Raw genomic sequence first — 72089 nt, forward strand, 5'->3', positions numbered from 1 at the left:
TTAAGAACTGTCTCTCTGTCAATTGCAGAGAAGCTTTCGAAAACTCCCTTGAGCAATCGCCGGAGTGATTCAGGTTCTCGGCTGGCAATAAAGAAATGCCAAGCTCGCAGAAACCTCCCTACAAGCTCGCGATCTCACTAAGTGCTCATCACCTAAAGAACAGGGGAAGTGGAATGAATCGCGATCACCAATCGATTGATCGGATCGATTACGAAGTCGCGAATGAATCGGGAAATGGATTGGAAGCAAGAACTCCAGAAAAACTCCTCCGAAACTCCTGTCGCCTGATAGAACCCCTCAAGTCGGGAAAACTCTCCCGATCTGAGTTTGTCTGTGGATTGTGGATTGCGAATTGCAAGGATTGCGGCAGAGAAACCTCCCTCTGTCGCAATCTGAAACTCGGGCAATGGTCGCCGGAAACTCGGAATGCCGCCGGTGATGACAGATCTTGAATGAAGGTCTGGTTGTGGAAGGTGCTTACGTTCCGCTCACTGGAGATGGCGAAGATGGCACGGTGAACTGTAGCACAAGCCACTGTTCACTGTGCCGAGATTGGGAATTTGAACTCCACTTGAACCGGTTCAAAACTTGGTTTACTCGGGTTCAACAACTCTTGGGTTAGTAGCACTCACTTGATCCACCAAGTTCAACAGTGCATCAGCGAAGGTCAAGTCTAGATCCAAACTAGCCAACTTGAGTGCCCCCCAATATGACCAATGCGTCCAACATCTTCATCCACGTCAAAAAAATAAAATATATTAAGCACAATCCATGAATTTAAAGTAATTACGAATTGGATTAGCTCAAGATACATCTTGATTAGCAAAATCTAGCTTCCAAATCAATTGCTCAAACAAAAATGAGTCCCAAAGCCAAACAATTCAAATCAAAATAAAGAACCAATTTACATACCATCATATAACATACATGCCCATGTTTTTATTAAAGTGGTGTGTGTAGATATATATACACACACGTCGAGATTTAATAGTCTCCGCATATTGTTTTACTTCCATCGACGGCAATCACTTGACCGGTGATGAAAGAGGAAGAAGGAAGGCAAAGAAAAGCAATTGAAGCTGCCACTTCCTCAGGCTCTCCCACACGCCCAAGCGGAGAACGATGACACCACTTTGCTACCAGTTCTTCGTTCTCCATGAACTATTAAACATAAAACTTTTATGCAATTTAAATTTTTATGATATTTAAATGAAAAGGAACAATTAAGTACAATTAGATAAGTGATTGCATACCCACTCAGCCATCGGCGTATTGATGACACCGGGAGCAACACAATTGATACGAATATTGTCCTTAGCCCATTCGCAAGCGAGGCATCTAGTGAGTTGGTTCATGGCTCCTAAAGACAAACCAATTTTCATGTTGCATTTAGATATTAACATGGTTTTTTTTTTATATATTTTTGGAGAATAATTAGGATACCCTTAGATGCTCCATAGACGGACATAAAAGAGGTTCCTTCGAGACTAGCAATTGAAGAAATGAAGATGATATTGCCCCGTCCAGATGCCTTGAGAAGAGGATGAGCGAGTTGACTCAAATGGAAACCAGCTTCCAAGTTAGCGTTCATTGTGTGCTTGTAGTCCTCTTGAGTCACCTCTAAAACTGGTTTAATGTAACCAAACGCTACATTATTAACCTACACAAACAGTCAATCGAATTCAGTTAACAATTAGAGAAATAAAAAATATTTAACTATTTTATCAAAGCTACTACAAGAACAAATGTCGAATCATCACCAGGATATTGAGTTTGCCGTGGAAGATGGCGCTCACTTCCTCTATCAGCTTCTCCCTCTCCTCCGAGGAGGAGACGTCACAGACCGAACCAGTCACCTGAAGCTTCAGGTCTCTCCATTTCTGCAAACTCTGTTTCAGCTCTGCTTCATTCCTGGCGCACGTATGAACTTCTGCTCCAAATCTTGCTAGTTCTTCCACAATAGCACACCTGTAATAACAACAACAATAGCAACAACAACAACAAAATAATAATAATAATAATAATAAAAATAAAAAGCCTATAAAAAGATGATAACAGACAAATATCTACCCTATCCCTTTGGATCCGCCAGTGACCAAGGCTGTTGCTCCTCGAAGAGACCATCTGTTTCCCAACTCCATCGATTGCTGCTATCTGATCAATTCTCAGAGAAAAGTGACTATATATAGACTCTGTTATTGCTTTTATATATATATATATATATATATATATATATATATATATATATATATATATATATAAAAGAAATATATAGATAAAAGAGAAGTGCACAAATAAAAAATAATATTTTTCCTATGACCACACACACAAATAAACTAAAGAGTTTACTTTGCTGTCGTTGTGTCTTTCATTGGAGGGATGGATGGGTGAGTTGGGTTGCTTGAATTGGATTGGATAGAGAAAATTCATTAAAAAAATTCTTTTTTTTCCTCGGCTATAATTATCTTTTTTATGTGATAAAAAGTGAACACGTTCGTCCATAGCACTCCCGTCAATTCATCTCAGGGCCAACACAGAAAAGTTAAATCACGAATGACTACTAACTTTTATAATAGTGACTAACACATAAGAGAAGTATTTATCTTTGTTTTGTCGAAATTTGAATCCCAGATTTCATTATGACAATATTTTATGTATTAATCATTAGATTCATCCGAAAGGATTATAATTATCTTTTCTTGAAGTACCACGTAAGTGATGATTGATGAGGGTTTTTTATTTTTGGAAACAATAAAGACGCCTTAAATTTTTTTTTAAGGAAGAATTAAAATCAAATGGGTATCTGTCTCATGAATTTTTCCCAATTGGATAGAGAAAATTCATTAAAAAAAATCTTTTTTGATTTTTGTTTTTGCTTCGGCCATAATTGTTCTTTCTTTACCACGTAGGTGATGATTGATGACGCATTGTTTTTTTGGGAAACAATGAAGGACACCTTAAATTTTACCAATCATGGATATTTTTTTTTCCCAAAAAGAATCAAAATCAAATGGTGTCTACCTCATTAATGTTTTTCCAAATTGGATAGAGAAATTTCATTAATTTTTTTTTTTGCTTCGGCCATAATTGTCTTTTTTTTTTTTTTTTTTTTTGAAGGACCACGTAGGTGGTGATTGATGACGTGTTTTTTTTTTTTTGTAAACAATAAAAAGACGCCTTAAATTTTACCAATCATGGGTACTTTTTCACAAAACGAATTAAAATTAAATGGGTAAGTGAAGCAAACTATTATTCGGTCAGAGGCTTGCTAAATATATCAATAAGTAGAATCAACATAAATAAGTTTAATTTCTCTTCTTGTCATATAATCTTTGATAAAGTGATATCTGTCCCTGAGGTTATGGTACAATGATAAAACATTTATTAGGTCTTTTCAGATGAGTCTAGTGGCTAGCACATGAGGTGTTACCATAATAAAGTCTGGGGTTCAAATCTCGGTAAAGTCGAGATAAATACCTCCCTTATGTGTTAGTCACTATTCCAAAGGCTAGTAGTCGCCCGTGATTTACCTCCTCCGTGTTGGCCTTGGGACGGATTGGCGGAGGCGCTGAGGATGAGCGTATTCACTTTTTACCACAACGATAAGATATTTAGATTATCACTCAGACGTCTACGGTTTGAGCCCCACCTATGATGAATTTGTAAGAATTTTCTCTCCAAATGAGACATGCAACTAAAAGATGTTGGATCCGATTTACCCTGGTGGCCGGTGGAAAACTTCCATGGGACCGGGCCGGTCACCTCAGGCTCGACGTTACTTAACTTGGTTAATCATTTTTTTTCTAATAAAGTGATGTCAGACCGATCACCTCTAGAGATAGTCAATGAGATTAATTGAGATTAACATTTTTTTTCTTCTAATAAAGTGATGCATGTCCCCGGGCTATGGTGCCGTGGTAGGATATCCAGGTTGTCACCCAGGCACCCGTGGTTCGAACCATAACTACGGCATATTTATATAAATTTTTCCTCCAAATGGAGGGCGTAATTAAAGGATGTTGGGCTTCTGGGCTGGTCGCCGCGTGCGCTTCCCGATTTACCCTGGTGGCCAGTGGGAAACTTCTGTAGGACTGAACCAGTCATCCCAGGGATAGTCAATGAGGCTAACTGGAATTATCATTTTTTTTCTAATAAAGTGATGTCATCCTCGGGGCCATGGTGCCATGGTAGGATATCCAGGTTATCACCCAAGCACCCGCGGTTCGAACCCCAATTATGACGTATCTGTAGGAATTTTTCCTCCAAATGGGGGGGGGGAGGCGTAACTAAAGGATGCTGGGCTTCTAGACTGACCACCGCGTGTACTTCCCGATTTACCCTGGTAGCCGGTAGGAAACTTCCGTGGGGTCAGGCCGGTTACCATAGAGATAGTCAATGCGGCTAATTAGGATTATCATTTTTTTCTAATAAAGTGATGCCCGCGGTTTGAATCCCAGTTACGGCGTATTTGCAAAAAATTTTCCTCCAAATGAGGAGCGTAACCAAAAGATGCTGAGCTTCTGGGCTGGCTGTCGCGTGCGCTTCTCGATTTACCCTAGTGACCGGTGGAAAATTTTCATGGGATCGGGCCGGTCACCCCCAGAGATAGTCAGTGAGACTAACTGGGATTATCATTTTTTTTCCAATAAAGTGATGTCGGTCCCCGAGGCCATGGTGTCGCGGTAGGACTTTTAGGTTGTCACCCAGGCACCCGCGGTTCGTACCCCAGCTACAACGTATTTTCAGGAATTTTTTCTCCAAATGGGGGACGTAATCAAAGGATGCTGGGCTTCTGGGTTGGCCGCCACGTGCGCTTCCCTATTTACCCTGGTGACCGGTGGAAAACTTCCGTGGGACCGGTCCAGTCACCCCGAGGGATAGTCAATGAGGCTAACTGGGATTACCATGTTTTTCTAATAAAGTGATGTTGTCCCTGGGGCTATGGTTCCGCGGTAGGATATCCAAGTTGTTACTCAAGCACCCGCGGTTCGATCATCAGTTATGGTGTATTTGAAAGAATTTTTCCTCTAAATGGGGGGTGCAATCAAAATACTGGGCTTCTAGGCTAGCCGCCGCATGCGCTTTCCGATTTACCCTAGTGACCGGTGGAAAATTTTCATGGGATCGGGCCGGTCACCCCCAGAGATAGTCAGTGAGACTAACTGGGATTATCATTTTTTTCCCAATAAAGTGATGTCGGTCCCCGAGGCCATGGTGTCGCGGTAGGACTTTTAGGTTGTCACCCAGGCACCCGCGGTTCGAACCCAGCTACAACGTATTTGCAGGAATTTTTTCTCCAAATGGGGGACGTAATCAAAGGATGCTGGGCTTCTGGGTTGGCCGCCACGTGCGCTTCCCTATTTACCCTAGTGACCGGTGGAAAACTTCCGTGGGACCGGTCCAGTCACCCCGAGAGATAGTCAATGAGGCTAACTGGGATTACCATGTTTTTCTAATAAAGTGATGTTGTCCCTGGGGCTATGGTTCCGCGGTAGGATATCCAAGTTGTTACTCAAGCACCCACGGTTCGATCATCAGTTATGGTGTATTTGAAAGAATTTTTCCTCTAAATGGGGGGTGCAATCAAAATACTGGGCTTCTAGGCTAGCCGCCGCATGCGCTTTCCGATTTACCCTAGTGACCGGTGGAAAATTTTCATGGGATCGGGCCGGTCACCCCCAGAGATAGTCAGTGAGACTAACTGGGATTATCATTTTTTTCCCAATAAAGTGATGTCGGTCCCCGAGGCCATGGTGTCGCGGTAGGACTTTTAGGTTGTCACCCAGGTACCCGTGGTTCGTACCCCAGCTACAACGTATGTTCAGGAATTTTTTCTCCAAATGGGGGGCGTAATCAAAGGATGCTGGGCTTCTGGGTTGGCCGCCACGTGCGCTTCCCTATTTACCCTGGTGACCGGTGGAAAACTTCCGTGGGACCGGTCCAGTCACCCCGAGGGATAGTCAATGAGGCTAACTGGGATTACCATGTTTTTCTAATAAAGTGATGTTGTCCCTGGGGCTATGGTTCCGCGGTAGGATATCCAAGTTGTCACTCAAGCACCCGCGGTTCGATCCTCAGTTATGGTGTATTTGAAAGAATTTTTCCTCTAAATGGGGGGTGCAATCAAAATACTGGGCTTCTAGGCTAGCCGCCGTATGCGCTTTCCGATTTACCCTGGTTGCCGGTGGGAAACTTTCATGAGGTCGAGTCGGTCACCCCCAGAGATAGTCAATAAGGCTAACTGGAATTATATTATTTTTTTCTAATAAAATGGTGTTTTACTTTAATGTGCTTTGTCCTAGAGTATTGCATCAAATATTTGGTCAAATTTATAGTGTTCACATTATCACACAAAATCTTGACTTTTGAGTAGTAAACTGCATAATTTTCTAGGGTATGCATCATCCAAAATAATTGAGTCACACAACCACCCATAGCTACATACTCAGCCTCGATTGGTCCCCTCGGGATGGTCTAGTGGCTAGCACATGAGAGCCCTTGAAATGTATCGGAGGCAGCTTGAAAGCCATGTGGACCTTGATATGCTGGGAGAGGTTGAATACTCTATTGCTGTGTGTCCCGATATTTGAAATCTGAATGATCTCTCTAATTAGGCATATACACATTATGAACTAGGGTGGGTAGCCCTAAGGTTGCTCAGAAACATACTGATGTGTGTTCTCATACCTGAAATCTGGAAACCCATTCCAATTAGAATTGTAGGAATTCGAAAATGAATCATACTTGTCCTACTAATAAGGCTAATGGTATTGAGAATTAGGCTAATAATATGAAGGCTCATGCTAATAATACTGAGGTTCAGGCTAGTAACACTAAGGCTCGCTAGGAAAAGCATTCGCTCTCGGGTACATGATGGGGGCATTGATCAAATGAATGAGCTAGACTACCACACATTCGACAAGAGCTCATTTGTGGAATTGATTACATTTGTTGAGAATTATTCCTGATGTATTGTCTGACAAGAAGGTCTATCTCATCCAATTGATTTGTATTGCTCTGTTACCCAATACCCAAATTATAAGCTAAATTAACTCCTCTAAATTGCTGAAAATATGGATCCATGTTATCAAAATAATGTCCTAGTCTTATTTGAAACACTAAAACAAACAAAATCACCAAACATGAGAAGCTTAAAAGATAAAACACACAGATATAATTGAATTAAGCTCTAAACAATTTTTGGATTTTTGTAAAAGAATAATAAAACAATCCTATTGCACAAAGAGGGGAAATACCTCTCAACCTCTAACGTGGAAGAAGCGGAAAAGAGATTGCTCTAACGCAAAAGAAGAGGAAGAGGGAAAGAGATTGCGTGGAGCAACGAGACGAAGAAGAGGAAGAAGAAAAAGAGTTACCGTGGTTCAGTGATATGCCTACTACACAAAACGATCGAAGTTTTATTAGAATTTCTCTAGAAAAGAAAATCACATTTAATGATTCTCATGATATAATAGGTTTACAATGATCCGTATAAATAATGTCTAAACCCTAGATCCAGTAACTTCATTCCCTATATAACCAAGGGCCTACACAGCCTCCACGCGCCACAACTTCCTTCGCCGGCAGCTACCGTGCTCTGTAGCCTCTTTCGCCTACATCCACCACCCGCCGTAGCTTCCTTTGTCGGAAGCTATCGCGCTCCATAGACTCTTTTGCCGGCAATCACCACGCGCCACAACTTCTTTCGCCAGCAACCATCGCGTGCCGCAACTTCTTTTGCTGGCAGCCACCGCGCGCCGCAACCACTGCACTGCAGGCCCCCTTGTCGGCAGCCTCCACGTGCCGACAATCCATGTGTCGGCAGTTCACTCGCTCACTTTGCCTCAATTCCAATTCCGTGTCACTATTGTGTTCTGACCCTTATGCTGATCCAGTTTGTGTGTCGTATCCCGAGCTACAGTCGTAGTGCAACCCGTTGTTGTGTTTCGGCCTACGCACTTATGGTGTTTCAGCCTATGTGCCAATATTATATCTCGGTCTGCATGCCGATGTCATCTCCCGGCCTACGTGCCATCATTATCTCTCAGTCGATATGTCATTTTCCGGATCCAGGTCACGCTGGGCTTTAGGCAGGCAGATCCGGCTCCTCAACTGAGACATTCATCTACCCTTTCGGATTATGACAACTCGATCAACATTGTTATTAGCTTACCGATCCATCTGATGGCGCCCCCCGAGGCCAGGATACGTCGTTGTACTCATCCTGTATTTATTTTGTTGCTCAACTACTATTCGACTGTTTACATATTCGTGGGACCCGCCTCGAGCATCGAGGTACTTGGGACCGGGGTAACTCGGTCGCTGACTACAGGTACTGTTGACCAGAGGGCCTCTGATGACTTGGTCAACACAGAAGATAGCTCACCAACCAGGTCATGGAGATGCGGTCAATATTCTAGCCACGTCACACCGGCAGTTCTGTCTTCTCATATTCCCGACAGGATCAAATAGCATTCTAACTATCGCATAACAACTTGACTCCAATTTGCTGAACTGTAGAATACCGAAAAATGGCGAATAATAATAAGGGAATTTTTGAAAATTTTTCGGAGCTCGTATGGACGAGTTTACGGGGATAAAAACGGGGCCCGGGAAAGCCTGTTTAGGCTGTTCATTTAAGCGAGGAAAAGTTGAATTTATTTATTTACTTTCTTTTTTCTTTTGTTCTTTGTTTTCGCCGAATTCTTTCCTTTCTCTCCCGCGCGCCCAACGTCGTGCCCTAGCTGGCGCCGCACGGCAGTTTCTCTTCTTCCCAAGCATACAATAACCCTACTCGATCCTTCCTCTTCATCTTCTTCTCCCTCTGTGCTTTTGCCCGACGGCGTAGCCAAGCGCCGGCCACCAAGTCTGGTACCAGTCGCTTGTGCCCTAGCTAGCCACCGACGCCGTCGCCCTCGCCGTGGAGATCCCAATGGCGCCGCCGACACTCTCCTGTGCCTAACATCCTCTTCCCTAGCGACGACACTCGGCGCCGACGCCGATCCACCTCCGCCGGCCACCGGTCCGACCTAGCGCCGGCAGCCGAGTTTCATCTGTGCCCTAGACCGTTGGCTCTTGGTGTCTCCTCATCGCGGAATCAGGGGGTCTTTTCTTGCCGCTGCTCTCTACTGGTTCGTCACCGCAGTGGCTTTGGGAAGGAGGTTACCAATCTGGTTTAGTAAGATTGGATTGGTATTATGTTAATTTCATGTTCTGTATAGAAGTTGAGATTGATAAGTGACTGAGCAGTCTTGTCTCTTGCTCACCAGGGGTATCCGGTGTGGAAATCGCAATCTGGTAGTGGTGGATTGTTTTGGGTCTTTTCTTGATCCGAGCAGCGAGGTGAATTTCCAGCAGGTGAGGTATTAATTTTGGGGAATTAGGAATTTGATCTTGTTGTAGCATACATAGATTTGAAGCTAGAAATGAATAGTATAGAAATTTATTTAAGTTTAAGTTGTTTATGTGTAAATGGATTAGGTTGGGAATTTATCTAGTGGTATGTTTAGGGTTTTACCCTAATTTAGTGTTAGAGATTTTTATTTAGCTATTTTATTGGATATTAGCTAAATAAAAATGTATATATTGGTGATACAGGACCATGACATGAGACGAGTATCTCGACATCGTATTTGGATAAGTTTGGACTTTTCGATTTGGAGGCGGGTACTTTGACTTTTTGTCTTTTGATATGCATAGTAATGTCTTTAACAAATAGCAACGATTGTGTTTTCTTATCTGCTTCGGTTGATCACTACCTGATCTGTTACATGCTTGTTTGTTTATTTGTTATGTACATCATGTTAGTATTTACCTGATTATATATACTTATAGAGGTAGTGACACAATCATGTTATTTGTTAAGTTCAGGACCTGGGGTTTTTAATACCTTATCTGATCCGTGTGCCTTTGATTTGGTTCATTTTCCTATGTTACACATTTTATACATGTATGGATATTGCTATGCTGTTCAGTATTTTGTCATGTTTAGTATCATGCACCATTCGCATGATTGCATGCTGCGCGATAGCTTGCTCCATTATTGTTGAGCACATCGCCAGTTTCATCACTGTCGGTGCTCCGTTGGTCCACTCATGGGTAGCGTGTCGCAGCGTGATAGTACGTCAGTTTGGCTATATCCATGCTCTGTTGGTCCGCTCATGGGTAGTGTGATGCAGCGTGGTAGCATGTCAGGGATCCCTCCCCGTCATGGTGTACCGGGAGATGAGAGCATTGTGCTCCCCCATTATGATTTGGGGTAGGAGGATAGGTGTACTCCGACAGCATCTCATCCACTCGGTCACTCATCAGGGGCAGTGATGGCAGAGTGCACAGTTGTCACAGCCCTACCCACTCGGTCTCACTATTGTGTGTGAGATGACTGACTCGCGTCAGGGGTGACCATGACATTTGCATCATATGCATGATGCATTTATTGTTTGTGTTTGCTGCATTTACTTGCTGCATTTATATGGATGCATATGATTGACATGCATACAGGATTTATGTCACTCTCGGTGTGACGACCTGTTGTACTTATACCTTGGTCATGGTTAGTACAGTTTTCTCCTGCTTTATTCAGTTGCATTTATCCTTCTTGTATCAGGAAACTGTACGCATGATTAGTGCTGATTGTTATTTTCTTTATTATGCATATCAGTTGATACCCGCTGAGTGTTGGACTCACACCCTCCTCCGTTGTTATTTTCAGGTTGATGCTGTCCAGAGAGAGTTCCAGTCGCTAGTCCCCCTGCAGTCCACGAAGACGAGTGTTGCTCTTTTAGTTTTTCTTGTTTAGACTGTGTTAGACTTATTCTGCTTTTGACATCTGGACTTATATTAGTTTACTTTTGGATATTGCCTATGAGTTTTATTGGATTTGTTTTACTACACGCCTGCCTAGACGGCAGAAGAGGTAAGTTGATTTTATCGTCGGATTTGAGCTTTATGAGTGTAGTGGAGTAGGACATCAGTTTTGTGCTTTATGAGTGTAGTTGAGTAGGGTTGTTTTTGAGTCTTCTTATCATTGCTTCTTAGTTTTTCACTATTAAATTGTGTGGATGTTGGATGTGTGATTGTTGCTTATTTATTACTGTTATTGTTCCGGCCGTGTTGGTCGAGCTATATGTGGCATAGAGGGCATTGTAGAAAGTTTCAGATTGTCACCCGTACAGAGGAGGTGCTTTCAAAATTTCTTCGGACAGGGACTCCCCCGAGGCGTGACATGAACACTCAGTTCTCTGACTAATCCTATAAGCCATAGAGCTTCATTTACTGCTTTAGCTGCTGCCATGTACTTCGACTTTGTAGTAGACAATGCAATAATAGCTTAAATTATAGACTTCCAACAGATAGGTCCTCCTGCTATAGTGAACGTGTATCTTGTAGTAAACCTCATATCATCTAAATTTCTACATAGTTTGCATCCATGTACCCAGCAATTGAAGGATCTTCCGATTGTCTATTGAACATGATGTCATAATCAGTTGTATTTCTCAAGTCTCTGAAAATCTACATCACTGCATCCCAATGAGGTCAATCAGAGCATAAGATACCACCTCTTAAAAATTCACTTGTCCTTCTCAGAGATGTATATCACCTCCTAAGAAGATATAGGGTCTCCACTATTTGTTATAAGCGCATAAGATAATAATTCTTTGAATCTATATATGGTGGGTGACTTTATGACTCGTCTCATTCTTCCACCAGCTATAATATGATGTTTCTTGTGCTTTGAGCTAGAATCATCAAAGTCATGTGCCTCTAGCTCCATCTGCACAATATATTTCTCCTTGTTGCTCTGTAGTATTTCCTTTCCTTCTTCCTAAGTATGTTGTAGCATGACCTTCTAGTCAAACACCACATCTCTGCTGATCATCATTATTTTTGCCTTAAGATCCTAAAGCTTAAAGCCTTTAACATATTTCTTATACCCAAGAAAAATACACTACTTTGACTTCACATCTAGTTTTGATCTTTTCTCACTAGATATGTATATATAAGTTAAACATCCAAAAACTCAAAGATGAGAGTAATCTACTGGATTCCCTGTGTATACTTCCTTTGATACTTTGCCTTCTAGTGTTGCTCTTGGTGATCTATTAATGATATGACATGTCATGTTAACTGCTTCCACCTAGAAATTCTTTGCTAGCTCTGTATTTAACATGAGACATCTTGTCTTCTCAATGATTGTCCTATTCAACCTTTTCGCCACACCATTTTGAAGTGGTGTCCTTCAAACCGAGAAATGTCTCATAATCTCATGCTGCTCATAAAATTCCTAAAATATTGAATCCATGTACTTAGTCTCATTGTCTGACCTAAGAGAGATCTCCTTTCCGATCTGGTTCTCCACTTCAGTTTTTCACAATTTAAACTTTGTAAATATTTTTGACTTGTGATACATAAAGTATACCCAGACTATTCATAAGTAATTATCAGTAAAACTCATAAAATATAAGTGCTCTCCTAGTGATGCTACACTAGCTGGTCCCCAGAAATCCGTATGTATATAGTCCAGAATTCCTTCTGTCTTGTGTGTTGCCGTTTTGAATTGTACTTTGCTCTATTTCCCAAGAACATAGAATTTGCATAATTCAAGCTTGTACATCTTAACATTTTTAAAAAAATATTCTTGTAAAGTTCTGGCATCTCACGTTCATCCATATACCATAGTCGCATATGCCACAAGATTGTACTGTCTGATTTAAACTCTATCAAGGTGACTCCACCTACAAATCTAGTCCCTATCAACTTATAGATGTTCCTTGCTAACTTTTATCCTTTCATTATCGTCAGAGCTCCCTTACTGACTTTCATCACCCCGCTTATTGATTTGTAATTGTAACCAATATTATCTAGTGTGCCTAGTGAGATCAAATTTTTCCTTAGATATGGTATGTGTTTGACATTACATAAAATTTTGATCAAACCATCAAACATCTTGATTATAATATTCCCTATGCTGATGACTCTGCAAGATGCATCCTTTCTCATTAATATTAAACTAAAATCCACTACCCTATAGGTGTCAAATCATTCCTTTTTTGTTTAGACTCATGTGATATGAACATGCATAGTCTAAGATCCATGCATCCATCAATTGCTCCGAACTCAACATAATTGATAGGATATCTCTATCACTGCTCTCTAAATTTTCTTTTTCAACCATATTTGCAAACTTTACTGATCTACCTTTGATCTCTGTAACATATTTCTTTATCTCTAGACAATCTCTTTTCATATGATCTTTGCCTCCACACTTGTAACGTGTGATTATCTTATTTCTTCTCGAGTTAGAATGAGTCTTATTGTCGCTGCTCGATCCATACCAAGTTTTACTCCTACTGCGCTCTTGGTTGCTATTTATCACAAGTTCTTCTCCTTGAGAAACATCATCGCTTGTTTTCTTCCTTTGCTGAAAACTTAGCAATGTATCTGTGATCTCCTCCAATTTAAGAGTTTCCTTGCCTCATATTAAAGTAGTTAAATTCTCGTACGTAGGCGATGAATGTAGAGAATTCAGCAACATCAACGCCTTATCTTCATCTTCGATCTTCATATCAACCCACTTCAGATAGCTTACAATCTGGTTGAATATGTTGATGTGCTGACTTAAATTAGTTTCCTCTATCATCTTCAGCTCTAATAATTTCTACTTAAGGTATAGCTTGTTTGTCAATGACTTTGACATATATCGACTTTCCAGCTTTGGTCAAATTTCCACTGGTGACTCCTCGTCCATGACATGGTACATCACATCATTCATAAGACAAATCATGATTGTTGCCACTGCCTTCACCTAAAGTTCTTCCTAATCTGATTTCTCTATGCTTTTTTATTTTCTTTCTCCTAGCCCTTTCACCATGCCTTGTTGTACCAATAATTTCTTGACCTTTCTCTACCATAATCCGAAGTTTTCAGTTTCATCAAATTTCACCATATCAAACTTCGAAGAAGACGCACCTAACATGTTGAAGAAATCTGTCACAAACTCGCTCTGATACCAATTATTGAGCAAAGAGGGGGCAACACTTCTTAATCTTTAACGCGGAAGAAGAGGAAGAAAGAAAGTGATCGTGTAGAGTAATGAGATAAAGACACACAAGAAAGAGCAGACATGAGTAAGAAGAAGAAGAGTTATCGTGGTTAGGAAGCGTGCCTACTCCACAAAAATGACCAAAGTTTTATTAGAATTCTCTTTATACAGGAGAATCACATTTAATAATTCTCATGATACAATAGATTTACAATGATCTCTATAAATAATACCTAAATCCTAGATCCAGTAAAACCATAATAGAATTCAGTTATGAAAATTTATAACAAAATTCTATTACGAAAAAATTTAGTAGATTTTTCTTCCATGACATCCCTCGCATTGGCTATCATTCAGATATGAGCTATTCGTCAACAAATAATAAGTTATCAAATACCATACAGTCCCTGACAATGACACCAAAATTTGATACAAGCACCCCAGATGTTGTACTGCAGATGTATCAAATTACAATTAAAGTTATCGAACCCCTTTACATTAATATGGTATAGAGAAGATTCGAATTATCTCTCACAAGGAATGTAACGATAGGATGATAGCTCTTGGATTGCTTTGCCATTGCTCAAAATTTCTTATCTAAAAATGGGGGTTTGAGTTTAAGTTCTAAGACTGATATGAAATAGCAAAGCAAGTAATGAAATCTAATTCTAATTAATGAAAGACAGTGCAAGTATAGGAAACCTACTCTAACCTCAACTACGATTGCAAGGAAATTAAAAGCAATATAAACTAAGATATTCAATGAAATTAAGCATGAAACAAAACCTGGCATTAAAGAAACCTAATCTAATATAACATAATAGAATTTAAATGAAGACATAAATATAAGAGAAATATGAAACATCTAATTAACAAAGCATTGCAAGAATCTAAGCTAAGAAAAATGTAAAACTAAGATGACAAAAATGGTTGGGGTATTTCAACGAACACTTGGTGAGCATTAAGCAAATTAAGCAATGTGCGTGCAAATTTAACATGGGAGATCATCGAGTGATACAAGCATTCAACACATGATTGAAACATATCAACGCAACAAAAAACAATAATGGACAAGCAATACACAACTAAAGAAAAGGAAAAACTCAACACATCCTACAAATGAACACAAGCTTGTCGATGGAGCTTCTCTTCCTTGGTGGCAAAAGGTGATTTGCTTAACTCAGTGCCTTCGTCAGTCCTTCTTTAGGCCAACACGAAAGAGATAAATCACAAATAGGTTATCTTCCTTGATTAGAGTGGAGGTGGAGAAGCACCTCTTCTCTTCTAACCCGAAGAGAAGAGGGTTGTGGAAGTGGAAAGGGAAACCCAAAGAGGGAGATGACCGACTGGATGGATGAAGGGGGGCTGCCGTGTGAGGAAGAAAGTGGACTCTCCTCTTCTAACCTGAAGAGGAGAGGGGAGAGGGATGATACTCTAGTTCCTCCTCTGCTAACCCGAAGAGTCATAGGAACCCGGGGGCCTATCACGTGGAAGAATCAAAAAAGAAAAATGAAAAGGGGGATAGGGTGATTGCTTCGAGGGGATCGACATCCAATAATCAAATGAAATTAATTAACTAAAAGGAAAATTACTTGTCTTCCAAAATTACATAACGTCTCTTTAAATAGAAACCTAAACTATCTTTTCAAAAGAAAAGGTCTAAAAGAAAAATAAAATAAAAATACATTTTCAAGAAAAAATGTCTTATTAAAACTTATCTAGAAGAAAAATGGAAAAGTCTAAAACTTAAAGGAAATAAAGTTAAAGGATTTATTTGAATAGATCCATTAAAGGATCTTATCATTCCACCGCCCTTCAAAACAACCTTGTCCTCAAGGTTGTTTATCAATAAACTCTGAAAAATTTTCTTGAATGGTATCATATAATTTCCATGTTGCATCATCGATAGATAAATTGCCCCACTAAATTAATAGCTCAATTGTTGCTTGATTGTTCTTCTTCACGAGTCTCCTTTCTAAAGTAGCATAAGGTTGAAATTTAACTGCACCATCTGAATTCACTTCAGGAAGATATTGTTGAGGAGTAAATTTATCGTCTAGTTTCTTCTTTAAACAAGGCACGTGAAATACAGGGTGTATTTTAGAATCTTGTGGAAACTACAAGCGATAAGCAACAGGTCTTTTCACAAAAATGGAATGTTCACGTAAAAGAGTGAGTACTTTATAAAGGTGATGCAAATGATCTTCGAATGATGAACTATAAACAAGGATATCATCAAAGAAAATCAAAACAAACTTGCAGAGATGAGGCCTGAAGATATGGTTCATCAAACTTTGGAATGTAGAAAGTGCATTAGTTAAACCGAAAGGCATTACTAAAAATTCATAATAACCATCATGAGTCCGAAAGGTTATTTTTGGAATGTCCGGCTGATAGATCCTTATCTGATGAAAGCCTGAGCGAAGATCCAATTTTGAGAAGAATAAGGAACCTCCTAATTCATCAAGTAATTTATCAATGATGGGGATGGGGAACTTATCTTTTACTGTAATTTTATTGAGTGCCCGATAATTTACACACATTCACCAACTTTCGTCTTTCTTTCGCACAAGTAATACAGGAGAAGAATACGAGCTTACACTTGGGTGAACAATTCCAGCTTGAAGCATCTCTTGTACAATCTCCTCAATTACCTCATTCTGTATGTAAGGGTAGCAATAAACCGTGACATATGCTGGTGCACTCCCCGGTATTAGAGGTATATGATGATCATGTGAACGTGATGGAGGAAATCCCTTTGGCTCAGCAAATATCATAGAAAATTTTGAAACAAGCGCCTCTAATTCTGGAGGGGTATATGAGATACCTTTAGAATCCTTTTTGATGGAGAGTTGCATGAGAAAAATGGAGCAATCTTTCTTTAATAATCGCTCTGCCTGATAACTACTGATTGATGTGATAGTATCTTGTCTCTTGCCTCTAATGCAAACTTCTTTTCCTTGATCTTGGAAGCGCATTGCTAGTTGAGAGAAATTCCATATTATGTCTCCTAATGTTCTCAACCATTGTGCTCCATGTACAACATCACATCCATCCAGGGGTAGAAGAAAGAGATATGTGATTAATTCATAATTTGGTAAGAAAACTTTAATACCTTCGCATTTTCTTGGACTTGTAAGTGATCTTCCATCCGCCACCTTAACATCAAATGTAGATGATCGCTCTATTTTTTGTTTAAGCCTTCTTGCTAAGGTTGAGTCTAGAAAATTATTGGTGCTTCCTGAATCTATAAGTATCATTACTGGTTGATTTTTAATGAATCCTTTTACCTTCATTGTTTGCGGAGTTTGTAGTCCTTCTAAGGCATGTACTGATATTTCCATAGAGTTATCTTGTATTTCATTGATATTATCTTGTGTTTCACCTTCATCGAATTCATCTTCTTCCTCATAGTTCTCTATTGGTTCAATCATCAGTATCCTCTTTTGCTTGCATTGATGACCACGGTGCCACTTTTCATCGCAATGCCAGCATAATCCCTTTGCCATCCTTTCCTTGATCTCTTCTTTTGTCAATCTATGAGGTGTTGAATAATGTGATGAGTTTTCATGAATTACCTTGTTATTTCTTCTTCCTTCCTCATTGATCTTCTCTTCTTGTAGTCGTGCAAAGGATAAGGCAGCCTTCATGGTGCGAGGATGATTCATTTTTACTTCTCGTCGTATATCAAGGCGAAGTCCTTCAATAAAAGTGCCCAGTAGTTGCTTTTCTGACCAATCACGAGTTAGATTAGAGAGTCACTCAAATCGTCCTTGGTACTCTAGTACGGTTGAAGTCTGTCGAATTTTGGCCAATTCTCCATCAACATTCTCATAACCGGAGGGACCCAATCGATTGATGAGTTCTTCTTTGAATTCCTCCCATTTTGGAGGCCCATGGCATGCTTCAAGCCAGTCATACCATTGGATGACATCACCTTCGAGGTTTATAGATGCTAGTTCTACCTTTGCATTATCTGATGGACTGTGGAAGCGAAAATATTTTTCATCCCTTGAAATCCATCCAATCGGATCGTTGTTCTCCCAGCGAGGAAATTCCACCATCATACGTGGATAGTTGTGCTCTCGATCTTCATTTGAGTTTGCTCCTTGGTTATATTGTTGTTGTCGATACTGCTGATTTATTCTCCTTTTGATTAGTATGCTTGAGCTGGAATCTGCTTCTAAACGATCCTTCAATTCTTGCACTATTGTGACCAACGATGCCATAAAATTTTCGAGTTTATCCATCCTTGTCTCGTGCTTAGCTTCAAATTCCAGAGCCCATTTAGCGTCAGGATGAGATCCTTCGGTCATCATGTCAGAGTGAATTTTCTTCTCTTGAAGTCGGATTAAAACCATGCGCTTGTTGAAGTTGCTGCGAGATACTGTAGGGCGAAGATGAAGTGAACTGCTCTGATACCAAGTTGATAGGAACCCGGGGGCCTATCACGTGGAAGAATCAAAAAAGAAAAATGAAAAGGGGGATAGGGTGATTGCTTCATAGGGATCAACCTCCAATAATCAAATGAAATTGATTAACTAAAAGGGAAATTACTTGTCTTCCAAAATTACATAACGTCTCTTTAAATAAAGACCTAAATTATCTTTTCAAAAGAAAAGGTCTAAAAGAAAAATAAAATAAAAATATATTTTTAAGAGAAAATGTCTTATTAAAACTTATCTAGAAGAAAAAAGAAAAAGTCTAAAACTTAAAGGAAATAAAGTTAAAGGATTTATTTGAATAGATCCATTAAAGGATCTTATCAAAGAGGAGGTGGTCGGAGGTATGGAAAGGAGGAAGACAGAACCGACGGTTGTGAGAAAGGTGGCCGCCGACCTTGGTGGAGCTTGGGCGTATGATGGAACCTCTCCCAATCGAGAGAAGGGGAGGAGGAGAAGATGGAGTGGAGAGGGATGGATGGCCAGCTGACAACGATGAAGCATGGAACCAGTCGGCGAATGGAGGAGAGTAAGATAGTGGTGTGCGTCGGGCTTGTGCGTTGGGGAACTTTGTGCGTGGATGAAGAGGATGGGATGGGAGTTCTGGCCGGCGATGGAGATAGGGATAGTCGGAGCTCATGTTGGTGGTGAAGGTGGCATGGCGGCATCGAGATCTAGAAGAAGATGGCGCCTTTGGGGGAAGCAGAATTGTTCTCCCCTCCGGTCCTCCGGGTCAAGATGAGATAGTGTGAGGGGGTGCTGCGTAAGATTAGTAAACTGATGGGTAGAGGAGATGAACCGGTCCATCTCTTCTTCATTGAACTAAACCCATCAAATCTTAAACCAACCCTGTTCAAGTTGTGAATCTCCTTTGGATGGTGAACCGCTTCAAGTGAACCTCTCAAATCTTGGACCAACTCTCATCAACCCTAGCATCAAGTCCATTTGATGTTATTCAAGCCTTAGTCCATGGTTCATCTTCATTTTCCTACAAATTCATAAAATAATATCAAAAATTAGGGAAAACTTATAATGAGCTCAAAAATATACCATACTCATAAAATATGATATAAGCAGAATTTAAGAATACAGCAGGATAAAATTACCAAGTATAAGAGCCAAAATAATACGTCGAAATGCTCATTATCAAGAGACAATTTATCAATGATAGCAGTCACCTAGAAGATTTCACTCAGGACCATACCTTCCGAGTAGATCTTATGTAGGATCACCTAAAGCATCTAGACTTGGTTGATCATCGTCTTGGAGTTAACTATTTTGTAGTTCAAGAATCGACCCACAATGAATTTTATGGACCCCGTGATGAGCGTATTTCATATAAGATTTTTATTATAATTTGACGCACATATTGTCCCATTTTATATACATATATTTCATGTTTTCATCTCTATGTGCTTTATTTTATTACTATTAGTTCAGAGAACTATTCTTTATTTGTTTTTATTAATAGGATGTGTTTTCGAAACAAAAATGAAATATAAACCTCTTAGAATGTGGAGCTAGATTAAAGAGAATGTTCTAACCATGTCTCATGACACAAGCATGCTCCTACGGCCAAGAAAGATAAAGAATGTGGTGGGAAAAAACTCAATACAGGCTAGCCATAACTCAACATTGACCTCATCATCGAGCCAACATATGAATCGTTCGGAAGAAAAGGGGATTTAAAAGACTATCAAAATGAAACTTTAATCATGTAACATGTTCTGACCTTCGTACGAAAGAAATCGGGTGTAAAATGACACTAAAAAGCCTCCCCGCATATCCCACTATAGGGGGTCATGCTGGTGGGCATGACCAGTGTTGAATTCAACCATTTTTTATAGTCAAACATGGGTGCCCATGTTAGCGGACATGGGCCATGTTAACCTCTGGACTGCTTTGCGAACTAAAAGTAAAACGACTATAACTTTCGACTTAGTTAGATCCAAGTGTCTTGACACAGACTGAGAATTTCAAGACCTACAATTTTGATTCAGGGTTAAACCCAAGAAAACCAAATCAAAATATCAAAAAAGTCATTTTGGCGGAGCCCTGTAAATCTAGCTGATCTATCTTGCCCGACCCAAATTGTAGACCAAATTTTGAAGTACCATAGCTTTTGGCTTAGTTGGAGCTAGGGGTTAATTCACCTATCAAAATATAGATAATTTCAATCTCTACAAGTTTTCTTCAGGGTCTAATCCAAGATAATCGGGTCTAAGGGGTGAAAATTTGATTTTAGTGGAGCCATGTAAATCTACAAATCTCAACAGCTTGGGGGAGGTATTAAAGGGTCAAATAAACCCTTGCTTGACTCATCTTGAATCAGGGGACTTCATCTCCCTCCTTGGGAGAGGGTTTTTCCTTCTTGGGAAATCTCAGAGCTACCATTCGAGGAGTCATCGCTATGATCCATCCACAACCGAAGTGAGGAATTCATCCGAAGACATTGGGAATGCATTGATAAACATTCTCTTCTCTTTTCTTTCCGATTAAAGTTATAGCTTGCTATTTTCTATGTCTTGTGGTTGTATTTCTTTCTCTATGGAGTGATCTTCTAAATTATAGGATATAGGGAGTAACTATGATGTGATATTGATGAATAAACTATGTATTTGGTGATTTCTTTATTCTATAATATGTTTATGTCTTGCTCTTATTTGATTGAATGTGTGTGATGTGTGTGCAATTGGATGTGGGGGTTTGGTCACTATGAAAGGGAAATGCTTTAGATTGTATAACCATTGGTCCTCATGTGATAGAGGGTATCCTTTTAAATAGACTTTTTGGAGTCATTATCTTGAAGAAGGGTTAATTCTTTGCAAGGAATAGCTAACTATTGATTAATGGGGTTTCTCCAACTTAGTGTTAGGAAGTAAATTGAGTAATCTAGACTGTATAACTGTTGGTCCTCAAGTTACAGAGGGTAACCTTTTAAGTGGAATTTCTAGTGTTACCTCTTTACTTAATAGCATTGAAATTGGGGTAAACACTTTGATACTACTTTCATGAGATCATATCGGTAATTTAGTTGGAATCCCTACAAGTATGTAAACATAGAGGTAGAAAAGCGAACAATACTTGGAGACATCAACTAGAATTATAGTGAAATCGAAGTCCTAAAATTGTTCCCTCTAATTCCAACTTCTCCCTTTGACCACTTGCCTTCACTTGACTCCTTCTGCTCTAGGCCATCTCCCAAATTTTCTCCTCTTGCTCTCTCAACTCTCTCTCCTTCTCTTTCAATCTTTTGTTCCCGTGACCAAACACAACTCCAATCTTCTAGATAACTAGTTTTGCAAACTTAACTAGTGCTTACAATTCCTATAGATTCGATATTTATTACTTGATGATATAATTGTACACTTGCGATTACCAACATCACACCTTATTTTTCATCTTGTACTTCTTGTATAAGGACTCCCACAACTTCTCGGTCATTCTCATCATGTTGTACACAACATACAATGAGTTGGCAAGGTGGTTGAGGATATAATTTCAAGAAAAGAACTCAGAATGAGTCCATGCCTCCACTGCACTGATGGTATGAACATTAGCATTCTCAACATGCTTGGGAGGGTCCTCGGTCAAGAACCGAGACAGATTTAGTTTGGTCAAGTAGAAGAGCATCTTCTACTGCCACCTCTTGAAGTTCAACCTAGTGAACTTCTCTAGCCTTTCACCATGGTTGATTGGAACAATTCCAATTGTGGTGGAGGGAGTCTTCACGCGATGAATCTGTTGCACCTCAACACTTTCTGTGGCCTTTTCAACAAATCAAATTTTGTTTTAAGATTATTGGACAATCTTGTTGGAGATAGAGGAGTAGTCTAAATTGAAATTACGAATCAAATAAGACTTATCTATTGAGTTGACCCAACTTGATAATCTCAGGCTACCAAGTAAGGAAAGAAGAACTTCTTAGGATGGCTGAGTTGGTTGGAAAACTAGGTTACATTGTATGCCAGAGTGCAGACTCCCAAGTGCAGAGTCCAAGTGCAGACTCCCAACTTCTCGAGTGCAGACTCCCAACTTCTCGAGTGTAGACTCCCGATTATAGAGTCCTAGTTGCAGACTCTGGACTCCCAAGAGCAGACTCCAAAGTCTGAGTCCCGAGTATAGACTCTCGACTCTCGACTCTCGAGTGCAGACTCTCAACTGCAGAGTCCCAAGTTATAGACTCTCGACACCCGAATAAGACTCTCGATTAGAGAGTCCGAGTTACAGATTCTCGAGTGCACTCCCGACTGGAGAGTCTGAGTTGCAGAAAAGATGTCGAGGCTTGCTTTCAAGCAATTTTCTTAAAACAAATTTATCCTCCTCTGACTGTGCTTTGAGGTTATGATGGACGTTTGTTTCCTAGGATACAATGACAAAACTACGTACACAACCAAACACTGGTTGTTCGTAGTGAACTAAGAAAATACTCAATTGTTATCACAGGCAAACCATCGAGTGGAAATGGACGATGGAGGAAAGATTTGGAGGAATAAAGCCGGAGGAAAATCTTTGCTATTAGATCTGTGTGTCTTGCTCTTGGTCACAACCTCCTTATATAGGAGATTAGACCCTTGCTGTATTTAATGGTCGAATTAAAGTCTTTTACTACCCATTAATCTGTCTAGCTCAAACGCCTGGAGGTTACAGATTCTTCATTAATCATTGATTAATTCATTTGTTACATTTTAATTCATTTGTTACATTTGAGCAACAAGTAAAAATATTCAAGTGACAAAACATTAGTTCATTCGCTTGGCATTCAACACGTATAGGTCATGCTCACAAAACATTCAACACATGTAGGTCGTGCTAGCACACGAGTCAACTTAGTTCAGTGCAATTCGAACACTAGATTAGGTCCCTCCCTTGCACACCCACATGTGAGAGAGAGTCTCTCCCCATGTATTTTTTCAATCATTAATGCATGTGCAATAATATAAACCAATCATAGTACCTTGAAACTTCCTATGTGGGACTAAACTCATACATAAAGGAGTCTCCTTCCTCCTTTTCCATTCACATATATGCAACAGAAACTAGAGAAGTTCAATAGATTGAACTTCAAGTGGTGGCAACATAAGATACTTTTTTATTTGACCACACTTAATTTGATTTGATTTTTGACAAAAGAAACTCCTAAGCTGAGTAAGAATGACATTAATATCCAAACTATGAGTGCTATGAAAGTATGAAACCACTCAGCATCCCTATATTGAAACTACATCCTCAACTATCTTGTTGATTCATTATACATTGTGTATAACATGAAGAGAATGATGAAGGAGCTATATGAGTCTTCGCATTGAAAATAGAGGATGTAGGGACTAAGAAATTCGTTGTTGGTGGATTCTTGAATTACAAAATGATTGACTCTAGTATAATGACCAACGAAATTCAAGAGCTTGGTGATCCTACATAAAATTTGCCAAGATGACATAATGTTAAGTTAAATATTTTAGACTGTGGTGATATCATTGGAAAGTTGCTACTAACAAGAAAGACTTCAAAAATTATTTGAAATACAAGCGAAAGAATATGAATGTTGAGGAACTCACTCTTTCAAGATCATCTTGGCAAACCAAATAAACTTGAAATTTAAAATTTAATAAATTTTCATTTACTCTAGCAACCAATAATCGTAAAATAGATTTATTCTGTTGAGATGATAAATGAATATGTTGACAAGAAGGTTGCTCAACAGTTGAAAGCCTCCTTTGATCTAGCTATGACTATTCTAATCAATTATGGGGAGAAATTAGAGTATCAATTATGACTATGGCTATTCTAATCAATAGTCGCCGAATATTGTTTTAATTTACCTCCATCGACAGTAATCACTGAACTGGTGATGAAAGATGAGTATCAAGATCTATGTTTTTTCCGGTCTGATCTGATCGGAGGGTTTGCTTGAGTTGCAACTCAAGGAACTTATTGTCTGTGCAGTGATTCCATCCTAAAGTATGATACTTGAATAATAATGCATACATCTCCATGTGTTTAATAAAGCGTATCGATTCATACAAGTATAAAGATATAGCAATTGTATTACATCCATACAGACTTAATAGACATAGTCTAATGGTGCAACTTATTTTGCATGTCACTTAGTATATCAAATTAAATTGAAACTTATTAAAATTAAAAATAAGAATTGTAGTAAGGAGTCCCAAGTCGAATACTTCCAAGGGCAACTAGTAAAGACATGAATGATCTAAATGTGATATTTTTTTCTTTTGGGTTTTCTAATGGAATTGAAATTTCGGTTATTAGAAAGATGAGAATTGAGATGACAAGTTTTCTCTACCAAATGCAATGAATTGGAGTAAATTTTACCGCCGTAACTTGATCTAGTTAAACATATTATTAAATGGCATTAAAACCAACCGAAAATGTACAAGCTAACTACTAGCTGACTTCACATGAACCTCTTCCGTGTTGCCCTTGGGACGGGTTGACGGAGGCGCTGGGGGCGAGCGTATTCGCCTTTTGCCACAATGAACTCAATTTAACTGAATGGAATCAATTCAAGAAAACAGATCTTCAAAGCAAACTAATCCATTGGAAATATAAAAATCAGTGAAGCATCATTCCAAAACTGAACTAGTTATGAATTGAAATCCCACAACTCTTGACTTCTTCTTTAGTGAACACAACTAAAAACTATAAATAGAACTAGGACTATGTACTTCTGATGCTATCAATTAAAGCAGTAAGAACTTAACTAGGCATCAAAACTAGTTTAAACTACCAAAATCTAGGTACAAATACTTCTCAAATCTCAGTTCAAAATCTATCTGTAACGAAAACATGTGTCATTAGAATCAGTAATCAAGAAAGGAAATCAACAGAGCTAAATTTGCAGTTCTTCCTAAACTAAAATGCAGAATTCGAGTTTGGATTTGTGTGCGTCGAAAAGGAAAACAAATTAAAGCATAGATCTAACAATTGAATCTAAAATCTAGATCAAGAGACATCCACAAACTCAAAGCAATGCTTAAGAACGGTCTCTCTGCCAATTGCAGAGAAGTTCTCGAAAACTCCCTTGAGCAATCGCCGGAGTGATTCATGTTCTCGGCTGGCAATAAAGAAATGCTAAGCTCGTAGAAACCTCCCTACAAGCTCGCGACCTCATTAAGTGCTCATCGCCTGAAGAACAGGGGAAGTGGAATGAATCGCGATCACCAATCGATTGATCGGATCGATTACGAAGTCGCGAATGAATCGGGAAATGGATTGGAAGCAAGAACTCCAGAAAAACTCCTCCGAAACTCCTGTTGCCTGATAGAACCCCTCAAGTCGGGAAAACTCCCTCGATCTGAGTTTTCTGTGGATTGCGGATTGCAAGATCGCGACAGAGAAACCTCCCTCTATCGCGATCTGAAACTCGGACGATGGTCGCCGGAACTCGGAATGCCGCCGGTGATGACAAATCTTGAACAAAGGTTTGGTTGTGGAAGGTGCTTGCGTTCCGCTCGCTGGAGATGGCGAAGACAGCACGGTGAACAGTAGCGCAAGCCACTGTTCACTGTGTTGAGATTGGGAATTTGAACTCCACTTGAACCGGTTCAAAACTTGGCTTACTCAGGTTCAACAACTCTTGGGTTAGTAGCACTCACTTGATCCACCAAGTTCAACAGTGCATCAGCGAAGTCAAGTCTAGATCCAAACTAGCCAACTTGAGTGTCCCCCAATATGACCAATGCGTCCAACATCTTCATCCACGTCCAAAAAATAAAATATATTAAGCACAATCCATGAATTAAAAGTAATTACGAATTGGATTAGCTCAAGATGCATCTTGATTAGCAAAATCTAGCTTCCAAATCAATTACTCAAACAAAAATGAGTCCCAAAGCCAAACAATTCAAATCAAAATAAAGAACCAATTTACATACCACCATATAACATACATGCCCATGTTTTTATTAAAGTGGTGTGTGTAGATATATATACACACACGTCGAGATTTAATAGTCACCGCATATTGTTTTACCTCCATCAACAGCAATCACTTGACCGGTGATGAAAGAGGAAGAAGGAAGGCAAAGAAAAGCAACCGAAGCTGCCACTTCCTCAGGCTCTCCCACACGCCCAAGCGGAGCACGATGACACCACTTCGCTACCAGTTCTTCGTTCTCCGTGAACTATTAAACATAAAATTTTTATGCAATTTAAATTTTTATGATATTTAAATGAAAAGGAACAATTAAGTACAAAGATAAGTGATTGCATACCCACTCAGCCATCGGCGTATTGATGATACCAGGAGCAACACAATTGATACGAATATTGTCCTTAGCCCATTCGCAAGCGAGGCATCTAGTGAGTTGGTTCATGGCTCCTAAAGACAAACCAATTTTCATGTTGCATTTAGATATTAACATGGTTTTTTTTTTTATATTTTTGGAGAATAATTAGGATACCCTTAGATGCTCCATAGACGGACATAAAAGAGGTTCCTTCGAGACTAGCAATTGAAGAAATGAAGATGATATTGCCCCGTCCAGATGCCTTGAGAAGAGGATGAGCGAGTTGACTCAAATGGAAACCAGCTTCCAAGTTAGCGTTCATTGTGTGCTTGTAGTCCTCTTGAGTCACCTCTAAAACTGGTTTAATGTAACCAAACGCTACATTATTAACCTACACAAACAGTCAATCGAATTCAGTTAACAATTAGAGAATTAAAAAATATTTAACAATTTTATCAAAACAACAACAAGAACAAATGCCAATCATCACCAGGATATTGAGTTTGCCGTTGAAGATGGCGCTGACTTCCTTTATCAGCTTCTCCCTCTCTTCCGAGGACGAGACGTCACAGACCGAACCAGTCACCTGAAGCTTCAGGTCTCTCCATTTCTGCAAACTCTGTTTTAGCTCTGCTTCATTCCTGGCGCACGTATGAACTTCTGCTCCAAATCTTGCTAGTTCTTCCACAATAGCACACCTGTAATAATAACAACAATAACAACAACAACAAAATAATAATAATAATAATAATAATAATAATAATAATAATAAGCCTATAAAAAGATGATAACAGACAAATATCTACCCTATCCCTTTGGATCCGCCAGTGACCAAGGCTGTTTCTCCTCCAAGAGACCATCTGTTTCCCAACTCCATCGATTGCTGCTATCTGATCAATTCTCAGAGAAAAGTGACTATATATAGACTCTGTTATTGCTTATATATATATATATAAGAAATATATAGATAAAAGAGAAGTGCACAAATAAAAAATAATATTTTTCCTATGACCACACACACAAATAAACTAAAGAGTTTACTTTGCTGTCGTTGTGTATTTCATTGGAGGGATGGATGGGTGGGTTGGGTTGCTTGAATTGGATTGGATAGAGAAAATTTATTAAAAAAATTCTTTTTTTTCCTCGGCTATAATTATATTTTTTATGTGATAAAAAGTGAATACGTTCGTCCTTAGCGTCTTCCGTCAATTCATCTCAGGGCCAACACAGAGAAGGTAAATCACGGATGACTACTAACTTTTGTAATAGTGACTAACACATAAGGGAGATATTTATTTTTATTTTATCAAGATTTAAATTCTAAATTTTATTATGATAATATTTTATGTATTAATTATTAGATTCATCTTAAAGGATTATAATTATCTTTTCGAGAAGTACCACGCAAGTGATGATTGATGACGTTTTTTTTTTTTTTTTTTGGAAACAATAAAGACGCCTTAAATTTTTTTTTAAAAGAAGAATTAAAATCAAGTGGGTATCTGTCTCATGAATTTTTCCCAATTGGATAGAGAAAATTCATTAAAAAAAATCTTTTTTGTTTTTTGTTTTTGCTTCGGCCATAATTGTTCTTTCTTTACCACGTAGGTGATGATTGATGACGCATTGCTTTTTTGGGAAACAATGAAGGACACCTTAAATTTTACCAATCATGGATATTTTTTTTTCCCAAAAAGAATCAAAATCAAATGGTGTCTACCTCATTAATGTTTTTCCAAATTGGATAGAGAAATTTCATTAAAAAAAACTTTTTTGTTTTTGTTTTTGTTTTTTTTTTTTTGCTTCGGCCATAATTGTCTTTTTTTTTTTTTTTGAAGGACCATGTAGGTGGTGATTGATGACGTGTTTTTTTTTTTTTTTTTTGTAAACAATAAAAAGACGCCTTAAATTTTACCAATCATGGGTACTTTTTCACAAAACGAATTAAAATTAAATGGGTAAGTGAAGCAAACTATTATTCGGTCAGAGGCTTGCTAAATATATCAATAAGTAGAATCAACATAAATAAGTTTAATTTCACTTCTTGTCATATAATCTTTGATAAAGTGATATCTGTCTCCGAGATTATGGTACAATGATAAAATATTTAGATCTTTTCAGATGAGTTTAGTGGTTAGTACATGAGGTGTTATCACAATGAAGTATAGGGTTCAAATCTCGGCAAAGTCGAGATAAATATCTCCCTTATGTGTTAGTCACTATTCCAAAGGCTAGTAGCCGCCCGTGATTTACCTCCTCCGTGTTGGCCTTGGGACGGATTGGCGGGGGCGCTGGGGTGAGCGTATTCATTTTTTACCACAACGATAAGATATTTAGATTATCACTCAGACGTCTACGGTTTGAGCCCCACCTATGATGAATTTGTAAGAATTTTCCCTCCAAATGAGACATGCAACTAAAAGATGTTGGACCCGATTTACCCTGGTGGCCGGTGGAAAACTTCCATGGGACCGGACCGGTCACCTCAGGCTCGACGTTACTTAACTTGGTTAATCATTTTTTTTTCTAATAAAGTGATGTCAGACCGATCACCTCTAGAGATAGTCAATGAGACTAATTGAGATTAACATTTTTTTTCTTCTAATAAAGTGATGCATGTCCCCGGGGCTATGGTGCCGTGGTAGGATATCCAGGTTGTCACCCAGGCACCCGTGGTTCGAACCATAACTACGACATATTTATATAAATTTGTCCTTCAAATGGAGGGCGTAATCAAAGGATGTTGGGCTTCTAGGCTGGTCGCCGCGTGCGCTTCCCGATTTACCCTGGTGGTCAGTGGGAAACTTCTGTAGGACTGAACCAGTCATCCCAGGGATAGTCAATGAGGCTAACTGGAATTATCATTTTTTTTCTTATAAAGTGATGTCATCCTCGGGGCCATGGTGCCATGGTAGGATATCCAGGTTATCACCCAAGCACCCGCGGTTCGAACCCCAATTATGACGTATCTGTAGGAATTTTTCCTCCAAATGGGGGGGAGGCGTAACTAAAGGATGCTGGGCTTCTATATTGACCATCGCGTGTACTTCCCGATTTACCCTAGTGGCCGGTAGGAAACTTCCGTGGGGTCAGGCCGGTTACCCTAGAGATAGTCAATGCGGCTAATTAGGATTATCATTTTTTTCTAATAAAGTGATGCCCGCAGTTTGAATCCCAGTTACGGCGTATTTGCAAAAATTTTTCCTCCAAATGAGGGGCGTAACCAAAAGATGCTGAGCTTTTGGGCTGGCTGTCGCGTGCGCTTCTCGATTTACCCTAGTGACCGGTGGAAAATTTTCATGGGATCGGGCCGGTCACCTCCAGAGATAGTCAGTGAGACTAACTGGGATTATCATTTTTTTTTCCAATAAAGTGATGTCGGTCCCCGAGGCCATGGTGTCGCGGTAGGACTTTTAGGTTGTCACCCAGGCACCAGCGGTTCGTACCCCAGCTACAACGTATTTGCAGGAATTTTTTCTCCAAATGGGGGACGTAATCAAAGGATGCTGGGCTTCTGGGTTGGCCGCCACGTGCGCTTCCCTATTTACCCTGGTGACCGGTGGAAAACTTCCGTGGGACCGGTCCAGTCACCTCGAGGGATAGTCAATGAGGCTAACTGGGATTACCATGTTTTTCTAATAAAGTGATGTTGTCCCTGGGACTATGGTTCCACGGTAGGATATCCAAGTTGTCACTCAAGCACCCGCGGTTCGATCCTCAGTTATGGTGTATTTGAAAGAATTTTTCCTCTAAATGGGGGGTGCAATCAAAATGTTGGGCTTCTAGGCTAGCCGCCGCATGCGCTTTCCGATTTACCCTGGTTGCCGGTGGGAAACTTTCATGAGGTCGAGTCCGTCACCCCCAGAGATAGTCAATAAGGCCAACTGGAATTATATTATTTTTTTCTAATTAAATGGTGTTTTACTTTAATGTGCTTTGTCCTAGAGTATTGCATCAAATATTTGGTCAAATTTATAGTGTTCACATTATCACACAAAATCTTGACTTTTGAGTAGTAAACTGCATAATTTTTTAGGGTATGCATCATCCAAAATAATTGAGTCACACAACCACCCATAGCTACATACTCAGCCTCAATTGGTCCCCTCGGGATGGTCTAGTGGCTAGCACATGAGAGCCCTTGAAATGTATCGGAGGCAGCTTGAAAGCCATGTGGACCTTGATATGCTGGGAGAGGTTGAATACTCTATTGCTGTGTGTCCCGATATTTGAAATCTGGATGATCTCTCTAATTAGGCATATACACATTATGAACTAGGGTGGGTAGCCCTAAGGTTGCTCAGAAACATACTGATGTGTGTTCTCATACCTGAAATCTGGAAACCCATTCCAATTAGAATTGTAGGAATTCGAAAATGAATCATACTTGTCCTACTAATAAGGCTAATGGTATTGAGAATTAGGCTAATAATATGAAGGCTCATGCTAATAATACTGAGGTTCAGGCTAGTAACACTAAGGCTCGCTAGGAAAAGCATTCGCTTTCGGGTACATGATGGGGGCATTGATCAAATGAATGAGCTAGACTACCACACATTCGACAAGAGCTCATTTGTGGAATTGATTACATTTGTTGAGAATTATCCCTGATGTATTGTCTGACAAGAAGGTCTATCTCATCCAATTGATTTGTATTGCTCTGTTACCCAATACCCAAATTATAAGCTAAATTAACTCCTCTAAATTGCTGAAAATATGGATCCATGTTATCAAAATAATGTCCTAGTCTTATTTGAAACACTAAAACAAACAAAATCACCAAACATGAGAAGCTTAAAAGATAAAACACACAGATACAATTGAATTAAGCTCTAAACAATTTTTGGATTTTTGTAAAAGAATAATAAAACAATCCTATTGCACAAAGAGGGGAAATACCTCTCAACCTCTAACGTGGAAGAAGCGGAAAAGAGATTGCTCTAACGCAAAAGAAGAGGAAGAGAGAAAGAGATTGCGTGGAGCAACGAGACGAAGAAGAGGAAGAAGAAAAAGAGTTATCGTGGTTCAGTGGTATGCCTACTACACAAAACGATCGAAGTTTTATTAGAATTTCTCTAGAAAAGAAAATCACATTTAATGATTCTCATGATGTAATAGGTTTACAATGATTCTTATAAATAATGTCTAAACCCTAGATCCAGTAACTTCCTTCCCTATATAACCAAGGGCCTACACAACCTCCACGCGCCACAACTTCCTTCGCCGGCAGCTACCGCGCACTGTAGCCTCTTTCGCCTACAGCCACCACCCGCCGCAGCTTCCTTTGTCGGAAGCTATCGCGCTCCATAGACTCTTTTGCCGGCAACCACCACGCGCCACAACTTCTTTCGCTAGCAACCATCGCGTGCCGCAACTTCTTTTGCTGGCTGCCACCGTGCGCCGCAGCTTACTTCATCGACAGCCACCGCGCGCCGCAACCACTGCACTGCAGGCCCCCTTGTCGGCAGCCTCCACGTGCCGACAATCCATGTGTCGGCAGTTCACTCGCTCACTTTGCCTCAATTCCAATTCCGTGTCACTATTGTGTTCTGACCCTTATGCCGATCCAGTTTGTGTGTCGTATCCCGAGCTACAGTCGTAGTGCAACCCGTTGTTGTGTTTCGGCCTACGCACTTATGGTGTTTCAGCCTATGTGCCAATATTATATCTCGGTCTGCATGCCGATGTCATCTCCCGGCCTACGTGCCATCATTATCTCTCAGTCAATATGTCATTTTCCGGATCCAGGTCACGCTGGGCTTTAGGCAGGTAGATCCGGCTCCTCAACTGAGACATTCATCTACCCTTCCGGATTATGACAACTCGATCAACATTGTGATTAGTTCACCGATCCATCTGAGGGTGCCCCCCGGGGCCAGGATACGTCGTTGTACTCATCCTGTATTTATTTTGTTGCTCAACTACTATTCGACTGTTTACATATTCATGGGACCCGCCTCGAGCATCGAGGTACTTGGGACCGGGGCAACTCGGTCGCTGGCTACAGGTACTGTTGACCAGAGGGCCTCTGACGACTTGGTCAACACAGAAGATAGCTCACCATCCAGGTCATGGAGATGCGGTCAATATTCTAGCCACGTCACACCGGCAGTTCCGTCTTCTCATATTCCCGATAGGATCAAATAGCATTCTAACTATCGCATAACAACTTGACTCCAATTTGCTGAACTGTAGAATACCGAAAAATGGCGAATAATAATAAGGGAATTTTTGGAAATTTTTCGGAGCTCGTATGGACGAGTTTACGGGGATAAAAATGGAGCCCGGGAAAGCCTGTTTAGGCTGTTCATTTAAGCGAGGAAAAGTTGAATTTATTTATTTACTTTCTTTTTTCTTTTGTTCTTTGTTTTCGCCGAATTCTTTCCTTTCTCTCCCGCGCGCCCAACGTCGTGCCCTAGCCGGCGCCGCACGGCAGTTTCTCTTCTTCCCAAGCATACAATAACCCTACTCGATCCTTCCTCTTCATCTTCTTCTCCCTCTGTGCTTTTGCCCGACGGCGTAGCCAAGCGTCAGCCACCAAGTCTGGTACCAGTCGCTTGTGCCCTAGCTAGCCACCGACGTCGTCGCCCTCGCCGTGGAGATCCCAATGGCGCCGCCGACACTCTCCTGTGCCTAGCATCCTCTTCCCTAGCGACGACACACGGCGCCGACGCCGATCCACCTCCGACGGCCACCGGTCCGACCTAGCGCCGGCAGCCGAGTTTCATCTTTGCCCTAGACCGTTGACTCTTGGTGTCTCCTCATCGCGGCATCAGCGGGTCTTTTCTTGCCGCTGCTCTCTACTGGTTCGTCACCGCAGTGGCTTTGGGAAGGAGGTTACCAATCTGGTTTAGTAAGATTGGATTGGTATTATGTTAATTTCATGTTCTGTATAGAAGTTGAGATTGTTAAGTGACTGAGCAGTCTTGTCTCTTGCTCACCAGGGGTATCTGGTGTGGAAATCACAATCTGGTAGTGGTGGATTGTTTTGGGTCTTTTCTTGATCCGAGCAGCGAGGTGAATTTCCAGCAGGCGAGGTATTAATTTTGGGGAATTAGGAATTTGATCTTGTTGTAGCATACATAGATTTGAAGCTAGAAATGAATAGTATAGAAATTTATTTAAGTTTAAGTTGTTTATGTGTAAATGGATTAGGTTGGGAATTTATCTAGTGGTATGTTTAGGGTTTTACCCTAATTTAGTGTTAGAGATTTTTATTTAGCTATTTTATTGGATATTAGCTAAATAAAAATGTATATATTGGTGATACAGGACCATGACATGAGACGAGTATCTCGACGTCGTATTTGGATCAGTTTGGACTTTTCGATTTGGAGGCGGGTACTTTGACTTTTTGTCTTTTGATATGTATAGTAATGTCTTTAACAAATAGCAACAATTGTGTTTTCTTATCTGCTTCGGTTGATCACTACCTGATCTGTTACATGCTTGTTTGTTTATTTGTTATGCACATCATGTTAGTATTTACCTGATTATATATACTTATAGAGGTAGTGACACAATCATGTTATTTGTTAAGTTCAGGACCTGGGGTTTTTAATACCTTATCTGATCCGTGTGCCTTTGATTTGGTTCATTTTCCTATGATACACATTTTATACATGTATGAATATTGCTATGTTGTTCAGTATTTTGTCATGTTTAGTATCATGCACCATTCGCATGATTGCATGCTGCGCGATAGTTTGCTCCATTATTGTTGAGCACATCGCCAGTTTCATCACTGTCGGTGCTCCGTTGGTCCACTCATGGGTAGCGTGACGCAGCGTGATAGTACGTCAGTTTGGCTCTATCGGTGCTCCGTTGGTCCGCTCATGGGTAGTGTGACGCAACGTGGTAGCATGTCAGGGATCCCTCCCCGTCATGGTGTACCGGGAGATGAGAGCATTGCGCTCCCCCATTATGATTTGGGGTAGGAGGATAGATGTACTTCGACAGCATCCCATCCACTCGGTCACTCATCAGGGGCAGTGATGGCAGAGTGCACAGTTGTCACAGCCCTACCCACTCGGTCTCACTATTGTGTGTGAGATGGGTGACTGGCGTCAAGGGTGACCATGACATTTGCATCATATGCATGATGCATTTATTGTTTGTGTTTGCTGCATTTACTTGCTACATTTATATGGATGCATATGATTGACATGCATACAGGATTTATGACACTCTCGGTCTGACGACCTGTTGTACTTATACCTTGGTCCTGGTTAGTACAGTTTTCTCCTGCTTTATTCAGTTGCATTTATCCTTCTTGTATCAGGAAACTGTACGCATGATTAGTGCTGATTGTTATTTTCTTTGTTATGCATATCAGTTGATACCCGCTGAGTGTTGGACTCACACCCTCCTCCGTTGTTATTTTCAGGTTGATGCTGTCCAGAGAGAGTTCCAGTCGCTAGTCCCCCTGCAGTCCACGAAGACGAGTGTTGCTCTTTTAGTTTTTCTTGTTTAGACTGTGTTAGACTTATTCTGCTTTTGACATATGGACTTATATTAGTTTACTTTTGGATATTGCCTATGAGTTTTATTGGATTTGTTTTACTACACGCCTGCCTAGACGGCAGAAGAGGTAAGTTGATTTTATCGTCGGATTTGAGCTTTATGAGTGTAGTGGAGTAGGACATCAGTTTTGTGCTTTATGAGTGTAGTTGAGTAGGGTTGTTTTTGAGTCTTCTTATCATTGCTTCTTAGTTGTTCACTATTAAATTGTGTGGATGTTGGATGTGTGATTGTTGCTTATTTATTACTGTTATTGTTCCGGCCGTGTTGGTCGAGGTATATGTGGCCTAGAGGGCATTGTAGAAAGTTTCATATTGTCACCCGTACAGAGGAGGTGCTGTCAAAATTTCTTCGGACAGGGACTCCCCCGAGGCGTGACATGAACACTCAGTTCTCTGTCTAATCCTATAAGCCATAGAGCTTTATTTACTGCTTTAGCTGCTGCCATGTACTTCGACTTTGTAGTAGACAATGCAATAATAGCATAAATTATAGACTTCCAACAGATAGGTCCTCCTGCTATAGTGAACGCGTATCTTGTAGTAAACCTCATATCATCTAAATTTCTACATAGTTTGCATCAATGTACCCAGCAATTGAAGGATCTTCTGATTGTCTATTGAACATGATGTCATAATCAGTTGTATTTCTCAAGTATCTGAAAATCTACATCACTGCATCCCAATGAGGTCAATCAGAGCATAAGATACCACCTCTTAAAAATTCACTTGTCCTTCTCAGAGCTGTATATCACCTCCTAAAAAGATATAGGGTCTCCACTATTTGTGATAAGCGCATAAGATAATAATTCTTTGAATCTGTATATGGTGGGTGACTTTATGACACGTCTCATTCTTCCACCAGCTATAGTATGATGTTTCTTGTGCTTTGAGCTAGAATCATCAAAGTCATGTGTCTCTAGCTCCATCCGCACAATATATTTCTCCTTGTTGCTCTGTAGTATTTCCTTTCCTTCTTCCTAAGTATGTTGTAGCATGACCTTCTAGTCAAACACCACATCTCTGCTGATGACCATTATTTTTGCCTTAAGATCCTAAAGCTTAAAGCCTTTAACATATTTCTTATACCCAAGAAAAATACACTACTTTGACTTCACATCTAGTTTTGATCTTTTCTCACTAGATATGTATATATAAGTTAAACATCCAAAAACTCAAAGATGAGAGTAATCTACTGGATTCCCTGTGTATACTTCCTTTGATACTTTGCCTTCTAGTGTTGCTCTTGGTGATCTATTAATGATATGACATGTCATGTTAACTGCTTCCACTTAGAAATTCTTTGCTAGCTCTGTATTTAACATGAGACATCTTGTCTTCTCAATGATTGTCCTATTCAACCTTTTCGCCACACCATTTTGATGTGGTGTCCTTCAAACTGAGAAATGTCTCATAATCTCATGCTGCTCATAAAATTCCTAAAATATTGAATCCATGTACTTAGTCTCATTGTCTGACCTAAGAGAGATCTCCTTTCCGATCTGGTTCTCCACTTCAATTTTTCACAATTTAAACTTTGTAAATATTTTTGACTTGTGATACATAAAGTATACCCAAACTATTCATAAGTAATTATCAGTAAAACTCATAAAATATAAGTGCTCTCCTAGTGATGCTACACTAGCTGGTCCCCAGAAATTCGTATGTATATAGTCCAGAATTCCTTCTGTCTTGTGTATTGCCGTTTTGAATTGTACTTTGCTCTATTTCCCAAGAACATAGAATTTGCATAATTCAAGCTTGTACATCTTAACATTTTTTAAAAAATAATCTTGTAAAGTTCTGGCATCTCACGTTCATCCATATACCATAGTCGCATATGCCACAAGATTGTACTGTCTGATTTAAACTCTATCAAGGTGACTCCACCTACAAATCTAGTCCCTATCAACTTATAGATGTTCCTTGCTAACTTTTATCCTTTCATTATCGTCAGAGCTCCCTTACTGACTTTCATCACCCCGCTTATTGATTTGTAATTGTAACCAATATTATCTAGTGTGCCTAGTGAGATCAAATTTTTCCTTAGATATGGTATGTATTTGACATTACATAAAATTTTGATCAAACCATCAAACATCTTGATTCTAATATTCCCTATGCTGATGACTCTGCAAGATGCATCCTTTCTCATTAATATTAAACTAAAATCCACTACCCTATAGGTGTCAAATCATTCCTTTTTTGTTTAGACTCATGTGATATGAACATGCATAGTCTAAGATCCATGCATCCATCAATTGCTCCGAACTCAACATAATTGATAGGATATCTCTATCACTGCTCTCTAAATTTTCTTTTTCAACCATATTTGCAAACTTTACTGATCTACCTTTGATCTCTGTAACATATTTCTTTATCTCTAGACAATCTATTTTCATATAATCTTTGCCTCCACACTTGTAACGTGTGATTATCTTATTTCTTCTCGAGTTAGAATGAGTCTTATTATCGCTGCTCGATCCATACCAAGTTTTACTCCTACTGCGCTCTTGGTTGCTATTTATCACAAGTTCTTCTCCTTGAGAAACATCATCGCTTGTTTTTTTCCTTTGCTGAAAACTTAGCAATGTATCTGTGATCTCCTCCAATTTAAGAGTTTCCTTGCCTCATATTAAAGTAGTTAAATTCTCGTACGTAGGCGATGAATGTAGAGAATTCAGCAACATCAACGCCTTATCTTTGTCTTCGATCTTCATGTCAACCCACTTCAGATAGCTTACAATCTGGTTGAATATGTTGATGTGCTGACTTAAATTAGTTTCCTCTATCATCTTCAGCTCTAATAATTTCTACTTAAGGTATAGCTTGTTTGTCAATGACTTTGACATGTATCGACTTTCCAGCTTTTGTCAAATTTCCACTGGTGACTCCTCGTTCATGACATGGTACATCACATCATTCATAAGACAAATCATGATTGTTGCCACTGCCTTCACCTAAAGTTCTTCCTAATCTGATTTCTCTATGCTTTTTTATTTTCTTTCTCCTAGCCCTTTCACCATGCCTTGTTGTACCAATAATTTCTTGACCTTTCTCTACCATAATCCGAAGTTTTTAGTTTCATCAAACTTCACCATATCAAACTTCGAAGAAGACGCACCTAACATGTTGAAGAAATCTGTCACAATCTCGCTCTGATACCAATTATTGAGCAAAGAGGGGGCAACACTTCTTAATCTTTAACGCGGAAGAAGAGAAAGAAAGAAAGTGATCGTGTAGAGTAATGAGATAAAGACACACAAGAAAGAGCAGACATGAGTAAGAAGAAGAAGAGTTATCGTGGTTAGGAGGCGTGCCTACTCCACAAAAATGACCAAAGTTTTATTAGAATTCTCTTTATACAGGAGAATCACATTTAATAATTCTCATGATACCATAGATTTACAATGATCTCTATAAATAATACCTAAATCCTAGATCCAGTAAAACCATAATAGAATTCAGTTATGAAAATTTATAACAAAATTCTATTACGAAAAAATTTAGTAGATTTTTCTTCCATGACATCCCTCGCATTGGCTATCATTCAGATATGAGCTATTCGTCAACAAATAATAAGTTATCAAATACCATACAGTCCCTGACAATGACACCGAAATTTGATACAAGCACCCCAGATGTTGTACTGCAGATGTATCAAATTACAATTAAAGTTATCGAACCCCTTTACATTAATCTGGTATAGAGATGATTCGGATTATCTCTCACAAGGAATGTAATGATAGGATGATAGCTCTTGGATTGCTTTGCCATTGCTCAGAATTTCTTATCTAAAAATGGGGGTTTGAGTTTAAGTTCTAAGACTGATATAAAATAGCAAAGCAAGTAATGAAATCTAATTCTAATTAATGAAAGACAGTGCAAGTATAGGAAACCTACTCTAACCTCAACTACGATTGCAAGGAAATTAAAAGCAATATAAAGTACGATATTCAATGAAATTAAGCATGAAACAAAACCTGGCATTAAAGAAACCTAATCTAATATAACATAATAGAATTTAAATGAAGACATAAATATAAGAGAAATATGAAACATCTAATTAACAAAGCATTGCAAGAATCTAAGCTAAGAAAAATGTAAAACTAAGATGACAAAAATGGTTGGGGTATTTCAACGAACACTTGGTGAGCATTAAGCAAATTAAGTAATGTGCGTGCAAATTTAACATGGGAGATCATCGAGTGATACAAGCATTCAACACATGATTGAAACATATCAATGCAACAAAAAACAATAATGGACAAGCAATACACAACTAAAGAAAAGGAAAAACTCAACACATCCTACAAATGAACACAAGCTTGTCGATGGAGCTTCTCTTCCTTGGTGGCAAAAGGTGATTTGCTTAACTCAGTGCCTTCGTCAGTCCTTCTTTAGGCCAACACGAAAGAGATAAATCACAAATAGGTTATCTTCCTTGATTAGAGTGGAGGTGGAGAAGCACCTCTTCTCTTCTAACCCGAAGAGAAGAGGGTTGTGGAAGTGGAAAGGGAAACCCAAAGAGGGAGATGACCGACTGGATGGATGAAGGGGGGCTGCCATGTGAGGAAGAAAGTGGACTCTCCTCTTCTAACCTGAAGAGGAGAGGGGAGAGGGATGATGCTCTAGTTCCTCCTCTGCTAACCCGAAGAGTGATAGGAACCCGGGGGCCTATCACGTGGAAGAATCAAAAAAGAAAAATGAAAAGGGGGATAGGGTGATTGCTTCGAGGGGATCGACATCCAATAATCAAATGAAATTAATTAACTAAAAGGAAAATTACTTGTCTTCCAAAATTACATAACGTCTCTTTAAATAGAAACCTAAACTATCTTTTCAAAAGAAAAGGTCTAAAAGAAAAATAAAATAAAAATACATTTTCAAGAAAAAATGTCTTATTAAAACTTATCTAAAGAAAAAAGGAAAAGTCTAAAACTTAAAGGAAATAAAGTTAAAGGATTTATTTGAATAGATCCATTAAAGGATCTTATCATTCCACCGCCCTTCAAAACAACCTTGTCCTCAAGGTTGTTTATCAATAAACTCTGAAAAATTTTCTTGAATGGTATCATATAATTTCCATGTTGCATCATCGATAGATAAATTGCCCCACTAAATTAATAGCTCAATTGTTGCTTGATTGTTCTTCTTCACGAGTCTCCTTTCTAAAGTAGCATAAGGTTGAAATTTAACTTCACCATCTGAATTCACTTCAGGAAGATATTGTTGAGGAGTAAATTTATCGTCTAGTTTCTTCTTTAAACAAGACACGTGAAATACAGGGTGTATTTTAGAATCTTGTGGAAACTACAAGCGATAAGCAACAAGTCTTTTCACAAAAATAGAATGTTCACGTAAAAGAGTGAGTACTTTATAAAGGTGATGCAAATGATTTTCGAATGATGAACTATAAACAAGGATATCATCAAAGAAAATCAAAACAAACTTGCAGAGATGAGGCCTGAAGATATGGTTCATCAAACTTTGGAATGTAGAAAGTGCATTAGTTAAACCGAAAGGCATTACTAAAAATTCATAATAACCATCATGAGTCCGAAAGGTTATTTTTGGAATGTCCGGCTGATAGATCCTTATCTAATGAAAGCCTGAGTGAAGATCCAATTTTGAGAAGAATGAGGAACCTCCTAATTCATCAAGTAATTTATCAATGATGGGGATGGGGAACTTATCTTTTACTGTAATTTTATTGAGTGCCCGATAATTTACACACATTCACCAACTTCCGTCTTTCTTTCGCACAAGTAATACAGGAGAAGAATACGAGCTTACACTTGGGTGAACAATACCAGCTTGAAGCATCTCTTGTACAATCTCCTCAATTACCTCATTCTGTATGTAAGGGTAGCAATAAACCGTAACATATGCTGGTGCACTCCCCGGTATTAGAGGTATACGATGATCATGTGAACGTGATGGACGAAATCCCTTTGGCTCAGCAAATATCATAGAAAATTTTGAAACAAGTGCCTCTAATTCTGGAGGGGTATATGAGATACCTTTAGGATCCTTTTTGATGGAGAGTTGCATGAGAAAAATGGAGCAATCTTTCTTTAATAATCGCTCTGCCTGATAACTACTGATTGATGTGATAGTATCTTGTCTCTTGCCTCTAATGCAAACTTCTTTTCCTTGATCTTGGAAGCGCATTGCTAGTTGAGAGAAATTCCATATTATGTCTCCTAATGTTCTCAACCATTGTGCTCCATGTACAACATCACATCCATCCAGGGGTAGAAGAAAGAGATATGTGATTAATTCATAATTTGGTAAGAAAACTTTAATACCTTCGCATTTTCTTGGACTTGTAAGTGATCTTACATCCGCCACCTTAACATCAAATGTAGATGATCGCTCTATTTTTTGTTTAAGCCTTCTTGCTAAGGTTGAGTCTAGAAAATTATTGGTGCTTCCTGAATCTATAAGTATCATTACTGGTTGATTTTTAATGAATCCTTTTACCTTCATTGTTTACGGAGTTTGTAGTCCTTCTAAGGCATGTACTGATATTGCCATAGAGTCATCTTGTATTTCATTGATATTATCTTGTGTTTCACCTTCATCGAATTCATCTTCTTCCTCATAGTTCTCTATTGGTTCAATCATCAGTATCCTCTTTTGCTTGCATTGATGACCACGGTGCCACTTTTCATCGCAATGCCAGCATAATCCCTTTGCCATCCTTTCCTTGATCTCTTCTTTTGTCAATCTACGGGGTGTTGAATAATGTGATGAGTTTTCATGAATTACCTTGTTATTTCTTCTTCCTTCCTCATTGATCTTCTCTTCTTGTAGTCGTGTAAAGGATAAGGCAGCCTTCATGGTGCGAGGTTGATTCATTTTTACTTCTCGTCGTATATCAAGGCGAAGTCCTTCAATAAAAGTGCCCAGTAGTTGCTTTTCTGACCAATCACGAGTTAGATTAGAGAGTCACTCAAATCGTCCTTGGTTCTCTAGTACGGTTGAAGTTTGTCGAATTTTGGCCAATTCTCCATCAACATTCTCAAAACCGGAGGGACCCAATCGATTGATGAGTTCTTCTTTGAATTCCTCCCATTTTGGAGGCCCATGGCATGCTTCAAGCCAGTCATACCATTGGATGACATCACCTTCGAGGTTTATAGATGCTAGTTCTACCTTTGCATTATCTGATGGACTGTGGAAGCGAAAATATTTTTCATCCCTTGAAATCCATCTAATCGGATCGTTGTTCTCCCTGCGAGGAAATTCCACCTTCATACGTGGATAGTTGTGCTCTCGATCTTCATTTGAGTTTGCTCCTTGGTTATATTGTTGTTGTCGAGACTGCTGATTTATTCTCCTTTTGATTAGTATGCTTGAGCTGGAATCTGCTTCTAAATGATCCTTCAATTCTTGCACTATTGTGACCAACGATGCCATAAATTTTTCGAGTTTATCCATCCTTGTCTCGTGCTTAGCTTCAAATTCCAGAGCCCATTTAGCGTCAGGATGAGATCCTTCGGTCATCATGTCAGAGTGAATTTTCTTCTCTTGAAGTCGGATTAAAACCATGCGCTTGTTGAAGTTGCTGCGAGATACTGTAGGGCGAAGATGAAGTGAACTGCTCTGATACCAAGTTGATAGGAACCCGGGGGCCTATCACGTGGAAGAATCAAAAAAGAAAAATGAAAAGGGGGATAGGGTGATTGCTTCAGAGGGATCAACCTCCAATAATGAAATGAAATTGATTAACTAAAAGGGAAATTACTTGTCTTCCAAAATTACATAACGTCTCTTTAAATAAAGACCTAAATTATCTTTTCAAAAGAAAAGGTCTAAAAGAAAAATAAAATAAAAATATATTTTTAAGAGAAAATGCCTTATTAAAACTTATCTAGAAGAAAAAAGAAAAAGTCTAAAACTTAAAGGAAATAAAGTTAAAGGATTTATTTGAATAGATCCATTAAAGGATCTTATCAAAGAGGAGGTGGTCGGAGGTATGGAAAGGAGGAAGACAGAACCGACGGTTGTGAGAAAGGTGGCCGCCGACCTTCGTGGAGCTTGGGCGTCTGATGGAACCTCTCCCAATCGAGAGAAGGGGAGGAGGAGAAGATGGAGTGGAGAGGGATGGATGGCCAGCTGACAACGATGAAGCATGGAACCAGTCGGCGAATGGAGGAGTGTAAGATAGTGGTGTGCGTCGGGCTTGTGCGTTGGGGAACTTTGTGCGTGGATGAAGAAGATGGGATGGGAGTTCTGGCCGGCGATGGAGATAGGGATAGTCGGAGCTCTTGTTGGTGGTGAAGGTGGCATGGCGACATCGAGATCTAGAAGAAGATGGCGCCTTTGGGGGAAGCAGAATTGTTCTCCCCTCCGGTCCTCCGGGTCAAGATGAGATAGTGTGAGGGGGTGCTGCGTAAGATTAGTAAACCGATGGGTAGAGGAGATGAACCGGTCCATCTCTTCTTCATTGAACTAAACCCATCAAATCTTAAACCAACCCAGTTCAAGTTGTGAATCTCCTTTGGATGGTGAACCGCTTCAAGTGAACCTCTCAAATCTTGGACCAACTCTCATCAACCCTAGCATCAAGTCCATTTGATGTTATTCAAGCCTTAGTCCATGGTTCATCTTCATTTTCCTACAAATTCATAAAATAATATCAAAAATTAGGGAAAACTTATAATGAGCTCAAAAATATACCATACTCATAAAATATGATATTAGCAGAATTTAAGAATACAGCAGGATAAAATTACTAAGTATAAGAGCCAAAATAATACGTCGAAATGCTCATTATCAAGAGACAATTTATCAATGATAGCAGTCACCTAGAAGATTTCACTCAGGACCATACCTTTCGAGTAGATCTTAAGTAGGATCACCTAAAGCATCTAGACTTGGTTGATCATCGTCTTGGAGTTAACTATTTTGTAGTTCAAGAATCGACCCACAATGAATTTTATGGACCCCGTGATGAGCGTATTTCATATAAGATTTTTATTATAATTTGACGCACATATTGTCCCATTTTATATACATATATTTCATGTTTTCATCTCTGTGTGCTTTATTTTATTACTATTAGTTCAGAGAACTATTCTTTATTTGTTTTTATTAATAGGATGTGTTTTCGAAACAAAAATGAAATATAAACCTCTTAGAATGTGGAGCTGGATTAAAGATAATGTTCTAACCATGTCTCATGACACAAGCATGCTCCTACGGCCAAGAAAGATAAAGAATGTGGTGGGAAAAAACTCAATACAGGCTAGCCATAACTCAACATTGACCTCATCATCGAGCCAACATATGAATCGTTTGGAAGAAAAGGGGATTTAAAAGACTATCAAAATGAAACTTTAATCATGTAACATGTTCCGACCTTCGTACGAAAGAAATCGGGTGTAAAATGACACTAAAAAGCCTCCCCGCATATCCCACTATAGGGGGTCATGCTAGTGGGCATGACCAGTGTTGAATTCAACCATTTTTTATAGTCAAACATGGGTGCCCATGTTAGCAGACATGGGCCATGTCAACCTCTGGACTACTTTGCGAACTAAAAGTAAAACGACTATAACTTTCGACTTAGTTAGATCCAAGTGTCTTGACACAGACTGAGAATTTCAAGACCTACAATTTTGATTCAGGGTTAAACCCAAGAAAACCAAATCAAATTATCAAAAAAGTCATTTTGGCGGAGCCCTGTAAATCTAGCTGATCTATCTTGCCCGACCCAAATTGTAGACCAAATTTTGAAGTACCATAGCTTTTGGCTTAGTTGGAGCTAGGGGTTAATTCACCTATCAAAATATAGATAATTTCAATCTCTGCAAGTTTTCTTCAGGGTCTAATCCAAGATAATCGGGTCTAAGGGGTGAAAATTTGATTTTAGTGGACCCATGTAAATCTACAAATCTCAACAGCTTGGGGGAGGTATTAAAGGGTCAAATAAACCCTTGCTTGACTCATCTTGAATCAGGGGACTTCATCTCCCTCCTTGGGAGAGGGTTTTTCCTTCTTGGGAAATCTCAGAAGTCAGAGCTACCATTCGAGGAGTCATCGCTATGATCCATCCACAACCGAAGTGAGGAATTCATCCGAAGACATTGGGAATGCATTGATAAACATTCTCTTCTCTTTTCTTTCCGATTAAAGTTATAGCTTGCTATTTTCTATGTCTTGTGGTTGTATTTCTTTCTCTATGGAGTGATCTTCTGAATTATAGGATATAGGGAGTAACTATGATGTGATATTGATGAATAAACTATGTATTTGGTGATTTCTTTATTCTATAATATGTTTATGTCTTGCTCTTATTTGATTGAATGTGTGTGATGTGTGTGCAATTGGATGTGGGGGTTTGGTCACTATGAAAGGGAAATGCTTTAGATTGTATAACCATTGGTCCTCATGTGATAGAGGGTATCCTTTTAAATAGACTTTTTGGAGTCATTATCTTGAAGAAGGGTTAATTCTTTGCAAGGAATAGCTAACTATTGATTAATGGGGTTTCTCCAACTTAGTGTTAGGAAGTAGATTGAGTAATCTAGACTGTATAACTGTTGGTCCTCAAGTTACAGAGGGTAACCTTTTAAGTGGAATTTCTAGTGTTACCTCTTTACTTAATAGCATTGAAATTGGGGTAAACACTTTGATACTACTTTCATGAGATCGTATCGGTAATTTAGTTGGAATCCCTACAAGTATGTAAACATAGAGGTAGAAAAGTGAACAATACTTGGAGACATCAACTAGCATTATAGTGAAGTCGAAGTCCTAAAATTGTTCCCTCTAATTCCAACTTCTCCCTTTGACCACTTGCCTTCACTTGACTCCTGCTCTAGGCCATCTCCCAAATTTTCTCCTCTTGCTCTCTCAACTCTCTCTCCTTCTCTTTCAATCTTTTGTTCCCGTGACCAAACACAACTCCAATCTTCTAGATAACTAGTTTTGCAAACTTAACTACTGCTTACAATTCCTATAGATTCGATATTTATTACTTGATGATATAATTGTACACTTGCGATTACCAACATCACACCTTATTTTTCATCTTGTACTTCTTGTATAAGGACTCCCACAGCTTCTCGGTCATTCTCTTCATGTTGTACACAACATACAATGAGTTGGCAAGGTGGTTGAGGATATAATTTCAAGAAAAGAACTCAGAATGAGTCCATGCCTCCACTGCACTGATGGTATGAACATTAGCATTCTCAACATGCTTGGGAGGGTCCTTGGTCAAGAACCGAGACAGATTTAGTTTGGTCAAGTAGAAGAGCATCTTCTACTGCCACCTCTTGAAGTTCAACCTAGTGAACTTCTCTAGCCTTTCACCATGGTTGATTGGAACATTTCCAATTGTGGTGGAGGGAGTCTTCACGCGATGAATCTGTTGCACCTCAACACTTTCTGTGGCCTTTTCAACAAATCAAATTTTGTTTTAAAATTATTGGACAATCTTGTTGGAGATAGAGGAGTAGTCTAAATTGAAATTACGAATCAAATAAGACTTATCTATTGAGTTGACCCAACTTGATAATCTCAGGCTACCAAGTAAGGAAAGAAGAACTTCTTAGGATGGCTGAGTTGGTTGGAAAACTAGGTTACATTGTATGCCAGAGTGCAGACTCCCGAGTGCAGAGTCCAAGTGCAGACTCCCAACTTCTCGAGTGCAGACTCCCAACTTCTCGAGTGTAGACTCCCGATTATAGAGTCCTAGTTGCAGACTCTGGACTCCCAAGAGCAGACTCCAAAGTCTGAGTCCCGAGTATAGACTCTCGACTCTCGAGTGCAGACTCCCAACTGCAGAGTCCCAAGTTATAGACTCTCGACACCCGAATAAGACTCTCGATTAGAGAGTCCGAGGTACAGATTCTCGAGTGCACTCCCGACTGGAGAGTCTGAGTTGCAGAAAAGATGTCGAGGCTTGCTTTCAAGCAATTTTCTTAAGACAAATTTATCCTCCTCTGACTGTGCTTTGAGGTTATGATGAATGTTTGTTTCCTAGGATACAATGACAAAACTACGTACACAACCAAACACTGGTTGTTCGTAGTGAACTAAGAAAATACTCAATTGTTATCACAGGCAAACCATCGAGTGGAAATGGACGACGGAGGAAAGATTTGGAGGAATAAAGCCGGAGGAAAATCTTTGCTATTAGATCTGTGTGTCTTGCTCTTGGTCACAACCTCCTTATATAGGAGATTAGACCCTTGCTGTATTTAATGGTCGAATTAAAGTCTTTTACTACCCATTAATCTGTCTAGCTCAAACGCCTGGAGGTTACAGATTCTTCATTAATCATTGATTAATTCATTTGTTACATTTTAATTCATTTGTTACATTTGAGCAACAAGTAAAAATATTCAAGTGACAAAACATTAGTTCATTCGCTTGGCATTCAACACGTATAGGTCATGCTCACAAAACATTCAACACATGTAGGTCGTGCTAGCACACGAGTCAACTTAGTTCAGTGCAATTCGAACACTAGATTAGTACCCTCCCTTGCACACCCACATGTGAGAGAGAGTCTCTCCCCATGTATTTTTTCAATCATTAATGCATGTGCAATAATATAAACCAATCATAGTGCCTTGAAACTTCCTATGTGGGACTAAACTCATACATAAAGGAGTCTCCTTCCTCCTTTTCCATTCACATATATGCAACAGAAACTAGAGAAGTTCAATAGATTGAACTTCAAGTGGTGGCAACATAAGATGCTTTTTTATTTGACCACACTTAATTTGATTTGATTTTTGATAAAAGAAACTCCCAAGCTGAGTAAGAATGACATTAATATCCAAACTATGAGTGCTATGAAAGTATGAAACCACTCAGCATCCCTATATTGAAACTACATCCTCAACTATCTTGTTGATTCATTATACATTGTGTATAACATGAAGAGAATGATGAAGGAGCTATATGAGTCTTCGCATTGAAAATAGAGGATGTAGGGACTAAGAAATTCGTTGTTGGTGGATTCTTGAATTACAAAATGATTGACTCTAGTATAATGACCAACGAAATTCAAGAGCTTGGTGATCCTACATAAGATTTGCCAAGATGACATAATGTTAAGTTAAATATTTTAGACTGTGGTGCTATCATTGGAAAGTTGCTACTAACAAGAAAGACTTCAAAAATTATTTGAAATACAAGCAAAAGAATATGAATGTTGAGGAACTCACTGTTTCAAGATCATCTTGGCAAACCAAATAAACTTGAAATTTAAAATTTAATAAATTTTCATTTACTCTAGCAACCAATAATCGTAAAATAGATTTATTCTGTTGAGATGATAAATGAATATGTTGACAAGAAGGTTGCTCAACAGTTGCAAGCCTCCTTTGATCTAGCTATGACTATTCTAATCAATTATGGGGAGAAATTAGAGTATCAATTATGACTATGGCTATTCTAATCAATAGTCGCCGAATATTGTTTTAATTTACCTCCATCGACAGTAATCACTGAACTGGTGATGAAAGATGAGTATCAAGATCTATGTTTTTTCCAGTCTGATCTGATCGGAGGGTTTGCTTGAGTTGCAACTCAAGGAACTTATTGTCTGTGCAGTGATTCCATCCTAAAGTATGATACTTGAATAATAATGCATACATCTCCATGTGTTTAATAAAGCGTATCGATTCATACAAGTGTAAAGATATACCAATTGTATTACATCGATACAGACTTAATAGACATAGTATAATGGTGCAACATATTTTGTATGACACGTGGTACATCAAATTAAATTGGAACTCATTGAAATTAAAGACGAGAATTATAGTAAAGAGTCCCAAGTCGAATACTTCCAAGAACAACTAGTAAAGACATGAATGATCTAAATGTGATATTTTTTTCTTTTGGGTTTTCTAATGGAATTAAAATTTCGGTTATTACAAAGATGAGAATTGAGATGACAAGTTTTCTCTACCAAATGCAACGAATTGGAGTGAATTCTACTGTCGTAACTTGATCTAGTTAAACATATTATTAAATGGCATTAAAACCAACCGAAAATGTACAAGCTAACTACTAGCTGACTTCACATGAACCTCCTCTGTGTTGACCTTGGGATGGGTTGACGGAGGCGAACATATTCACCTTTTGCCACAATGAACTCAATTTAACTGAATGGAATCAATTCAAGAAAACAGATCTTCAAAGCAAACTAATCCATTGGAAATATAAAAATCAGTGAAGCATCATTCCAAAACTGAACTAGTTATGAATTGAAATCCCTCAACTCTTGACTTCTCCTTCTTTATTGAACACAACTAAAAACTGTAAATAGAACTACGACTATGTACTTCTGATGCTATCAATTAAAGCAGTAAGAACTTAACTAGGAATCAAAACTAGTTTAAACTACCAAAATCTAGGTACAAATACTTCTCAAATCTCAGTTCAAAATCTATCTGTAACGAAAACATGTGTCATTAGAATCAGTAATCAAGAAAGGAAATCAACAGAGCTAAATTTGCAGTTCTTCCTAAACTAAAATGCAGAATTCGAGTTTGGATTTGTGTGCGTCGAAAAGGAAAACAAATTAAAGCATAGATCTAACAATTGAATCTAAAATCTAGATCAAGAGACATCCACAAACTCAAAGCAATGCTTAAGAACGGTCTCTCTGCCAATTGCAGAGAAGTTCTCGAAAACTCCCTTGAGCAATCGCTGGAGTGATTCAGGTTCTCGGCTGGCAATAAAGAAATGCTAAGCTCGTAGAAACCTCCCTACAAGCTCGCGACCTCATTAAGTGCTCATCGCCTGAAGAACAGGGGAAGTGGAATGAATCACGATCACCAATCGATTGATCGGATCGATTACGAAGTCGCGAATGAATCGGGAAATGGATTGGAAGCAAGAACTCCATAAAAACTCCTCCGAAACTCTTGTTGCCCGATAGAAACCCTCAAGTCGGGAAAACTCCCCCGATCTGAGTTTGTCTGTGGATTGTGGATTGTGGATTGTGGATTGCGGATTGCAAGGATCGCGACAAAGAAACCTCCCTCTGTCGTGATCTAAAACTCGGACGATGGTCGTCGGAACTCGGAATGCCGCCGGTGATGACAAATCTTGAACGAAGGTCTGGTTGTGGAAGGTGCTTGCGTTCCGCTCGCTGGAGATGGCGAAGACGGCACGGTGAACTGTAGCACAAGCCACTGTTCACTGTGCCGAGATTGGGAATTTGAACTCCACTTGAACCGGTTCAAAACTTCGTTTACTCGGGTTCAACAACTCTTGGGTTCAACAGCACTCACTTGATCCACCAAGTTCAACAGTGCATCAGCAAAGGTCAAGTCTATCCAAACTAGCCAACTTGAGTGCCCCCCAATATAACCAATACGTCCAACATCTTCATCCACATCAAAAAAAAATAAAATATATTAAGCATAATCCATGAATTAAAAGTAATTACGAATTGGATTAGCTCAAGATGCATCTTGATTAGCAAAATCTAGCTTCCAAATCAATTACTCAAAAAAAAAACTAGTCCCAAAGCCAAACAATTTAAATCAAAATAAAGAACCAATTTACATACCATCATATAACATACATGCCCATGTTTTTATTAAAGTGGTGTGTGTAGATATATATACACACACGTCGAGATTTAATAGTCACCGCATATGGTTTTACCTCCATCGACGGCAATCACTTGACCGGTGATGAAAGAAGAAGAAGGAAGGCAAAGAAAAGCAACTGAAGCTGCCACTTCCTCAGGCTCTCCCACACGCCCAAGCGGAGAACGATGACACCACTTTGCTACCAGTTCTTCGTTCTCCGTGAACTATTAAACATAAAACTTTTATGCAATTTAAATTTTTATGATATTTACATGAAAAGGAACAATTAAGTACAAAGATAAGTGATTGCATACCCACTCAGCCATCGGCGTATTGATGATACCGGGAGCAACACAATTGATACGAATATTGTCCTTAGCCCATTCGCAAGCGAGGCATCTAGTAAGTTGATTCATGGCTCCTAAAGACAAACCAAATTCACGTTGCAGTTAGATATTAACATGGATTTATTATTATTATTATTTTTGGAGAATAATTGGGATACCCTTAGATGATCCATAGATGGATATAGAAGAGTATCCTTCGAGACCAGCAATTGAGGAGATAAAGACGATATTGCCCCGTCCGGATGCCTTGAGAAGAGGATGAGCTAGTTGACTCAAATGGAAACCAGCTTCCAAGTTAGTGTTCATGGTGTGCTTGTAGTCCTCTTGAGTCACCTCTAAAACTGGTTTAATGTAACCAAACGCTACATTATTAACCTTCACAAACAGTCAATCGAATTCAGTTAACGATTAGAGAAATAAAAAATATTTATCAATTTTATCAAAACAACAACAAGAACAAATGCCAATCAACACCAGGATATTGAGTTTGCCGTTGAAGATGGCGCTGACTTCCTTTATCAGCTTCTCCCTCTCTTCCGAGGAGGAGACGTCACAGACCGAACCAGTCACCTGAAGCTTCAGATCTCCCCATTTCTGCAAACTCTGTTTCAGCTCTGCTTCATTCCTGGCACACGTATGAACTGCTGCTCCAAATCTTGCCAGTTCTTCCACAATAGCACGCCTGCAATAGCAATAGCACAGCAACAAAATAATAAAAAAACAATTTTTTTTTTTCAAAAAATTAAAAAAAAAATCCTATAAAAAGAAGATAACAGCAAAATATCTACCCTATCCCTTTGGATCCGCCAGTGACCAAGGCTGTTTCTCCTCGAAGAGACCATCTGTTTCCCAACTCCATCGACTGCTTCTACCTGATCAATTCTCAGAGAAAAGTATGAGAAGAGTAAAGTGGCTATTGACTTTGTTATTTATATATATAAATATATATATAAACAAACAAAATAGTTATTTTAACTGTAAATTAGAAAAAAATCCCCAATTACAATGTTAACTTTGCATGTAATTCTCATGTCTAAAAAATTTTATTTCCACTTCCTGCATATAAAGTATTACTTGTTTCAACTCCTTCATGCAAATATTGATACCTAAATTGCCCCTCAAATTTTTTAGGTACAAAAATTTCAAAATTGAGTACAAAAAGTCCAAAAATGAGTATAATTCTTCTTAAAGTCAGTATTTTATATTAAAAATCGAGTATATTTTCTATCAAAATTGCCCATCTTATTTTTTAGGTATAAAAAATCTAAAAATAAGTATAATTTATGTTAAATTCAGCACTTTACACTATAATTTAGTACTCTATACTAGAATCGAGTATATTTTCTATCGAAATTAACCCTCATATTTTTCGGTACAAATAGTCTAAAAATAAGTATAATTCTTATTAAATTCAGCACATTAAACTAAAATCGAGTATATTTTGAGGTGAAAAAAGAATCGTACTCAATTTGATAGAAAATATACTAGATTCTAAGTTAATATATTCAATTTAAGAGGATTTATACTGATTTTTAGACTTTTTGTACTTAAAAATATCATGGGCAATTAGATCAAGATGTTTGACTAGGGAGTGAAAACAAAGATTTTCATGGATGGAGATTGTATGCAAAGATTTGTTTATCAATAGGGATTGTATGTAAAATTAAAGATGATAATTTACTTTGTTGTCATTGTGTATTTCATTCGATGGAAGGGTAGGTGCTAAGGTGAATGATGGGTGCTTGCATTCGATCGCATAGAGAACAATCATTGAAAATAGTTTTCCTTCTTTTGTGTGGGCCATTGTTGTCTTTCCATGAAGGGTAACATAGGAGATGAGTTTTTTTCTTTTATTTTTAAAGTAAATTGTACAAGAATCAATATCATGTTTATTTCCTTTCGCTGTCTATGTTTTTTCTTGTTTATTTTGTCTATGAGCTGCACAGGGGTGAAAATTGTTGAAGTTGAAACTTTTAAATAAAATTAATTTACACAGCTTGTACTTTTTGGTCAATACACAATATGGCAACTTTTTTCATTACAAGTGCTCATTCATATATGTATGGGTAAAAAAAGGCACGGGACACGTGGAGAATAGTCTTTCTTTAATAGGTCAACAGAGAAAGAAGCTCCTGCTGTAAAATTTAGGAGATGTTTAGTGAATGAATTTAAGAATGTAGGAATGAAATGGTAGTAAAATATGATATTTGAATTGTGGATTTGGGAATGATAATTTAGAAATGATATCTAGATTTATGGGAATCAATCAAACTCATATAACTAGGTGAGTTTGATTTCTATTCCCATTATATCTTATTATCAAATTCATACTCATAATTATTCTCATCATTTAATCAAACGTCACCTTAGTGTGTTGTTGGTAAACAAATAGAAGCACTCTATCAAATAAATAGAATTTAATTTCCACTCACGATAGAATTATTAGAGCATCCTTAATGATAGAATTATTAGGGCATCATCCTTAATGAGATGTTAAATAAATTTTATAATACTTATTTAACACTCCTCTCTATCAGAAAGAGAGAGTGGAGTGTTAAAAGAGATGAACGTGGTTAATCCCTTTTGTTTTTTGTTTTTTTTTTTGTAAATAATAAGAAATATATTAAAATAAAATTAGTATTATTTTTAAAAATAATAAAGTTATTTTTTTAAAAAAAATAAGATTATTATTAAAAAATAATAATAATAATAATAGTTTAAATATTTTAAAATATATTTAAATTATATTTATTTAATATGTATTAATTTTAAGATGATTGAGTGGATCGTGCGACTCATAAATAATAAGTGTTAATATTAAAAAGAATGTGAGTGAAAGAGATATGTTATTATAATAAGTATATAATAGCGAATCTCATGCTTTTTGATGAGGTGATGAATATTATAATGGGTTAATATTATGGATGCTCTTAGTAATGAGAGATGTGGACATGAGCAATTTCTAAAACTATCTACTTATTTTGTAGTTTCCTCCTGTATAAATGAACATCGAAGAAAAAGCGTAAAAAGAGGTTGGTTGTGACTTTCTTTTTCCTTGCAAGAAGTAGAATATGTTCGACAAAATAATCTGTTGTCAGAGATTTACAAGGTATTAGCTGAATTTAAATACACTGAATTAAATTTACTTAACTGTTGAAATGACCTGAGCTGATAATCTCAGGCTGCCAGCAGGAGCTGATTTCTACTAATTACGGAGTGCAGACCGAGCTTCGAGTCCGAGCAACAAAGTCCGAGTGGACTTAATGGTCGAGCGGGAAAGCAGTAGATTGGCCGATTAAGAATAGTGCAGAGCAACCGACTGGGCAGTTAGGCCGAGCGGGTGAGCGACCAACCCCGCGTGCGAGTCACATAGCAGAGAGGTCGACCGAGTAGTAAGGCCGAGCAAGTTCGACTAAACAGAGAAGCCGACGGGTTAGAAGCCGATTGGGAGAGCAGACAAGTCGAGCTATAAGCCGGTCAGGAAATAAGATAGGCAGAGTGAGAGGTCGGTCGGGCAATCAGACATGCCAATCGATATGCCGGTCGGGCGAAGCAGACAGGGCGATCGAACGAGCGGCCAGAGAGGTCGACCGAGCGAGTGGCAAGGCCGGGCGAGCTGAGCGCGTGTGCGGCTGACAGGACGGAAAGGATGACCAAGTTATCTGCCGAGCAAATTTCGTCGAGTAGGACAATCGAACTGGAATTGAGGCCGAGCGAGCGCTGCAACTGGGTGAGCGATGCGAGCAGCGAGATGTGTGAACCGAGGCTTGCAATACGCAGTTTCCTTGAAACAAATTCGCCCCACCTTCGACTGTACTTCCAGGTTTCCTCAGTTCATCTGTTTCTCACGATACAATGGTTAACCGTGATTCCCACCAAGCACTGATGGTCACGGCAAACTAAGTGGTACCCGAACTATCACGGGAACTCCGTCAAGCAAAAGTTGCATGACAGAGGAGGAGGGAAAGTAGGTGAAGAGCTTCTGCTACTTTTCTTTCTTATGTGCGTAACCTTTTACTTATAGTCGCAACCTCCTTATATAGAAGCTCAAACCAATGGGCAGCGTTAATGATCGTTTAATGATCATTATTTACCAGCTATGTAACACTAATGTTTCACTCGGCTACATTAATTTTTCTTTAATGCATCCATTACACAAGCAACAAAAAGGTTTATGTGGCAAAATATTGGTTGTTCCACTTGGATAAATTTTGCCTTGACCAGTCTGGCATTCGGCACACACAGATTGTGTCCGCACATGAGTCAACATGGTTTAGTGCAATCTGCGCCCTGAATTTGCACCCCCCTGCACACTCACGCGTGAGAGAAAGCCTCTCCTCATACATTTGTTCACATCCTTAATGTATGTGAATCAATATAAACCAACCAACTGTTAGAGTGTATACTAAAAGTCTAGCTTTTTGTAAACATTTATTTAGAAAAAGAACCACATTGGTTAAATGTCTACATTTATATGCTAAATGTAGTTGTTCAATTAATTTATATTGTAGATAACATGGTGTGTGGTGTCACACATAGAAGATCATGTTATCAGTTCCTTACAAATTATAAACAGTAGCTCACAACTAAGATGGATAGGAACAAACCATTGGAATAATCGTAATGTAATTTGGTATTAGTTTATCTTGACTATAAAATTACACTAGTACACTCTGAGTGTATTGAGCAGGACCATTTAAGGTAAGTTCTTTTTATACTGACTGCATAACAGAACAAGACCTTTGTTATTATGGAAGTGTGTGCTCTTAATCATGATATAATAACAAGCACATATACTCAATATTCATTTCTTTAATTTATCAAAGGGTGCGATTTAGTTCGATAAATCAATAGGCCCGATAAGTTGGGAAATGGTATTATTTATATGGTGTGTTGTTGATTATAGAATGAAAATGTGTCCTAGTAATCTAGGTTGATGATATCCCCAAGAGGAGTTCATAAGGATTGTCATGTAAACCTTATAGGTGAACTTAGTCCGACATGACGATAAGGTTGAGTGGTACTACTCTTGGAGTTAGATATTAATTAAATGAGTTGTCAGTAACTCATTTAATTAGTGGACATTTTATATCTTAAACACAGGGATATTAACACACTCATGATAAGAAGGAGCTCATATAGTAATATGGGATTGGTGCAGTAGTTCAATAATAACTCTTTAGTGGTATGAGTTATTATTGATGAACTCGGGTTGGGTGTTCAGGGCAAATATGGGAAGCTCAAGTTCATCGGGAGACCAAAACCAATTCCTCCTCTCGGTCCCTGTCATAGCCTCTTAGTTATAAAGTTTTATACCCACCTAAACCCACCATCTTACCCATCTCAAGGTGGCCGACCAAGCCAAGCTTGGAGCCCAAGATAAGGCTTGGATAGGTTGAAGTGAGGCCGGCCTAGCTTGAACCCAAGTTTAGGTGGTCGGCCACAATAAAAACAAAAGGATTTTATTTTTTTAAATATTTCCTTATGTGAAAGCCATGATTTAAAAGAGAATTTTAAAATTAAATCTTTCCTTTTATAGTTTCTACAAAAGATTAAGAGAAAAGGTTTGATATCTTTCCTTATTTGTAGATTGAAAGGAAGATTTTAATTTTGGAGAAAACTTTCCTTATTGTAATCATCCACATGTTTTAATAGAGAGATTTTAATTTATAAAAGTTTTCTTTTATAATCAACCATGAAGGGAATTTTTAAAGAGAAATTTTTAGTTTAAAAATTTTCGGAAATAAATTAGGAAATTTTAATTTTGTATTTAAAACTTTCCTTGTTAGAAGGAGTTGTAGGGGCCGGCCACATTAATAAATAAAAGGAATTTTTAATTAAAATTTCCTTTCATTGGTAAGTAAATTAAGGAAGTTTTAATTAAAACTTTCCTTATTTGCCAAGACCAAGGAATATAAAAGAGAGGGTAGAGATGTCTTACCTCACAACAATATATCTTCTATTATTCCTCTCTTCCTTGGTGGTGGCCGACCCTCTCTTCCTCTTCCTCTCCTATTCTTCTTCCTTGTGTGGGCGGCGGCATCTTCATCTCAAGGAGCTTAGTGGTGGCTGGATCTTGTTAAAGGAAGAAGGAGAGATAGGGGGCTTTGTTTCTTAGCATCCCTTGGAGCTTGGTTGGTGGCCAAAAGTTCTTCATCTCTTGAAGATTGTTGGTGGCTGAAACTTGCTTAGAGAAGAAGGAAGCTTGGGTGGATTCTCGTCTTGGTAGATCATCGCCCACACGACGTCTGAGACAAGAAGAGGAATATGATAGAAGATCGTGATGTTTATTAGCTACAAAGAAAGGTATAACTAGTTGTCTTGTTCCGCATCATACTAGTTTTCTTTGTACGAATTTTGAAATACCAAACACAAGAGGTTTACGTTTCTAGGTTTCGAATTCATGATTCAAATTTGTGTTTCTTTTGTTTTTCGATCTTGTGATTCAATTGTTCTTATTGGTTAAATCTATGGTTACTATAAGGAGATTAAATATTGAATTTCGTTGAAAGGCTTTGTCTAGGAAGTGGTAGATGCTCCTATAACCAAGAAGGCCTAGTGCCTCACCATGTTTAACCTGGAAGCCGATCTCTGAAATAAATATTTAATCAAATTTGTAACATAGGTGGATTTGGATTAATAATGTTAAGCATCGTTTGCGATCCAAGTCTAAACCTCTAAGAACAGATAAATTGAATTTGGAATCAATAATGTTAAGTTCTGTTTGCGATTCCTAATTTAATTTCTAAAGAACACAAAAGGTTGTTAGGAAAGGTTCAGGACTTGTACAAAATTTTTGTACAGGGGAACCTGTACGATATTCTGAGTAGCAACCAACAATTGGTATCAGAGCTAGGGTTTGCCTCTGTGTGTTTGGTTTTCAGTTTAATTATGCACATGTCATACATATTTTAGGCAGGATAATAGTAGGATGTGCAAATAGATTTAACTCTGTGGTTGTAGGCATCCTAGATCCAATTATTATGACCCTAATGTGATTGTGTGTGATTGGACCCTCGGGCATGTCGAGGGCATATTATGTGTGTGCATGATTGTATGTATTAAATACAGCAAGAGTTGTATTAGTTTTAGGATTTTATATTTTTTTTCGATCTAGATTACATGTACATTCCTATGTGGAATATAGGATCGATATATATAAAATTTTATTTTTATCGCGGATCGTATCCTTGCGAGACGTGGTACTATTTGCGGGCCAGAGGCGCAGCGGATTAAGAAGCAAGATAGATGCGACGACTAGACCCGATTGCGGTGGCTAAAGATGGTAGCAGCTAGGGTTGGCAATACATGGAGGATAGTGATGGAAAAGACCATAATAGTTGGAAAATTATTTTTCCATATTTATTGCTTTATTTGTTGTGATGTGGGTGTGCATGGTTAAAATTCCTCACCTTGAATAACTAAGTGGGAGAGGGATTAGTAAATAAATTCCACAGTCTCCATTACTGATTTGTAAGTGATGCAACAAACTTGCATGTTGGCTCTGAGTGCCTCCCTCTATAACGGATGAATTTGTTTACGGATCACTAGATCAAACTTCCTTTATGGATGACTCAACACTGAGATTAATCGTGGATCTACTCAATTTACTTACTGCATAGGCCAAGTCTGGTCGTGTACAACTCATCATATACATTAGACTTCCAATCACTCAAGACTACTCTATCCGAGAGATACTTTCACCTCGATTTATCAATAAATGTTGACTCGTATCTATCGACGTTCATGCCAACGCAGTATCACCCTTGGTGAATTTCTCAAGAATTTTATCCACGTAATGGGACTGACTAAGATCAAATCCTTCTATTGTTTTAAGAATTTTGATTCTTAAAATCACATCAGCTAGGCTATGTCTTTCATGTCAAATCTTGAGTTCAAATATCTTTAGTAAATTTGATTATCTTATCATTATTCCTAACGATAAGTATGTCATCTACATATATGCACAAGATGATGTAATCATTCTCTGTGACTTTCATGTATACATATTTATCACATTTATTAATTTTAAATCCATATTCTTTCATGACATTATTAAATTTCTCATGCCACTATTTTGGTACTTGTTTCAAACCATATAATGACTTCACCAATCTATATACTTTGTTTTTCTATCTTGGCACAGAAACCCCCCCATGTTTCTTTATGTAGATTTTCTCTTCTAAATCTCCGTTTAGAAGAGTAGTCTTTACATCCATCTGATGTATTTCGAGATTCCAGAGTGGCAATAGCCAACAATATTCTAATGGAAATTATTCTCGACACCGGAGAGTACGTATCAAAGTAATCAATATCTTCTCATTGTCAGTATCCTTTGATTACCAATCTGCCCTTATACTTATCAATTATACCATCTGACTTCATTTTCTCCTTGAAGATCCACTTGCAACCTAGTAGTTTGCTTCCGGGAGGATGATCCACAAGTTTTCAAGTGTGATTTTGCAAGATAGAGTGTATCTCAAATGTAATTGTCTCTCTCCAATGAGGTCCATCAAAAGAGCCTACAACTTCTAAGTAACTTCGGGGCTCACTTTCCAACATGAAAGTGATAAAATTTGATCCATAGGATTTTTCTACCCGAGTTCTTTGCTCCATCTAAGCTCAACCTCCACTAGTTCCTTATCATCATCTTCACCTTGTGTTTCATATGCCCGCTTTGAGGAGCTAGCATTCTCTCGGGTCTTATACGGAAACACATACTCAAAGAACGAGGCATTTCTCAATTCTATTATTGAGTTCTTATGTATCTCTGGTATTTATGACTCATACACAAAAAATCAATACACACTACTGTTTTGTGCATATCCAATAAATATGCAATTGATAGTTTTTGGTCCTATCTTAATCCTTTTTGGATCAGACACTGACACTTTAGCAAGATACCCCCCACATTCGTAAATATTTGTAGGACGGTTGTCTTCTATTCCACAACTCATAAGAGCTCTTATCTATCTTTTTTCGGGGTACCTTATTTAAAAGGTAATTAGCTGTTAACACAGCTTCCCCCCATATGAACTTTTGGCAGTCCAGAACTCAATAGAAGAGTATTCATTATCTCCTTTAGAGTTCGGTTCTTCCATTCAACAACTTTATTTTCCTGAGGAGTATATGGAATTATTATTTCATGTCTGATTTCATGTTCAAAACACAACTCAGCAAACAGTGATACATATTTACCGTCTCGGTTACTTTGAATCACCTTAATCTTTTTATTAAGTTGGTTTTCAACCTCATTTTTATAGAGAACAAATTTCTCTATAACTTCATCCTTACTTTTGAGAAGATACATATAACAATATTTTATGTTATCGTCTACAAAAGTGATGAAGTATTTATTACCACCACATGTTAGCGTACCTTTTAGGTTGCACATGTCAGTGTAGATTAGGTCAAGTGGTTCATTACTTCTTTCAATATATTGAAAGGATGACCTTGTCATTTTCTCTTCAACACAAATCTCACACTTATGCTTTGGATTAAGATGGAATGTAGGTATGCTTTGCATATTTATTAATCTACACAACACATCATAGTTAACATGTCTTAGTCTACCATTCCACAAACATGATGACTCAAGCATATAAGTGGAAAAGCTTTCATTTTTATTTATCTTAGGTCTAATGGTCATTACATTGAGATTGAATAGCCCATCAGAAACATAGCCCCTTCCTACAAACATTCCATTCTTAGATAATACAACTCTACCCGATTCAAAAATAATGCGAAAGTCATGATTGCTTAACAGTGATTCGGACACTAGATTCTTCTAAATCTCCAGAACATACAATATATTGTTCAAAGTAAGGTTCTTACCCGAGGTTATCTTTAGCATCACTTTTCCTTAGTCCATGATGTCTGAGTTTGCTGAGTTTCCCATGAACAGCTTGTCTCCAATGACTTCTTCGAAGTTGTGGAGCAGCTCCTTGTTGCAGCACACATATCTGGTAGCTCCAGTATCAATCCACCATTGTCATGGATTTGAACCGATCAGGTTCAATTCAGAGACCACAACACAGAGGTCGTCTATTTATGGTCCCTCATTTAGGTTGTCCTCCTTCTTCTTATTCAGCTTTCTGCACTCCAAATATTTGTGACCCATTCTGTCACAGTTAAAACATTTCCCAGAGAACATCTTGTTGATGCCTCCTTTGGGTCCCATCTTGGAAGACTTGGAGTTCTTCCATTTCGAGCTTTAACCACACTCGACCACATTGGCTTTCACAGTAGCCTGAGAGAACAACTTTCTCTCTGAACTCTTGTTGTTTTCTTCGATGCGAAATCTAACAATGAGTTTCTCCACATTCATCTCCTTCCGCTTGTGCTTCAGGTAGTTCTTGAAGTCCTTCCAGCCGGGAGGAAGTTTCTCAATGATAGCAGCCACTTGGAAGGTTTCACTCGGAACCATCCCTTCTAAGTGGATCTCATGCAAGATCACCTGAAGTTTCTGGACTTGGCTGATCACCGTCTTGGAGGCAACCATCTTGTAGTCCAGGAATCGACCCATGATAAACTTTTTGGCCCCCGCATCATCCATCTTGTACTTCTTGTTCAGGGACTCTCACAGCTCCTTAGCCATTCTCTTTGTGCTATACACACCATATAGTGAGTCGACAAGGCAGTTAAGGATGTAGTTTCGGCAAAGGAACTCAGAATGAGTCCATGCCTCTACTGCACTGTTGATCTGCGCATTAGCATCCTCATCATTCTTGGGAGGGTCCTCGATTAAGAACCGAGCCAGATTAAGCATGGTCAAGTAGAAGAGCATCTTCTGCTGCCACCTCTTGAAGTTCAGTCCACTGAACATCTCTGATTTTTTCCCCATGATTGATTGACACAATTTCAATTAGGACAGAGGGGGGCCTTCACGTGTTGAGTCTATTGCACCTCAACATTCTATTCGGTGGTCATCTCAACAGAAGTGAATCTGTTTTAAGATTGTTGGACAAAACAATCTGCTGCCAGAGATATACAAGGTATTAACTGAATTTAAATATACCGAATTAAATTCACTTATATGTTGAAATCACCTGAGTTGATTATCTCAAATTGCTATTAGGGGCTGATTTCTGCTAATTGCTGAGTGTAGATCGAGTTCCTAGTCCGAGCAACAAAGTCTGAGCGGACTTAATGGTTGGGCGGGCAAGCAGTAGATTGGCCAATCGGGAAAAGTGCAGAGCGGTCGACCGGGCAGTTAGGTTGAGTGGGTGAGCAACCAACCCCGCATGCGAGTCGCACAACAGAGAGGTCGATCGGGTAGTAAGGTCGAGCAAGTTCGACCAGACAGTGAAGCCAACCGAGTTAGAGGTTGTTCGGGAGAGCAGACGGACCGAGCTATAGGCCGATTGGGAAATAAGATAGGCCGAGGGAGAGGTCAGTCGGGCAATCAAACAGGCCGATCGATAGGTCGGTCGGGTAAAGCAAACAGGGTGATCGAACGAGCAGCCAGAAAAGTTGACCGGGCGAGTGGAGAGGCCGAGCGAGCTGAGAGCGTGTGCGGCCGACTGGACAGAAAGGCCGATCGAGTTATCTGCCGAGAGAATTTCGCTGAGCATGATGATCGAACAGGCAATGAGGCCGAGCGGGCGCTGCAACCGGGTGAGCGATGCGAGCAGCTGGATGTGTGAACCGAGGCCTGCGATACACAATTTCCTTAAAATAGATTCACCCAACCTCTGGCTATGCTTCGAGGTTTACTCAGGTCGTCTTGTTCCCAGGATACAACGGTTAACCGTTGATGCGGTGGTAAAGAGGGGCCCCACCCCGCGGAAGATAGATTCCACGGTGGAGGTCAAAGTCAAGGTGGTCAACGGTCAAATATCATCCCCCGATCAGGGTCCCGATCGAGAGGAGAGTGGTCCGATCCGACCCCACCTCCGATTCGGGTAATACGGCGAACAGCCGATGCACAATAAGGGAGGACACTAAAGGAGATGACATACAGAGGCCGGGTCGAGCGGATACCCCGCTCGATCGGACACCCCGCTCGATCGGACACCAGAATTTGGCATTGGTAGAACGGAACTTCGGTTGCACGGCTACTCTGCTCAGTCAGGCATTAGAATTCAGCATTAGCATAGCGGAACTTCGGCCGAGTGGCTGCCATGCTCGACCAGGCACTAGAACTTGGTGTTGACAACGAAACTTCGGTCGAGCGGCTACCTCGCTCGACCAGTCACCAGGACTTGGCATTAACAGCGGAACTTCGGCCGAGCAGCTACCCCGTTGGACCAGTCACCAGGACTAGACATTGGCATATTGAGTCTTTGACTGAGCAGACAAGACACAAGGAACATCGAAGTGATACGTAGAGCGGCCAACCCGCTCAGCCCAGCAGCATACTCTCTCTAGTATCTAGCGACATCCTTTTGAGAGTTAGTGTCGCCGACACCGGGCATAGACAGCCAGAAGATCGTACGGCGGAAGCTTCCATTGTCACTTCAGAGATACGTTCGACCTGTTAAGGTACTGTGTTAGGGACACTTTACTGACAAGTCTTTTTAGGAGAAACTTTGGGACGCATGCCTACCTTGGGAAGCATACACGCACGCTACAGGAGCTCTATATAAAGGGGGGGGTCCAAGAAGGCGGAAGTATGTGATATTCACTGTTTGTGCTATAGTCTTCCTGTTACTCCGCCTTATACTTCATCGCCGATGACAGACTTGAGTGTTGGAGGGTCAACACCGAGGATCCCTTCCTTAGCTTGGCACTGACTTATTTTGTGTTGCAGGTCCGAGCGGAGTCTACAGGCGGTCAACGAGAGCGCCACATCCTGGCATTCCATCCCATCGACTTTTGGACAGGATCAATCGTGATTCCCACCAAGCACTGATGGTCACGGTGAACTGAGTGGTATCCGAACTATCATGGGTACTCCGCTGAGTAAAAGTTGCATGACAGAGGAGGAGGGAACGTAGGTGGAGAGCTTCTGCTGCCTTTCTTTCTTATGTGCGTAACCTTTTGCCTGTGGTTGCAGCCTCCTTATATAGGAGTTCAGACCAATGAGCAGTGTTATTGATTGTTTAATGATTATTATTTGCTAGCTGTGTAACACTAACATTTCACTCGGCTGCATTAATCTTTTTTTAATGCATTCGTTACATAAGCAGCAAAAAGGTTTACGTGGCAAAATATTGGTTGTTTCACTTGGGCAAATTTTGTCCTAACTGGTCCAGCATTTGACACATGCAGGTCGTGCCTGCACATGAGTCAACATGGTTTAGTGTAATCCAGACCTTGGATTTGCACCCCCTACGTGCCCACGCGTGAGAGAGAGTCTCTCCCTATGTATTTTTTCACATCCTTAATGCATGTGAATCAATATAAACAAACCAACATGCCATGAAACTCTCAATGTGGGACTAAAGTCTCATTCACAATGGAGTCTCTTTCCTCTTCCACCTCTTCTCCATTCATATCACTTATATCCAACAAAACATCGAGAGAGATCAAAAGGGTTGATCTTGTAATTGTGTTGAATTTTAAAACATGAAATACAAATTCTATAGATACGTATAGTGGATTAGGACACATTTACGACGATAGAACTATTAGTAATAAGAGATGTGGATGTGGGCAATTTCTAAAACTACCCACTTATCTTGTACTTTACTCCGTTATAAATGAAGGTCTAAGAAAAAGCATAAAAAGAGGTTAGTTGTGGCTTTCTTTTTCCATGCAAGAAGTATAACATCAAGAAAGATCAAAAGGGATTTGGCTCCTGAAAGGGTTGATCTTATAATTGTGTTGAATTCTAAAGCAATGAAATACAAATTTTGCAAATACTTACAGTGGATCCTTTATTGATGTTGATACTTGTGCTTATCGTTAGAAGAGTGGTCACAAAATCGAAAACCTTTTACAATTTCACAAACCAAATCCCTTGAGTGTTCAAATGTTCTTCTTTTCATAGATATCATCCTCTCACATTCAGCAACTTTTTTACACTTGGATGAACTTCCTTTAAGGAAAGGGAGTGTGATGGGGGTTGTGGGGTATGACAAACAACTGCTCTGCAATTACAACTGCCACAACCATCTTCATTGCCAATATTTTTCACCCGCCCAAGTCAAGTCACAGAGACCATATAAGGATCTAGTCACAAAGAAGATGTAGTCACAAAGATCATATTAGAACATCCAATTCATACTTACGAAAAAATAGTTTCTGCGGCAGCAAATATACTAAGCGATTAATACTAAGAAAGTTATTACACCTTACATAGCTACTTTTCCAAACAAATTGGAGACATCAACATCCTGTATTTATCCTAGATTAAATTATTTATATCAATATGAACATCTTTAATTCTTCATAATGACTCTAATATTGAGAGCATATTCAATATCTCAAATCAATATAATTATTCATAATCACATTTTAAGTACTAAAAAAAAAATATAATTGGTCGACCAATAAATAAATGTCAAAGATATAAATTTATTTTAATATTCTTTTTTAGCTAGAATTTATTCATTCTAATCAGTCACTTTCTTAGTTATGCTTTATAAACTGAATTATCTATAATCAATAGAATACATGCTAAAGTAGTAGTTACTGATTAGAAATTTAAGTAGAGAACTAAATAGTCACTTAGAGTAAACATGAGATTAATTTATAATCTCAAAGGTCTTATATAGTAGAGAAGCAGGGATCTATTCTCCTACTACCCTCATCGTTGCTATAACAGATGTGGTATGGATCATATGCTACAATATTTTTCTCTTTACTAATAAAGACTACATGTTTTTCTCAATTTTAACATTGTACATATTTAGATCTAAACATTCCAATGCCTAATCTTGAATTCAACTCATGAACATTATTTTAGCCTCCAACAGGTTTAGTAAATTATCGATGCATTTACTCTAATCATCATCAACTCACAAATGATCTCATCTTGATACTATAAATACCTCGATTGAGTTTTGATGTGATTAGCTGAGTTAAGTTAAACTCTACGATTTGATCTCTTGTGTCTAAGTGTGTAGAGACTTAGTAATATAAGAAGTCAAGCGAAAGACACGACGAGCGAGAAGGATGACACAGGAAGCGAGTCAACGAGTTCAGTGCATCTAAGGGACGAAGAGCTGTGAAAAAGTACACCAACGGATGGAAAGGACGTGCACGATGTTTCTCATGGACGAGAAGTCAGGGAGGAAGATTGCTTGAGGAGAAGACTAGAGTTAGGTTCGAGTGAACTCAACTCTGGACAACCGGAGAATCACTTAAAGTCAACTTCTAAGTTGACTGGGTCCAGGCGCCTAGACTCTAGGTGCCCGAATCAGGTAAAGGTGTCTGGACTATTCCGCCACATCAACGAGCTGTTGATCGAAGAGGATCAACATTGGAGTCCATGTCAGCTAACTCCAAGAGCCTAGACCGGGTCCAAGCACCCTAGAATTGATAAGTCATTGATGAAGAGCCGTTGAGGGGTAGACTAAGGCGACCAAGTCTAGGCGCTTGAACCAAGTCTAGGTGCTCGAGAAATGACACGTCAACATACGACTAGTTGTGACCAGTGGGCTATAAATAAAGTCCTGGTCCTTGAAGTTTTAAACAACATACTCTATGCTTGATTTTCATTTATCATTTTAAGTGTTCGTGCTTCACTTTCTGTAAGAGGCTACTCCGCCTACAACGAAAGAGAATTTTAGTAAGCTTTTATTTATCTTGGATTAATAACTACTCCGGTTGTAACCAAGTAAATATTGTGTCTCTTACTTATTTTATGTTATCTTTTTATATAATTAATGTGTTTATCCTTGTTGAGTTTAGAAGCAAGAGAAGGCATTAATTTATATTGCATGGCCTCATCGGAACCTGCAAATACAACTATCAAGGTGACCCCATCTTACAGGTATGTCTATATTCACAACTTTCAAGCTGTCACATAAGTAATGATTTATACTTAACAAACAAAGACGATTATTCATGTGAGCGAATCAATCTCAATTTATAAACATGCTTACTAAGACTTTATTCAAATATATCAAAGACATATACACTGAATAGATCATGACATTTCACATGTCTTATTGTCTTTACAATATGTTACATTCTTTGAAGTATCAAAGACTTTACATGTCCTTAAAATAACTCTTTAGTCAATGACTTAGTAAAAAAATTTGCAAGCATAACATATATAGAGATGTACTAAAGAACTATATTTTTCTTGTCAATAATATCTTTTATAAAATTATATTTAATACCTATGTGCTTGCCCTTACTATGACATTTGGGATTCTTAGAAAAAGCTATAGCAGATTGATTGTTATAGTACATTGTAACATGACTCCCACTATACTTAACAACTTTTAAATGCTTCGGGAACCTTCTTAACCCTACAGCTTCTTGCACAACTGTTGCATAAACCACATACTCAGCTTATATTATCAATAACACTACACAAGCCTATTTCTTGCTATTTCTTGAGATGACATCACCATTCAGTAAAAAGGTATAGTCAGATGTAGATTTTCTATTATCAAGGTCTCTCATCCAATTTGCATCTGTGTAGCCCTTCATGCTCATCTTAAATCTTTAAAACTAAGACAATAATCTACTATTCCTTTGAGATATTTGAATATCCTCTTCACCATTTTCATGTGTTTCGATCCTGAGTTTGACTGAAAACGATAAACTAAGCCAACAACATAACTTATATCAGGATGTGTACATAGGATAATGTACATTAACTACTAATGACACTGACATATAATTTTTTCATCACGCCGACTTTTTCCTCAAGAGTCTTAGGATACATATTTTTGCTCAAAATAGTACTTTCACTATAGGTATTTATTCAATGTTGCAATCTGACATATTGAAATGTTGTAGCATCTCAGTGATATAATCCTCTTGAGACAAACACAAAAATCTTTTTGATCGATCTTTTATGATATTTACTCCAAAGATGTACTCAGTTTTTCCTATATCTATTATGTCAAATTGTGATGAAAATCATGATTTGACTTCTATCACAAACTTTATGTTATTTTCAATTATTAGCATATCATCAACATATAATGATAAGATGACAAACTTTCTTTTATCCTTTCTTAGGTAAACACAATGATCCTCATTGTTCATTTCAAAATCATAAGATAAAATGACTTCATTAAATTCATTATCTTGATACTTACTTTAGCTCATATGTAGACTTTTAATTTTACATACTTTATTTTCTTGACCTTCAGTAATGTAACATTTTGGTTGTGCCATATAGATTTTCTTGTCAATATTACCATTAAAGGGAGATATTTTTATATCCATTTGATAAAATTCTAAGTTAAAATGTGTTACTATAGCTAAATTGACACGAATTGATACAAATTCCATAACAGGAGAAAATGCCTCTTCAAATCAATACCCTTTGTTGGGTATATTCTTTTGCAACTAGACGAGCTTTGCATCAATTAATAGATCCATCCGCTTTCCTCTTAATCTTGAGAATTCACTCATTCCTAATATCCTTTCGACCTGGAGGAAGATCGACTAATTCCTAAAATTGATTCTGTTTTATTGAATCTATTTATTCATCTATTATAATTTTTCATTTTTCTCTAACTAAGCATCTTAATGCTTCCTTAATCATTTGAGGTTTCCTCGTCGTCAACTGGGAGAATCATAAATGCTTCATTCTAGATGTCAAACCTTCTCCAAGGAATAATTTGATGACTATTTCTTCATAGGTTAGATTGTTAAGTAATCAACTCATTTGTTAGCAAATCAATTTCACTAGGTTGACTATGATTTCTCGATTATATTTTGAAGCTGGTTCCATCTTGTTGCTCACTAAGAAAAGCATAACCTTTGGAGGTATCAGAATACCTTATAAAAATATATTTTTTACCCTTAGGTTATAATTTTTTATATTTGTGAATTTTATTATGAACATAGACAACTAACCTTCAATGTCTCATATTACTCCAATATGATTTTCTGTCTGTCCAACGTTCATATGGAGTATATGGAAAAGACTTAGAAGACACTCAGTTAAGGATATAGGTTACTGCTAATAATGCATATTCCAATAGAAAGTTGGTAAATTAACTTGAGCTATTATAGATCTAACCATATCTAGAAGAGTTTGATTTCTTCTTTTTGCAACCTCATTTTACTGTAGAGTTTCTGGGATTGTTAGTTGTTTAATAATCCATTTATCATTACATATTATTTTGAACTGATCATATAAATATTCAACCCTATGGTCAGTGCGTGAGATTTTAACCTCATGATCCAATTGATTTTCAACTTCGTTCAAATAACGTTTGAAGCAATCTAATGTTTCAAATTTATAAGAAATCAAATATACATGATAGAAATATATGAACTCATCAATAAATGTAATGAAATAAGAACCTCCATGTCTAGTCTTCATATTCATGGGACCACAAATATCTGAATTAATTAATTACAATGGTGATGTAATTTTCATAGTCTTACCAAATGATTTTTTAGTTACTTTTCCAACAAGACAACGCTTGCATACATACAAGATAATCTTAGCAGAGTGCCTAGCATGTCCTCTTTAGCTAATCTATTCATTTGTTCTTGTCCGATTTGTCCTAATCTAGCTTGCCAAATTTTATCATTAATATCGACATTACTAGTTAGAGCAATATTTAAAAAATAATAATTAATATCATAATTAATATCTGGTTCTATATCAAGAATCATGAAAATATTCGTTACATAATCATATCATATTAACACCGAATTAATACATAGTTGCACACATCGACTATAAAAATTTCTACAATAACCCAAATCAAAAAAGACTTGTAACAGAAACTAAATTTTATCGAATCTCAGGAGCATAAAAGATATCATACAAAAATAAAGTATACCCACCACGTAGGTTGAATTTGGATGTACCAACTTCTTTGATTTCAATTTTTACATTATTTTTTATATTTATCAATTTATTGTCAGATAATATCCAATAATAGTACTCTACAAATGTGCTCAATCACAACCTATATAATTTAGTACTCCTGAATATATAACATAATACTCATAAATAAATAGAAGATAAATAGTGTTTTTGTAAGACTTAAAGTGCATTCCAAGCAACTGATCCATTTTAAAATTTCTGAGAGGCATTAAAGAGAAAGATTAAAATACAAATTGTAAAATGAAAAAAAAAAAAATCGCTATTGGCGCCTACGGACGGGCCGCACGTCGCGTTGCATGCGGGTATTCGAAACTCGATTTCGAATCTCATTCCGATCGCTTTTTTTTACACCTAAATAGATTCCCCATTCAACGAGACCCACGTCTCGATAGTCAGGCAGGAGGACCCCACTTCCAGGTAGACCCAGATCCTCCTATGATATGTCGAGTAAAATAAATAGTAATTTTTCTGTGTCGATCGTTTTGGGCCGAGGCGCACTTGACCATGGTAAGGAGTCGGCAAACCAACGACTTCGCCGTCGCGACTCCAGAGTAAAGGAGTGGGAGGTGAGCCGGCGAAGAGAGAGCGAAATCTGTGTTCATCGATCGGTGGTCAAATTCGGTAGTGGAGGTGATCTGTAAAAGATTCACCAGCTGATCGCTCGTAGATGGATTGAGTGGATTCACCGACAAGCACTCTTCATCTTTCCGCCCTCGACGCAGATCTCTCTATCCGTGTTTGTTTCGATCGACCTGCGTGATAAGTATTCAGTGAAGTTTCATGTGTTTCTTGATTGTGCTTTAGGGTTTTGGGTTGAGGTTGACAGTGACTTGTCTTTAACCGGTGAGTTTTATGTCTTTTTCCCCCCAATAAATCAGGTTTCTTCAAATCTATTCGGGTGACTAACTGTCTCAATAACTAGAATTTCATCCTGTTATTGTGAACAAGTATGATTTCCATCATATATGTTCACACTAGTGGTTGAGGACTTTTTTACGTCTTCTATTGTGACCTAACAAAATATGCACAATATTAGATTACCCTTTTTCAGATTTATCAAATGTTTTGTTCATTAAATGTTAGAAAGGATTACTTCGTATGCTTTCCCCCCTCTTGGATTATTAGTATGGTCGACTCTTTCAAGGCTGGAGATATAGGTCAATACTCCAAAAGTTACTGATTGTAGTAGGATGATCACTTAACAACTTATCCGAGGGAATGAACAAGCGTACTCAGGATTGACATTTTTGTACCAAAGATCACAATGTTATATACCAGTGAGATTTCCAGTAAATGGAGTTTTCTTGTCATTATTGTTTTGCTATTTCTTCATAGAGAAAATGTTGTTTGTCATTTCCTGGTATTCTGTAAATTGAATTGTAGAATTAATCAAACTCTCTTTGTTTATTTCGTTACTTGCCCTCATGTATTTTTCTTATAACTATCTTGTCTGGATATTGTAGGCACTTGTGTAATTTGGCTGACTCAATGGCTGTTTATCATTCTTCATCAACTAACAATGATAGAGTTGGCGTGCTTGAGATTTGTCTCAAAGACATACTTGTCGAGATTAAGCCAGTGGAGAGTCATAGAGTTGAACGGATTAATGCAATTCGTCAATTGGAAGAATGTCTTAGAGGTTTGCTAGTCTTTCGAGGTAATTTTTTATTTTTTTTATTTAAGTGTTTGTCTACTAGTTGTAAGACTGCTGAAAACTATTACTTTCATATTCTAAACTTAATGGGGCAGTATGTATGAATGTTCTACTGATCTCAATGATTTTCTTAGGTACTTGTAAGCTAATAGAATAACAGTTTTGTTCCTAGGAGTAAGAGATGTTTCTGTCATAAAAGCTTTACATACATATCACTTTCTCATTTAAGTAACAGTAAAACATGGTTTAATTTACTTAGAGTAAACCTATGAATGACGATACTATTATATTTTTACTATAAATAATAATTTATTTGATCAGTACAAACATGTTCACA

At 38.4% G+C, this 72089-nt stretch overlaps 4 protein-coding genes across 5 annotated transcripts in view; 1 reads left to right on the forward strand and 3 right to left on the reverse strand.

Moving 5' to 3' along the window:
• Positions 1–888: 888 nt before the first annotated feature.
• Positions 889–2141, reverse strand: LOC122040377 (tropinone reductase homolog At5g06060-like). The gene is made up of 5 exons (XM_042599693.1): positions 2071–2141; positions 1761–1968; positions 1444–1660; positions 1254–1360; positions 889–1161 (listed from the first exon to the last, which is right to left on the reverse strand). The coding sequence occupies exons 1-5, from the start codon at positions 2139–2141 to the stop codon at positions 985–987; spliced, it is 780 nt and encodes a 259-aa protein (XP_042455627.1). The 3' UTR covers positions 889–984.
• A 24227-nt stretch (positions 2142–26368) lies between these two features.
• On the reverse strand, positions 26369–27612 carry LOC122040378 (tropinone reductase homolog At5g06060-like). Its single transcript, XM_042599694.1, has 5 exons — positions 27542–27612; positions 27226–27433; positions 26910–27126; positions 26721–26827; positions 26369–26630 (listed from the first exon to the last, which is right to left on the reverse strand). The coding sequence occupies exons 1-5, from the start codon at positions 27610–27612 to the stop codon at positions 26454–26456; spliced, it is 780 nt and encodes a 259-aa protein (XP_042455628.1). The 3' UTR covers positions 26369–26453.
• Positions 27613–49721: 22109 nt separating this feature from the next.
• LOC122040518 (tropinone reductase homolog At5g06060-like) lies at positions 49722–52091 on the reverse strand. The gene is made up of 6 exons (XM_042599863.1): positions 51968–52091; positions 51654–51861; positions 51338–51554; positions 51147–51253; positions 50906–51056; positions 49722–50621 (listed from the first exon to the last, which is right to left on the reverse strand). The coding sequence occupies exons 1-6, from the start codon at positions 52036–52038 to the stop codon at positions 50497–50499; spliced, it is 879 nt and encodes a 292-aa protein (XP_042455797.1). The 5' UTR covers positions 52039–52091; the 3' UTR covers positions 49722–50496.
• Positions 52092–70571: 18480 nt separating this feature from the next.
• The window catches only part of LOC122040517 (protein HESO1-like), a 6965-nt gene continuing 5447 nt past the window's right edge, over positions 70572–72089 (forward strand). The window contains exons 1-2 of one of the 2 annotated variants that reach the window (XM_042599861.1): positions 70572–70941; positions 71562–71755. In XM_042599861.1, coding sequence (XP_042455795.1) covers positions 71587–71755 — 169 coding nt within the window. In that variant the 5' untranslated portion in view covers positions 70572–70941; positions 71562–71586. The remainder of the gene's footprint in view (positions 70942–71561; positions 71756–72089) is intronic. The other variant, XM_042599862.1, reaches the window with a different exon arrangement.

Source organism: Zingiber officinale, chromosome 2A (genome assembly GCF_018446385.1).
Source record: "Zingiber officinale cultivar Zhangliang chromosome 2A, Zo_v1.1, whole genome shotgun sequence".
NCBI classification, from domain to species: Eukaryota; Viridiplantae; Streptophyta; class Magnoliopsida; order Zingiberales; family Zingiberaceae; genus Zingiber; species Zingiber officinale.

Coding starts and splice junctions, on each gene's coding strand:
- LOC122040377 (XM_042599693.1), bottom strand. CDS start 2,141: ATGGAGTTGGGAAACAGATGGTCTCTTCGAGGAGCAACAGCCTTGGTC. Junction 1,361..1,443: donor CGTCTATGGAGCATCTAAGG/GTATCCTAATTA, acceptor GTTTGTCTTTAG/GAGCCATGAACCAACTCACT. Junction 1,162..1,253: donor ATACGCCGATGGCTGAGTGG/GTATGCAATCAC, acceptor TATGTTTAATAG/TTCATGGAGAACGAAGAACT.
- LOC122040518 (XM_042599863.1), bottom strand. CDS start 52,038: ATGGAGTTGGGAAACAGATGGTCTCTTCGAGGAGAAACAGCCTTGGTC. Junction 51,862..51,967: donor GGCGGATCCAAAGGGATAGG/GTAGATATTTTG, acceptor TTGCTATTGCAG/GCGTGCTATTGTGGAAGAAC. Junction 51,057..51,146: donor ATACGCCGATGGCTGAGTGG/GTATGCAATCAC, acceptor TATGTTTAATAG/TTCACGGAGAACGAAGAACT.
- LOC122040378 (XM_042599694.1), bottom strand. CDS start 27,612: ATGGAGTTGGGAAACAGATGGTCTCTTGGAGGAGAAACAGCCTTGGTC. Junction 27,434..27,541: donor GGCGGATCCAAAGGGATAGG/GTAGATATTTGT, acceptor TTATTATTACAG/GTGTGCTATTGTGGAAGAAC. Junction 27,127..27,225: donor ACGGCAAACTCAATATCCTG/GTGATGATTGGC, acceptor CTGTTTGTGTAG/GTTAATAATGTAGCGTTTGG.